Below are 72,089 nucleotides of genomic sequence, written 5' to 3' on the forward strand. Positions count from 1 at the left end.
CCATTTTTGGTTTCAGGTAGAACAATTTTCCTTCTAAGTAGAATTCTCTTTTATTCCATGTAGAACCCTTTCCACAGAGGGTTCTACATGAAACCCCAAAAGGGTTCTACCTGGAACAAAAAATGGTTCTCTTATGGGATAGCAACATATAAATTGCGCTAATGTTTCTAGCCTATGGGGAAAGCTGAAGAACCCATGGGGAACCTTTGTTTACTGCTGGTATTTAAATGAAGAGGAAACAAGGGGTAGTTTCTGGTTCTTTTTCAAACCATTCAACAGGAGTAATAACTACCTTGTACCTTACCACTACCGAGTGGTGTTGGTTTAAATCAACCAAAACATATCCAAGAAGTAATTCATGTTATTACTGTATAATTAACATTTTACCATGTCATTTCTTAGTACCTAGGAATACACTTTAAATGAAACGCTATACACACCTGGCTCGGCAAAGGTGATGATCTCGGAGGGCGGCTCGGGTGGGGGCGCCGCCCCCACGCCGCCCCCCGGCCCCTCCTCCTGGATCTCCACGCTGCCGTCCTTGCCCACGCGGCCCACGTGTAGTTTCTTGATGGCGTTGAGCAGGGCGGCGCGCGGCACCGGGTGGGTGACGTTGGGCCTCGCGCTGAGATGGAGCATGTCCAGGATGTGCTGCTTCACCGCTTCCACCATGTCTGTCTGAGCCGACGTCTGAGCCGAAGCCGATTCAGATCCAGGAGGGGCCGGGACAGAACCCGGGTCCGAGCCCAGGTAGTCACTCCTCATCTGGGCCAGCACACAGGAAGGACAAGGGGTCACCTGGATCTCCTCCACCTGCTCCTGTCCCCGTGTAGCTCCATCCACCACCGCAAGTGATCCCGCTACCGTAGCGGAGCCACATCCTGTCTGCAGCCCAGGGAGAAGCAACGCCAGCACCCGAGCCAACGCGGCTAACGAGGGCATCCTGTGCTACAAAGCGCAGACAACTCACAGACACACACACACACACTCACACATACACACTCCTTGGAGAGGGTGATGAGAGGACTGCGGCAAGGGGTGACTGAACGAGAAGCAGCACACCGGAGAGCTCTCTTCACCTTACCTCTGTTTCCCGGAAAGAACAAGTTTGAGAAAAGTACAATCAGAGTGGTACTATAATAGCTTCTTCTTTGAGAGTGGTACTATAGCTTCTTCTTTGAGAGTGGTACTATAGCTTCTTCTTTGAGAGTGGTACTATAGCTTCTTCTTTGAGAGTGGTACTATAGCTTCTTCTTTGAGAGTGGTACTATAGCTTCTTCTTTGAGAGTGGTACTATAGCTTCTTCTTTGAGAGTGGTACTATAGCTTCAAAAAGTTGGATGTTGGAAAGTGGAGGAGGTTTTGAGACCAGGCTCTTTACTTTGGTCCTCATAAACCAGGTCTTTGCTGCAGTCCTTGTAAACCACTTATCCTATCAAGTCCAGGAAAGCAGGTGTCTCCTCTCAGCTTTGTCTCCTCTCAGCTTTGTAAAACCATTCCTCTTCTTTTTGTCCAGTTAGTGAAGTCTCTTGTCCACTCTCTCCAGTCTCGTGTTTGGTAGAGAGTGTCCACGCTACTTTAGTCCTTGAACAAAGTGACTGGGAGATAGAGCAGTGTGTTGAGCTGCAGTAGTGATGGTGTCCTTTCCTGCTGATGTACACAGCACTGGAGAAGCCTCACTATGTCGGAGTTGAATGGCTTTGTAAAAGTGGGCAGGGTTAGAGTGCTCTCTCTCTCTCTCTCCCTCTCCCTATCAATCTCTCTCTCTCTCTCTTTCTTTCTCTCTCTCTCTCTTTCTTTCTTTCTCACTCTCAACTCTCAACTCTCTTTTTTTATCCCTCCCTCTCTACCCTTCCCCATTACTACTGTATATTTCACTACTTCCTCCCTCTCCACCCCTCCCCATTACTACTGTATATTTCACTACTTCCTCCCTCTCTACCCCCCCCATTACTACTGTATATTTCACTACTTCCTCCCTCTCTACCCCCTCCCCATTACTACTGTATATTTCACTACTTCCTCCCTCTCTACCCCCCATTACTACTGTATATTTCACTACTACCCCCCATTACTACTGTATATTTCACTACTTCCTCCCTCTCTACCCCCCATTACTACTGTATATTTCACTACTTCCTCCCTCTCTACCCCCCCATTACTACTGTTTATTTCACTACTTCCTCCCTCTCTACCCCCATTTCTACTCCCTCCTACCCCCCCATTACTACTGTATATTTCACTACTTCCTCCCTCTCTACCCCCCATTACTACTGTATATTTCACTACTTCCTCCCTCTCTACCCCCATTACTACTGTATATTTCACTACTTCTTCCCTCTCTACCCCCCTCCCCATTACTACTGTATATTTCACTACTTCCTCCCTCTCTACCCCCCATTACTACTGTATATTTCACTACTTCCTCCCTCTACCCCCCATTACTACTGTATATTTCACTACTTCCTCCCTCTCTACCCCCCCCCCATTACTACTGTATATTTCACTACTTCCTCCCTCTCTACCCCCCATTACTACTGTATATTTCACTACTTCCTCCCTCTCTACCCCCATTACTACTGTATATTTCACTACTTCCTCCCCTCTACCCCCATTACTACTGTATATTTCACTACTTCCTCCCTCTCTACCCCCGCATTACTACAGTATATTTCACTACTTCCTCCCTTTCCTCACCATGGAGGAGGAGGAAGAGTCACTGTGTCACCCTGATTCATTCTTATCGCACACGCACGCACGCACACACACACACACACACACACACACACACACACACACACACACACACACACACACACACACTCACACAGGGGATACAGTAAGCTATACTCATGACTCAGCATGACATCATCGTGAGTTCAAGCCGCTGATATACACATGTTGGAATGGATTCTCTAGGGAATTTCTCTTCACCCCTAGAGTCAGTTTCTTGGGCAGTGGTTTCCTTGAGGATCGCTGATAAACGTGACCTGTTGGACTGTTGACTTGGGACTAGTGGCGGTCAGATAAAACAGTGAACACGTCACATGGTTACATCTGTGGGGTTCTTACAAGTCCAGTGTGCTGAGTGAGTTGTTGTTACATTTGTACCATTCGAGTGGCACGCTTCACAAGCATTTTTTTCCCTCCATTTTTTACTTTGTCTGTGAACTACTGTGAAAACCATTCGTATAGGCAAGTCTGATTAGGCATAGTCAGAGTAATTAATTTCTTAATATATGGCTCTGGGCTTTGGCTATATCACAGCCTCTGCCATAGAAACAAACAGAGCATGGTGTCTGTGATTGGACCTTTATAATGCAATATCTAGCACAAACCGTTCAAAACTAAATACCTATTTACAAGAGCTAGGTAGAAAAAAAGAGGCTATCAGGTTTAAGGTAAGACCCATGTGCAGACTGTGTTGAAGTAACAATGTTTATTGTACCAACAGGGGAAGGCAAACGACAGGTCAGGCAGGGGTCGATAATCCAGAGTAGTGGGACCAAGGTACAGGACGGCAGGCAGGCCCATGGTCAGGTCAGATAGAGGTCGGTAAACCAGAGTAGGGGGCAAAGGTACAGGACGGCAGGCAGGCAGGGTCAGGCAGAGTGGTCAGGCAGGCGAACTCGGAGTCAGGACAGGCAGGGGTCAAAACCAGGAGGGTGAGAAAAGACAGACTGGAAAAAACAGGAGCTGAGACACAAAACGCTGGTAGGCTTGAACAAACACGACGAACTGGCACAGACAGACGGAAAACACAGGTATACATACCCAGGAGATGAGTGGGGAAGATGGGCAACACCTGGAGGGGGGTGGAGACAAGCACAAGGCGCCCCCACCACCTGGTGTCCTACCTGGGTACATACCTGGCTGAGCGGCGCTCAAACTCAGAGATGAGGCCTGGGACCAGGATGTCCCTAGCGGAGACCCAGTACCTCTCCTCCGGGCCATAACCCTCCCAGTCAAAACAGGTACTGGAATCCCCTGCCCCGAGGTCGAACCTTCAGGAGACGTCTCACTCTGTACGCCGGTCTGCAGGCGATGAGATGGGGTGGGCCTGGAAACAGGAGACAAGGGGCAGTCAGACATGGGTTTAACTCTAGACACAGAAAAGTTAGGAACAATATGGAGGGTAAGGGACAACAGAGGACAAACAGCAGAGGGGATAATGATCTTGGAGCGCGGGGGAAAAGGTCTCGGTTTCCGGGGATGTAGGACAGGTTCCAGCCCACGATGGCACCAGCAGCCCAGTCAATGGAGGGATTGTGTTGCTGGAGCCAAGATAATCCCAATACCACGGGAACCTGCGGAGACTCAACCAGCAGGAATTGGATCGTCTCGTGTGGTTCCTTGACACTCGTAGGTTGACTGGGGTGGTCTGGTGGGTGACCCGTCCTACAGAGCACCCGTCCAGCGCTTAAACACCCATGGGAATGGAGAGGGGTTGAGTTGGGATGCCAAGCTTGGACGCCAGGGTAACATCCATGAGACTCACATCGGCCCCACAGTCAATGAGTACCTGGAGAGACTTGGACTGGTCGCCCCACCGCAGGATGGCACGGAGAGGGGGGCGAGCAAGAGGAGATGAAAAATGAACTTTAAGACCCACCAGAGGTGTACTCACTCCAAGGAATGAGCTAGGACTCTCGAAGGGACAGATAGACACATAAGGACCGACAGTACCGCAATACAGATGACTCTGGGTCTCAAGTCTGCGTACACCTTTGGCTGGAGACAGCCTAGCCCTGCCAAGCTGCATCGGCTCGGGAAGAGGTGAATCGGCAGTCTCCGGAGACTCTTGGAAGGACTCAAGTAAGCTTGGATCCTCTCCGGGACAAAAACACTGGGGACTTCCAGAGTTCATCAGATGCAAGGTGGGATCCCTGAGAGAGCGATGCGGACCGCAATCGTACCTCTTCTCCCTCCAACGTTCCTGTAGCTGACCATCGATCCGGATGGTTAAAGCGATGAGTGAGTCGGGATCGGTTGGTAGTTCTCGGGCTGCCAGCTCATCCTTTATCTCCTCCGATAATCCGTGCAGGAACATGTCGAACAGCGGTTCCATATTCCAGGTACCCTTTGCTGCTAGCGTGCGGAACTCCACCGCATAGTCTGCCACACTGAGGGTGTCCAGCCGAAGCTGGAGTAACTTCCGGGCAGCATCTCTCCCACAGCTAACTACTGTATATTAAATGTCAGTCTTATTGAATATCTGATCTGTAATAAACCATATCAGGTCTTTTCTACTTTCTACTAGAACGGGATCACAGCTAACTACAGTATATACTGACCTACGTCTAGTTGTAATGGTATAAATCTCAGCGGACTATGAACAGTCCAGGTTTGAGGTCAATTACCCTTATTGCTTTTCATGAAGGAAAATTTGACAAATTTTCATTTTTTTTGTTTACTTCCTGAACATGACTAAAATGGAATGGAATTCTCTTAGATCATTCTCTGTAAGCTGACATGACTTTCTCTCTTTGCTTTTATATTTCTTTCTTTCTTTCCTTCTTTCTTTCTTACTTCCTTTCTTTCTTTCTTTCTTTTGTTTCTTTCCCTTTCTCCTCCACTTTATTCGTCTCTCCGTCTTTACCTCCTGTGCCTTCTCTTTCATCCCAAGCATTTTTGTCCCACGTTTTGTCCCTAGCTGTCTTTTCCTTCTCCGTGTAACATGATGAACAGCTTTTCACCTCTGTCTGTATTATAACGATGAATTGGTTTTGTGTAACGTGATACCTAAAGCTTTCTACCGGAGAACAGTGTGTTTTCCTCTATGTCTATCCACTGTGGAAAGATACAGCTGGTCGTTGTTGGTTTTACATAATCATCATGGGGGAGATTGATGTTAAGAATCGTACCACTGTCAAAGGTTATACGGTGACAAATAAGACACAGGTCCAAGGACCTCTTACCAAAACAGAAGAAAATGCTCCAAAACAGAGTAAAGTTGGAAGGTAATGAACTCACTGGAGCACCCATCGGTGTATCTTCAATTGAACAGACCCTCCACTACCTCACACCAATAAGAGGAGAGGACATCAGACCCTCCACTACCTCACACCAATAAGAGGAGAGGACATCAGACCCTTCACTACCTCACACCAATAAGAGGAGAGGACATCAGACCCTTCACTACCTCACAGCAATAAGAGGAGAGCACAGGGTGCATCTTAATAGTATCAAGTGGTTTCCTCTGCTCCTCTCCCGTCTCTCATCTTCACCGAGCTGAAAACACGCAGTGGGACAGGTAAAAGCAAGATGGCCGATGCCTACACTACAATGGAAATGTGTTTCCTCTGTCTTGTTATATTCCTGACCTGTGACAACTACTAATGGAAAGGAGACTTGGAGAGGAAGCCGTTTTTAGACTATTGAGATGCACCCTGGGCCCCATTCATCCTGTTGTTAATGGTACCAAATTGTCCATAAAGATCTAAACAGACCAATCTAGACAACTTTGTTGATTGTTGGCGGTGATGTGCTACGTCATGGACACGGTTCACTTAAGTGCTTTGTCACTTTGAAATACAGCGTAGCTCGGCAGGAGGCGCTAGTTTATAGCTACGCTACGCCGTAAAACAGTCCATGTGGACCAAAGCCTGCAGCTGCACCGGTCCCCCCTTCAACAGTGAGGTAATGGGAGCTGCTACCTGACTAAAACCTTGGATAAACCGCCGGTAGTAGTTGGCAAACCCTAGAAACCGCTGCACCTCCTTTACCGTGGTCGGAGTCGGCCAATTACGCACGGCTGCAATGCGGTCACTCTCCATCTCCACCCCTGACGTGGAAATGCGGTACCCTAGGAAGGAGACGGACTGTTGGAAGAACAGATATTTCTCAGCCTTGACATACAGGTCATGCTCCAACAGTCGACCAAGCACTCTGCGCACCAGGGACACGTGCTCAGCGCATGTAGCGGAGTATATCAGAATGTCGTCGATATACATCACTACACCCTGCCCGTGCAGGCCCCGGAAAATCTCATCACAAAGGTCTAGAAGACTGATGGAGCATTCATCAACCCTTATGGCATGACGAGATACCCATAGTGCCCTGAGGTGGTACTAAATGCCGTCTTCCACTGGTCTCCCTTCCGGATATGCAACAGGTTGTAAGCGCTCCTGAGATCCAATTTTGTGAATCAATAAGGAAGAGACTGATTCTCTCCTTATGACCCTCCTGCGTAACCATGTCAAGTGGAGCGGTGGCCACCCTAATCATCCCTGACCCTAATGGTCAACTATCTAGGGCGTGCACAGGGAAGGGCATATCCACAGGAACCAGGGGAATCCCTAAACTATGAGCAAATGAACAGTCAATAAAATTCCAAGCTGCGCCTGAATCTACAAGCGCCTTATGCTGGGAATGCGGGGAAAACTCAGGAAATGAAATACACACTTACATGTGAGCAACAGGGGGCTATGGCTGCGCCTGGTTCCGACTCACCTGGGGTGACACGATAGTGCCCTGCCTGCTGCCTTGACTCTCTGAGGAACCCCCCCCCAGCACCGACCAGCAGTGTTCCCTCTGAGGCCACAGATGGTGCAGGGAATGGCCCCTCCTCCGGTCGCCCTAAGTGCAGCACCTCCCAGCTCTTTGGGCATCGGAGTGGAGGTGCTGGGGGATGGAACTGACAGGTCCCGATCAGGACGTCCGCGGGACGGCAAGTTATCCAGCCGGATGGACAGGTCCAGCAGCTGGTCGAATGTGAGGGTGGTGTCTCGGCAGGCCATTTCCCGACGGACATCCTCGTAGTGATCAATCAGGGCCCTGTCGTTCCATCCCGCGCTGGCGGCCAGGTTCCGGAAGTCCAAGGCGAAATCCTGCGCGCTCCTCGTCCCCTGCCTCAGGTGGAACAGACGTTCACTCTCCGTAATGGTCCAATGGTCTCCTTCACTCCATACGGCATTGGCCCACTCCAGGGCTTTGCCTGAGATGCAGGAGATGAGGGTAGACACACTCTCACGCCCCGAAGGAGCCGGGTGGACGGTCGCCAGGTAGAGCTCCAGCTGTAGTAAAAACCCCTGGCATCCGGCAGCCGTTCCATCATCCTTCGGGGGCGCGAGTCAAAGACCAGGTGAAAGAGGGGTGGACAGTGGGACCTGTTGTAGTGGGGCTGGTGGAGGCGCTGAATTTCCTCCTCCTCTCCCCCAACAATCCATAGTCTGCAGGACACGATCCGTGGCCCAAACATTTCAACATGGTCGCGTGCTGTTGAACACGCTCCTCCACTGCAACTAGGTCTGCTCCTGCTGACTGCATTCTTGAGGTGAGTGATTCTGTAATGCGTGTATAAGTGCCAAAAATACGGTCTAAAACAAAAGTGCCACGCCTGACAATCATCCAAATAACAATCACTCACAAATACAACATGGGGAACAGAGGGTTAAATAATAAACAATTAATTGGTGAGTGAATCCAGGTGTGATAAGACAAAGACAAAACAAATGGAAAATTAAAAGTGGATCGGCGGTGGCTAGAAAGCCGGTGACGTCGACCGCCGAACGCCGCCCGAATAAGGAGAGGGACCGACTTTGGCGGAAGTCGTGACAGTCATGTGCAAAACAAAAAGTTTATGGTTTGTTGGTGTTCAAAACATTGGCGTCTCTAGACAATGGATGGAGAGAATATCCTTGGGTGCGAGAAACCTCTGTGAAAGAAAGAGAAAGAACATGTGTTTGTAGACCTACAGATGTAGGCTCTTAATTTGATCACCCTGTTGCAGGCAGACTTTCCTGCAATGCAGCAAATTAAAACTTGTAGCGTATTTAAAAAAACTTCTGATGTTTGTAATTTCGACTTTGAAATTTCAGACTTGATTTTCACTTATGAAACTTTTATCAACACCTACAAAAAAATGTATATTATTTACAATCCACGTTCTCTTTTGCTGCAGGATTATTTCCCTGCTGTAGTAAACTGGCTCAAATGAAGATCCTACATCTGTATACTGTATGTGAGTGTAAAGCTCTGCTCCAGATGTGAACAGGATCTGATCCCACCCGCTATGTGTGGAATATATTTCCCTCAAGGAGCAACCAAACTATCATCGCTGTCTGCTATTGAAATATAATGAATAGTATTTATGTGTGAGTAACTGTGTGCGAGAGAGAGAGAGAGAGAGAGAGAGAGAGAGAGCGAAAAAGAGAGAGCAAAAAGAGAGAGAGAGAAAGAAAGAGAGAGAGAGGAGAGATAGAAACCAAAGAAGGCATATGATTTGAAGCACATTGGCTGACCTACTTTAGTCCTCCTGATTAGTCTGTGTGAGAATGTCTGCTAAATTACTCAAATATACATCCATTTCACACCCTTACAGCTTCTCTCTTATTGCTTTCAGTCTTGGCTGAAATCTCTGGTTGCTGGTTGTTGTGAGATCGGTGTCCTCGATCGTTTTTGCTACAATTTTGAAGTACATTTCTGCTTCTACCAGTCTTACATCTGAGACTTTCCTGTGAAATTCAAGCACAATAACTGAATTTTCCCACTTGTGTTTGTTCAGTATTGAATTGTCCATAAGAAACAGTGACTCGTGACATGACATCTACAGGCCTACGTTAGGCTAAAGCAGCCTTCCCCATTCTGAGACCCCCTGATTTTTCCAGGAACCCCTTCCCTTGATAGCTCACTGAGGTCCCCCAGGGTTCAGTCCTAGGTCCCCTGGTTTAGAATCACTGGGTACCAGAGTGTGCTTCCCTGATTCCTTGTTCAAAGAGTTTCAGCTCTGTGTACAGTAGAACACGATGACATTCTCCAGGGATAGCCGGCCTTTGTAGAAGAGGATCATAGCCTTTGTGAAGCCCGTATGAATGCAGTCACTGTGCCGCCTCGCTCGTATGACTGTCCGCCTTGTCTGAAACCACGGAGTCCGACACAGCTCCCAGCCCCAACCAGGTTGGAGCTCTCTGAAACTAGCAACTAGCAAAATTGGTTGAAATGACATCACCAGAACCAGTCTGGTTGACATTACGTCATGACATCATTATGATGCCGTTTTAACCAGTCTTGCCCAGTTTTGACCATTGAGGAGACCCTTTGAGCAGAGCAAGATATTTGAGAGTGAAATCAGGGTGATGTCAACCATAAGACATAATACAAATATCAACTTGCAATTGTTTACTTAAATGCACTGTTTATGAATGTGGTATTTCAGTTGGCTATATATGGGTTACTAATTTGTTATTGTTATTAACCATTAGGCAGGTAGCCTAGTGGTTAGAGTGTTGGGCAAGTAACCAAATGGTTGCTGGATTGAATCCCCAAACTGACAAGGTAAAAATCTGTTGTTCTGCTCCTGAGCAAGGCAGTTAACCCACTGTTCCCCAGGTGCTGAAGATGAGGATGTTGATTAATTAAGGCAGCCCCCTGCACCTCTCTGATTCAGAGGAGGTGCAGAAGACACATTTCAGTTGAAGGAATTGAGTTGTACAACTGACTAGATATCCCTCTTTCATTCAGTTGTACTGACTAGGTATCCCCTTTCATTCAGTTGTACTGGCTAGGTATCCCCCTTTCATTCACTTGTACTGACTAGGTATCCCCCTTTCATTCAGTTGTTCTGACTAGGTATCCCCCCTTTCATTCAGTTGTACTGACTAGGTATCCTCCTTTCCCCCTTTCATTCAGTTGTACTGACTAGGTATCCCCTTTCATGCAGTTGTACTGACTAGGTATCCCTCCTTTCATTCAGTTGTACTGACTAGGTATCCTCCTTTCATTATCCCCCTTTCATTCAGTTGTACTGACTAGGTATCCCCCTTTCATTCAGTTGTTCTGACTAGGTATCCCCCTTCAGTTGTACTGACTAGGTATCCCCCCCTTTCATTCAGTTGTTCTGACTAGGTATCCCCCTTTCATTCAGTTGTACTGACTAGGTATCCCCGTTTCATTCAGTTGTTCTGACTAGGTATCCCCGTTTCATGCAGTTGTACTGACTAGGTATCCCCCCTTTCATTCAGTTGTTCTGACTAGGTATCCTCCTTACGCAGCCTACATAATAGTATACTGTTCAAGAAAAAGCTTTCATTCCCGAAATAAGCTCGGATGCACAGGGCCAACCAATGACCATCACCTGCAATTCAGGAGCCCACACTTCCTTCGGGACCACTGAGCCAGTCCTCATAAAACCTTTTCCACCACACACATTTTGGGACATCATATGAACAAGACATGAGTGGCGTATATCGTGTGAAAGCAGCTATACAAAATAAGAATTTTTAAAAATCCACCTAGTATTTAATTATCTCTGTTTCAAACCACCAAGCTGACTCATGTTTTACCACACCTCTACAATATTACCATGTGTTTTTCAAGCAAGCTGGCTTCATATCTATCTACAGCTTGAGTGAGTTCCATTACACACAGATCTGTTGAAACTGTGACGCATGTTGATGATGTAATGCTCTGACATCATAGGCCTACCTACCTGAACCTGACTAAAGAGGAACCTTTGTGTTTATCTCCTTGTTATTATTTGACTTACTGTCCACTGCTAAAAAAATGTCAGAAGACTGGTAACAGGAAGAATGTATGCATCAAAAGTGGAAATGTTTATTTAGCTTTGTGTATTACTGCTTTAAGGCTGGTTTATACTTGCTCGGTCTGACGACATGTCTGTAGACAATTAGAATGCGACGAATGTCACCGGTCAAAACTACATTTAATTTATACTCCGGTAGAATGTCTGTAGACCTTCGCTGAGACTCACAACCGTAAGCTATTTTCTGTAGTTATCTCGCCATTACCTTGTAAATAATAATAATAAGTCAATAATAACAATAAATAAATAATAATCTTGTTGTGATTTACCTTCCTGTAATAATGAATGAAATTAGCTAACGTTAAGACGTTGTCAGCTACTGTATGTTCTGGTCTTTATTAGCTAGCTAGCTAAAAAGCTATAAACCATCCAGAAGTTGCTTTTTAGTTGCCTGGTTTGCTAGATTGACATAACTACTAAATAAATGTTTTAGCGGATGGGTTTATTGGCATTAAAATACAGCTATTTGGACCACCAGGCTGCTGATTTCTTGCAGCCTGTCATTTTTTGGGGTTTATACTTTTTTCATAATGACAACGACAAGTTTAATGTCAGATGACAAAATAATTTTCAAGATGTCACTACAACTGTGTCGATACACAGACTTTAAACCCGCCTTTTACACAGACAAATGAGTCAGCAAACTAGAGGAAACCCTCTCTGCTTTTCTCAATGAATCTACATATATGTAAATGAGCTCTTTAACTCCCTCTACTCCTCTTAAAGGGGAAGTTTAGTGTTTTACAACTTAAGGACAGATGGGTGTTCATCCTCAAAGTGGTCTAAATGCCAGTTTAAACTATTATCCATGGTATGATTTTCTTTCAAGAGCCACTACAAACTTCGGCTAATTTAAACCACTGGCAGAATATTGCCTTTCCCTTTGACATGACTCCAGTACCATTTTCACAGAGCTGAGATGAACCAAGCATGAGCTGTGCTGAGCTGGCCTGCTTACACATCCATGATAGTTGCTGGAGCTGTGCTGAGCTGGCCTGCTTACACAATGTAAAATACAAATAATTCCTCTACGTTAATGTGGATGCTGCCATGATTAATAATCATTAATGAATTGTGAATAATGATGAGTGAGAAAGATACACAGGTGTAAATACCCCCCCAAACAAATGCTAACCTCCCCTGTTATTGGTAATAATGAAAGGTTAGCATGTTTTGTTGGTATGATCTTTGTCCCTCTGTAACTTTCCCACTCATCATTATTCACGATTCATTCATGATTATCCTTATTAATCATGGCAGCATCCACATTAATATATTCCACTCTTATTTACAATTAAAAGTGACTCCAAAATGACACAATACATAATTTACCATTCATTTGTTTTGGGCACAAAATAATTGAAACAACCAAAACAAACAGCAAAAACATTCAACAAGTTTGTAGAACAATATTGATGTAGCCATTGCATGCTAGGTATATGGGGTGCTAGGTATATGGGGTGCTAGGTATGGGGTGCTAGGTATGGGGTGCTAGGTATATGGGGTGCTAGGTATATGGGGGGTGCTAGGTATATGGGGTGCTAGGTATATGGGGTGCTAGGTATATGGGGTGCTAGGTATATGGGGTGCTAGGTATATGGGGTGCTAGGTATATGGGGTGCTATGTATATGGGGTGCTAGGTATATGGGGTGCTAGGTATATGGGGTGCTAGGTATATGGGGTGCTAGGTATATGGGGTGCTAGGTATATGGGGTGCTAGGTATATGGGGTGCTAGGTATATGGGGTGCTAGGTATATGGGGTGCTAGGTATATGGGGTGCTAGGTATATGGGGTGCTAGGTATATGGGGTGCTAGGTATATGGGGTGCTAGGTATATGGGGTGCTAGGTATATGGGGTGCTAGGTATATGGGGTGCTAGGTATATGGGGTGCTAGGTATATGGGGTGCTATGTATATGGGGTGCTATGTATATGGGGTGCTAGGTATATGGGGTGCTAGGTATATGGGGTGCTAGGTATATGGGGTGCTAGGTATATGGGGTGCTAGGTATATGGGGTGCTAGGTATATGGGGTGCTAGGTATATGGGGTGCTAGGTATATGGGGTGCTAGGTATATGGGGGCTAGGTATATGGGGTGCTAGGTATATGGGGTGCTATGTATATGGGGTGCTAGGTATATGGGGTGCTAGGTATATGGGGTGCTAGGTATATGGGGTGCTAGGTATATGGGGTGCTAGGTATATGGGGTGCTAGGTATATGGGGTGCTAGGTATATGGGGTGCTAGGTATATGGGGTGCTAGGTATATGGGGTGCTAGGTATATGGGGTGCTAGGTATATGGGGTGCTAGGTATATGGGGTGCTAGGTATATGGGGTGCTAGGTATATGGGGTGCTAGGTATATGGGGTGCTAGGTATATGGGGTGCTAGGTATATGGGGTGCTAGGTATATGGGGTGCTATGTATATGGGGTGCTATGTATATGGGGTGCTAGGTATATGGGGTGCTAGGTATATGGGGTGCTAGGTATATGGGGTGCTAGGTATATGGGGTGCTAGGTATATGGGGTGCTAGGTATATGGGGTGCTAGGTATATGGGGTGCTAGGTATATGGGGTGCTAGGTATATGGGGTGCTAGGTATATGGGGTGCTAGGTATATGGGACCAAATACCAAACTTTTGGCTACTTTAATACACTATAAGTGAATTTGTCCAAATACTTATCACACATTCGAATGCGGAGACTAGATACAGTACATAAAGTTCCTTCATTTCTAAATGGTAAAACAGATTTCTATGAAAATAGCCTCAAATAAAAGCTGAAATTCTGTACTGTCTCCTCATATGAAACATTTAATCTCAAATCCAACATGCTGGACTATTATAGAGCCAAATTAAAAGTTTTAGCTTCACTGTCCAAATGAATATGCAGGGGAGAGTATGTTACAAATTAAATTATATATATGTTACGAATTTAAAATACATAAATGTTTACAAATTCCAATTTGTTGTGGCTAATGTTAGCTAGGCTAGGGGTTATGGGTTAGGGTTTATGGTTAGGCATTAAGGGTTAAGGTTAGGTTTCGGGAAGTGTTAGCTAACATGCTAATTAATTGCAAAGTAGCTGAAAAGTAGTAGTGATTTGAACATGCAACCGTTAGGTTGCTAGGCGTTTGTGTTGTTAGGACTTCATTGACATGTAGCTGTAGCCAGAAGACAACATCATGCGTAGTGGACATACCAGTGTTTAATTCCATTGTCTTTTGAAACACAGAGGGTGTCTCTTCAATTCATGCATCAACTTGATTTACTAAGGTGATTGCTCACGAAAAAGGACCAAAAAAAATACAAAAATACCATTATTTTTTTGGCGGGGGGGTGGGGGGGATTTTATAGAACTTTGATCCAATAGAATGAAAGGATTGTTGACATTTGACATTTGTATCTAGAATCATGAAAGAGAAATAATTAATAGAAGTTGACATTTTGGCCTTACACAGACTTCCTTTAAGACTCCAAATGTTAAAAAATAAAAATAAACTTTATTTAACTAGGCAAGTCAGTTAAGAACAAAGTCTTATTTTCAATGACGGCCTAGGAACAGTGGGTTAACTGCCTGTTCAGGGGCAGAACGACAGATTTGTACCTTGTCAGCTCGGGGGTTTGAACTTGCAACCTTCCGGTTACTAGTCCAACACTCTAACCACTCGGCTACCCTGCCACCCGTTTAATCTGTAGGAGCAACAAAGCAGATATTGGTTTAATATGAAGCGTTAGCCTTTACTCTGTAATATGAGTAGTATTTTGATTTCAAGAACAATTTTCTTACGTAAAGTTTTGAATACTGAAAAAAATTAACATGAATATTGAAAATATGTTTTTTGGGGGGGATTTAGCTTATTTTTTTGAACATATTGTTGAACATAATATACTATAATAATATAAACATTATAAATAAATAAATATATAAAAATTATATAACATAATATAATAATATACTCCACGGGTATACTACAGTTCCAGAGTGGGATATCTGCGTTGGAAGTTTTCAAATGCATCCTGTCATTACTAAATGTGTGCTGTGACTATTACTGTTTTTTAACACAAAATAATTTGATTAATAAAATCTTTAATCAGACGTCTTCCTCAAATATGGTCTGGAGAAGGGGATGATGAGGGAATCTAATTTGATTGGTCCACAACTCACGGCTCAAACACTTCAATCAGGAGGTTAGAGCTGCAGCATTTGTTGCCATAGAAATGTATCTGGCTAAAAGGTCACCTTCGTGTCAACAGTTATCCAGAACACAGAACTGACTGAGTGGAACACAGATTTGGCCGAGTGGAACACAGAATTGACCAGGTGGAACACAGAACTGACCGAGTGGAACACAGAACTGACCAAGTTGAACACAGAACTGACCAGCTTTGAAGTACACCCCTCTGATCTAGAAGGGATGTCCAGCATCCGTTCTAGTATCTTGTGTTCAGTAGGCAGCAAAAAGAGTAAAACAGACTGAAAGAGGGAGGGAATACTTTGATCCAATAAGAAAAAAAAAAAAAATGTTTTCCATTGCCTTGCTATTTACCACAAATCTCCCAAAATAATGGACGTTGCTATTTATAGCACATCTCTAAACAAGTAGAATAACTACTCTCCAATAGAGGGCACTAAATGCCCAGGCTAGAAGAGGCTATTAAAACCTCTTTGGGCTGAGATCCTGCTAACGGGACCGATATGACAACAGCCAGTGAAAGTGCAGGGCGCCAAATTCAAAACAACATAAATCCCATAATTAAAATTCCTCAAACATACAAGTATTTTACACCATTTTAAAGATACACTTCTTGTTCATCCAACCACAGTGTCCGATTTCAAAAAGGCTTTACAGCGAAAGCAAGCCAAACGATTATGTTAGGTCAGAGCCAAGTCACAGAAAAACAGCCATTTTTCCAGCCACAGAGAGGAGTCACAAAAAGCAGAAATATGATAAAATGAATCACTAACTTTTGATGATCTTCATTAGATGACACTCATAGGACTTCATGTTACACAATACATGTATGTTTTGTTCGATAAAGTTCATATTTATATCAAAAAATCGTTTTACATTGGCGCGGTACGTTCAGTAGTGATTTTGCAGAGAGCCACATCAATTTACAGAAATACTCATAATAAATGCCTTTTGCACACAATGTATATAGACTCTCTTTTTTTTTCTTTTTTTCTACTGTGTTATTGACTTGTTAATTGTTTACTCCATGTGTAACTCTGTGTTGTCTGTTCACACTGCTATGCTTTATCTTGGCCAGGTCGCAGTTGCAAATGAGAACTTGTTCTCAACTAGCCTACCTGGTTAAATAAAGGTGAAATAAAAAATAAAAAAATAAAAAAAATAAACATTGATTAAAGATACAACTATTACGTATGGAATTATAGATACACTTCTCCTTAATGCAACCGCTGTGTCAGATTTTAAAAAAACTTTACAGAAAAAGCACACCATGCAATAATCTGGGACGGCGCTCAGAAACCAGAACAACCCAAACAGATATCCGCCATGTTTTGTAGTCAACAGAAGTCAGAAACAGCATTATAAATATTCACTTACCTTTGATTATCTTCATCAGAATGCACTCCCAGGAATCCCAGTTCAACAATAAATGTTTGTTTTGTTCGATAATGTCCATCAGTTATGTCCAAATACCTCCTTTTGTTAGCGCGTTTGGTAAAAAAAATGCAAGTCCAGCGGAAAGTACGGACGGAAAGTCCAAAAAGTTATATTACAGGTCGTAGAAACATGTCAAAAAAAGTATAGAGTCAATCTTTGGGATGTTTTTAACATAAACCTTCAATAATGTTCGAACCGGATAATTCCTTTGTCGGTAGAAATGCAATGGAACAGAGCTCGCTCTCACGTGAACGAGCGTGGTCAGCTCATGGCACTCTGCCAGAGCCCTGACTCATTCCCCTCTCATTCACCCCCACTTCACAGTAGAAGCATCAAACAAGGTTCTAAAGACTGTTGACATCTAGTGGAAGCCGTAGGAAGTGCAACATGACCAATATTCCACTGTGTATTAGATAGGCTAAGAGTTGAAAAACTACAAACCTCAGATTTCCCACTTCCTGGTTGAATTATTTCTCGGGTTTTTGCCTGCCATATGAGTTCTGTTATACTCACAGACATCATTCAAACAGTTTTAGAAACTTCAGAGTCTTTTCAATCCAAATGTGATGATAATATGCATATGTTAGCTTCAGGGACTGAGGAGCAGGCAGTTTACTCTGGGCACCTTATTCATCCAAGCTACTCAATACTGCCACAAACCATAAGAAGTTTAACAAACAGTTCATAAATAACCACCTCTCCACCAATCAAGGAGTGGAACATGGGAATGAGAATACAATAATCTCCACTGGCCTACATCACTTCCATTCATGATCTTGAGCAATAACAACTATACCAGCTCTAACAGCTCTAATAGCTCTAACAGCTCTAACAGCTCTATTAGCTCTAACAGCTCTAACAGCTCTAACAACTATAATAGCTCTAACAGCTCGAACAGCTCGAACAGCTCTAACAACTATAATAGATCTAACAGCTCTAACAGCTATAACAGCTCTAACAGCTCTAACAGCTCTAACATATCTAATAGCTCTAACATATCTAATAGCTCTAACATATCTAATAGCTCTAACAGCTCTAATAGCTCTAACATATCTAATAGCTCTAACAGCTCCAATAGCTCTAACATATCTAATAGCTCTAACAGCTCTAATAGCTCTAACATATCTAATAGCTCTAACAGCTCTAATAGCTCTAACATATCTAATAGCTCTAACAGCTCTAACAGCTCTAGCAGCTCTAACAGCTCTAACAGCTCTAACAGCTATAACAGCTCTAATATCTCTAACAGCTCTAACAGCTCTAATAGCTATAGCAGCTCTAATAGCTCTAACAGCTCTAATATCTCGAACAGCTCTAACAGCTCTAACAGCTATAACAGCTCTAATAGCTCTAATAGCTCTAATAGCTCTAACATCTCTAGCAGCTCTAACAGCTTTAATGTCAGGTTTCCTCCAGACATGCCATTTGGCATTCAGTCCAAAGAGTTCAATCTTGTTTTCATTAGATCAGAGAATATTGTTTCTCATGGTCTGAGAGTATTGAGTTGTTTTTTTGGCAAACTCCAAGCGGGCTGTCATGTGCCTTTTAATGAATAGCGGCTTCCATCTGGTCACTCAACCATAAAGGCCTGATTGGTGGATTGCTGCAAAGATGATTTTCCTTCTGGAAGGTTCTCCCATCTCCACAGAGGAACTCTAGAGCTCTGTCAGAGTGCCCATCGGGTTCTTGGTCACCTCCCTGACAAAGGCCTTCCCCATCTTGGTAGTTCCAAACTTCTTCCATTTAAGAATGATGGAGGCCACTGTGTTCTAGGGGACCTTCAATGCTGCAGAAATGTTTTTGCTCTGACATGCGTTGTCAACTGTGGGACCTTATAAAGACCTTTCCAAATCATGTCCAGTCAATTGAATTGACCACAAGTGGACACCAATGAAGATGTAGAAACATCTCAAGTATGATCAATGGATGATCAATGGAAACAGGAAGCACCTGACCTCAACTTCAAATCTCATGGCAAAGGGTCTGAATACTTATGTAAATAAGGTATTTCTGTTTTTCTTATTTAAAAAAAAATAAATTAGCAACAATGTCATTCTAAAACCTGTTTTCACTTTTGTCATTATAGGGTATTGTGTGTAAATTGCTGAGCTTTTAAAAATAATTAATCAACTTTAGAATAAGGCTGTAATGTAACAAAATGTTGTTAAAGTCAAGTGGTCTGAATACTAGAGAATACTGACGGCCTGGGATGTGCTGAATGACAGCTATCTACTGGAGAAGTTACTGGGGAGCCGGAAAGAGATCTCAAACACTGACAGAGCAAACTGGTACAGAACCGTCTGGGAGTCAACCTCTCCTCCTGGCCGTCTATGAGTCAGAGACAGAACCTCTCCTCCTGGCTGTCTGTGAGACAGAGAGAGAACCTCCCCTCCTGGCTGTCTGTGAGTCAGAGACAGAACCTCTCCTCCTGGCCGTCTGTGAGTCAGAGACAGAACCTCTCCTCCTTGCCGTCTGTGAGTCAGTAACAGAATCTCTCCTCCTGGCTGTCTGTGAGTCAGAGACAGAACCTCTCCTCCTGGCCGTCTGTGAGTCAGAGACAGAACCTCTCCTCCTGGCCGTCTGTGAGTCAGAGACAGAACCTCTACTCCTGGCCGTCTGTGAGTCAGAGACAGAACCTCTCCTCCTTGCCGTCTGTGAGTCAGTAACAGAATCTCTCCTCCTGGCTGTCTGTGAGTCAGAGACAGAACCTCTCCTCCTGGCCGTCTGTGAGTCAGAGACAGAACCTCTCCTGGCTGTCTGTGAGTCAGTGACAGAACCTCTCCTCCTGGCTGTCTGTGAGTCAGAGACAGAACCTCTCCTCCTGGCCGTCTGTGAGTCAGAGACAGAACCTCTCCTGGCTGTCTGTGAGTCAGTGACAGAACCTCTCCTCCTGGCTGTCTGTGAGTCAGAGACAGAACCTCTCCTCCTGGCTGTCTGTGAGTCAGAGACAGAACCTCTCCTCCTGGCCGTCTGTGAGTCAGTGACAGAACCTCTCCTCCTGGCTGTCTGTGAGTCAGAGACAGAACCTCTCCTCCTGGCTGTCTGTGAGTCAGAGACAGAACCTCTCCTCCTGGCTGTCTGTGAGTCAGAGACAGAATCTCTCCTCCTGGCTGTCTGTGAGTCGGTGACAGAACCAGTCAGTGTGTAGTAGGAGAATCACTGCAGTCGTCCGCATGCTGCCAGTGCTTCCCCTGGTACTTTACATTCTTGGTCTACCAGTGTGTGTGCCTGTCTGTGTGAGAGAGAATGTGCCTGCGTTGTACACTCTTTAGGGAACAGCATGACCAGTGCAGCATATGGGTTTGTGAAATTACAGTAAATGTTACTCTCAATTATCCCATCAAATATATTTATTTACTTGTATTCACTGTCCTCAGATTGTAGATGATAAAATTATGATTATTTTTATTATTGCATTTTTTTTTTCCTCAAAATTAGACATGTTATGCCGTCAGCGTTCACTTGAACCGAGCTCCTATAATGATAACATTAGTGACAATAACACCAGTTTCTTGGAACCGGAGTATGTGAGAGGAGCCTAATGAGACTAGAGCGTGGAGCGAGTTTCACAAAGGCTGGAGCTTTGGCCTTCTCGCCCACTTCAATTTTGCTCCATTAGAGCTAACTTCACGAGCTCAGGGCCCAGCATGCATTTGTAGTCCAATTGTGTGCTGCTATTATCCCCCTTTGCTTTAGCTACAGTCATCTTGTATGCTAAATATTTTCATAAAAGGAATCTAATAACACACACACAGGTGAAAAATCAAGGTGACTTACAAAGATGATGTCACGTTCTGACCTTAGTTCCTTTGTTTTGTCTTTGTTTTAGTATGGTCAGGGCGTGAGTTGGGGTGGGTAGTCTATGTTTGTTTTTCTATGTTGTTTTTTGAGTTTGGCCTGGTATGGTTCTCAATCAGAGGCAGGTAGCCTTTTTTCCACCTGTGTTTCGTGGGTGTTTAATTTCCTGTTTAGTGTTTTTTTCATTCACCTTACGGGACTGTTCGTTTGTCGTTTGTTGTTTTGTTCAGTGTTCAGTTATTTTATTAAAATATGAACACTTACCACACTGCGCTTTGGTCCTCACCTTCTTCAACCCACGACGGCCGTTACAGTGGAGGAGAGCCGAGACCAAGAGAAGAAGGGGATGTACAGTATTGTCAACAACTAAAGAATCAGTGTGGAATCTGAAAAGACAGGCATCTCAACAGACAGGCATCTCAACAGACAGGCATCTCAACAGACAGGCATCTCAACAGCATGACGGTGTACCAGACGTCCAAATAGGTAGAGATCTTTGAACAGAACAAGGCTGTGTCAATAACACAGAAATAACCTTATTGTCCCAAGTGGTCAATTAGTCTACACCTGTTTAAGACCAAGATAAAAGCATTTCATGTATTCAGTAATGTTACACTTATACCAGGGGGCTTTAAATTGCAATGAGCCCAGCCTGTAGATCTTTGTCAGCAAGTATTAAATCAAAATGGTCTGATCTCAGATCTCCACGATGCCACATACATGTAGACTTCAGACATTTATGAGACAGCTAAACATAGAATCCAGTGAGGCAGGAAGAGTTGGCTTCAAGGCCAAGCAGACAGTTGTAGTTAAAATAACACATGGTGTTTGAAGCATTGTCGAATTACAGACCCGGGTGAGGCCCATTGATCATCCGTTATCATATTAAAAACTGCAAACATTTGCCATTCCCCTATGGCAAAATTGGAGGAAATTAGCTGTAAAAAATAAATACATTCTCTTTCCCTGAGGCAAAATGAGTAGAATTGCAGCCAACTGTAGCTTAAAATTTCCAAAAATGATTTTTTGGCTGTTCCCATAGGTCAAAGGAGAACCCTTTTGTGTTCCAGATACAATTATTTTGGGTTCCATTTTTTTTTTTTACCTTTATTGTACTAGGCAAGTCAGTTAAGAACAAATTCTTATTTTCAATGATGGCCTAGGAACAGTGGGTAAACTGCCTGTTTAGGGGCAGAACAACAGATTTTGTACCTTGTCAGCTCGGGGATTTGAACTATCAACCTTTCGGTTACTAGTCCAATGCTCTAACCACTAGGCTACCCTGCCGCCCCACATAGAACACTCTGGGGAAAAGGTTCTACATGGAATCCGATAGGGTTCTACCTGGAACCAAAACAGGTTCCTCAAAGGATTCTTCTATGGGGACAGCCGAATGAATTATTTTAGGTTCTAGATAGCACCTTTTTTTTCTAAGAGTGTAGAGCGTGCTACTTGCAACGTCAGGAGAGTGGGTTTGATTCCCCGCACCACCGTATGTAAAATGTATGCACGCATGACTGTAAGACTGTAAAAGTGTCTGCTTCATGGCATATATTATAAATGAATGAATTATTATTATGTATTACTTGGATTTGCAGCAATGTGTTTGCCTCAACTCCAAATGAATGGAACAAATTAGCAACAGATTAAAACCAGGAAACTATTTGGTGCTTTAAACAAAATGTGGACTGAGGCATATAGCTGGGATCTGAACAGCAGATGGCCTGGGATGTAAACTTAACCTACTCTTGAGGTATAAAACATCTAATCTCATGCACATTTTTAAAAAAAATAATAATGTTTGAGTACATTCTGTATTTTTTATTGGTATAGATAGTTTTCACCACAAGAGAGACTGATAGAGACCAGAGTCACTAGTGGTCTCTGATACATTCAGACCATTTGATTTACCCAATGGACCAGTGATCGGCGGCCACATCCACAAGTTACGTTTTATTATGTCCTCCCAGTTTCTTTTATATATATATATATATATATTTTTATAGGTGCTAACCTTTAAAGGAGGAAACTGACGCTTTCGCTATTTTAATAATCTGATCTCAGATCTCCACGATGCCACATACATAGTGGAGACTTCAGACATTTATGAGACAGCTAAACATAGAATCCAGAGAGGCAGGAAGAGTTGGCTTCAAGGCCAAGCAGACAGTTGTAGTTAAAATAACACATGGTGTTTGAAGGTTGTTGTTTTATAGGTCACCTCACATTGTTTGTGTGAGAACCATTATGAGAACCATTGTTCACAAACACACAAACTCCACAAATAATTATCTTGGGGATCTAAGAAGATCAGAGAAGATCCTAATTCAGGGACATAAGAATGACGGTCTAATGTGGATGATGTCATTTCCACGTCAATTGGAAGTGTAGGTGGTAAGACTGACAAGTATAATGCATTATTATCTGTTATAAGCATGTATGAGCCTTTATAATGTCTTCTTATAAAGCACTAATCAGGATCATTAGGAGATGACAGTAAGACCTTATGAGGCGTTATAACCACATTATGATGCATTATACGTCATAGTTTCAGATTCAGCTATCGGAGTCTTCAACTTGTAACTATGAAGTAAGAAAATGTTTCAAAAGTTGAGAGGAAGCTTTTTTTATAGATAACTTGAAATGCTATGTTGACAGTTATTATGATAGTTTTGACAGTTAATTACAGTCAGTCCCTCAGAAATTGGCTCTGTTCGTGGGGTGGATTTCATGACTAAATAGATCCTTTCATCACATCTTCAATCAAACTGGTTTCCTCAGTGTCTAACAGAAACAACAGCTGCCATAGCGGTCAAGGCTATAGAACTATTACTGAACACACCAAGCACTCAGGGACAACTTCCTAGTCAACTCAGTTAAAGAAATAACCATTGGTAAAAAGTACTTAAGTAAAAATACTTTAGAGTACTACTTAAGTAGTTTTTGGGGGGTATCTGTACTTTACTTTATTTTACAATCAATATTTTTGACATCTTTTACTTTACAACATTTCTAAAGAAAATGTACTTTTTACTCTGTATGTTTTCCCTGACACCCAAAAGTTGTTACATCTTGAATGTGATATTAATGTGTAATGGTAGGATGATATTAATGTGTAATGGTAGGGTGATATTAATGTGTAATGGTAGGATGATATTAATGTGTAATGGTAGGATGATATTAATGTGTAATGGTAGGATGATATTAATGTGTAAAGGTAGGATGATATTAATGTGTAATGGTAGGATGATATTAATGTGTAATGGTAGGATGATACTAATGTGTAATGGTAGGATGATATTAATGTGTAATGGTAGGATGATACTAATGTGTAATGGTAGGATGATATTAATGTGTAATGGTAGGATGATATTCATGTGTAATGGTAGGATGGTATTAATGAATAATGGTAGGATGGTATTAGCTGGTCTATTTGATAATATCTAAACAACGCTTTCTGCCATAGCTACACATAGACCGCATCGTTGTTTTTGGAATCTTAGATTGCTCCTTAAATTAAAGTACAATATTTGTATGATATAAAACAGCTGTTTGCTGAGTAATGAGTCCACAGTCACAAAGAGAGTAAATGTAGGCCTACATGTGTTTGCTGAGTAATGAGTCCACAGTCACAAAAAGTAAATATTTGTAGGATATAAAACATGTGTTTGCTGAGTAATGAGTCCACAGTCACAAAGAGAGTAAATGTAGGCCTACATGTGTTTGCTGAGTAATGAGTCCTCAGTCACAAAAGGTAAATGTGTATGTGTTTAAGCTGACATGTTTTTAATCCAAGCTAAACATTTAACCATGAAAATCATATTTTATGCAACACAGGAAAATGATGTAAGACTTTGGTCTTGTTTATTCAGCAACTTCTTTGCCCTGTAAGGAAGACAGAAAGAAAATAATGGATGAGTATTAATAATGAACATGTAAAATATATGAATATATGAACAGTTAGAAATAATGTAATGGATGAAGCATTAAAGGCTCAGTGCTGAGCTTTGATTTTCAATGTTGAAGTACCATCTTAGTTTGAATTCATCTATTTTGACCCTACCTGAAATGTGGTTCTTAGAGATCTTAAATACATTTTAGTGAGTGTAAACGTTTGGTATTGACCTCTGTGAGGACCGAATCATAAGTGGTGATGATGTGGCCATATTTGAACAGGTTTAGGTTTAGTAGCAGCTCTGTACCTTTCCAGTGTCGCGGGTCTTGGCTCTGAGCTTGTTGACTTGAGACTCAGCGATGTCAGCACGCTCCTCAGCCTCCTCCAGCTCATGCTGAACCTTCCTGAACTTAGACATGTGGCCGTTGGCTTGTTCCTCCTGGGTGCAGAAAAGAGAGGGGGAGCATAAAATCAGCGTTCAAAGTTTGAACCTTCAGGTAGCAAATTAATATGATTTTTTCTTAAGGTATTTTAAAGTACTTTTTTATTGACATATTTAGGATAACAATGTATATAGGGAGATAGATGATCCAGCAGAGAGAATGAGTGGCGAAATGAGGGATCAAACCACTGCCTCCAGGGATGTTCAGTGTCTAAAACAAGTATTCACACCCCCTTGGATAACATCACATTTTATAGTGTTACAAATTCAGATTAAAATGGATTTAAATTAGGTTATTGTCAATGATCTACAAAACATACTCTGTAATATCAAAGTAGAAGAACAATTTTTTAAAACCTTTAGCTGTGTCTTTATGGGTAAATCTCTGGATTGTGCAATACTTCCATAATTCTTCAAGATCTGTCCATTTGGATGTTGATCATTGCCATACAGACATTTTTAAAGTCTCGACATCATTTTTCAAGAAGATATAAGTCAAAAATCCTTCTCATTAGCTACCCACAGATAACACTGAGCCACAGATAGCCCAGCGGTTAAGAGCGTAGGGCCAGTAATCGAAAGGTTGCTGGTTAGAAACCCCCCAGACGACTAGGTGAAAGTCTGCCGGTGTTCCCTTGAGCAAGGCACGTAACCCTAATTTCTCTGGATGAGTGTGTCTGTTTAAAGAATGTGTTTGGAGCGAGTATTTGTCTGTAAGCTATTTTATCTTCATTTATAGGCTGTTAAAAATGTTTTTTAGTTAAGTGAATAAACTGACGGCCTGTACAGGTCCGGAACGATAGACTCGTTTTTTTTTTGTTGCTTTTGTAGCCCATTTTAGCGATCAATATGGCTGAAAGCAGAAAAAATTCAAAGGTGGAGATTATCCCCCACTCCTGGTCCACCTACACCGAAAGAAGTGGATGGCGAGTGGGATGGAAATCCTCCCATTCACAGGGTGAATTTGGGCCATGAACAACTTTAGCCACACCTGATATCACCGTTCCTCCTTTCCTTTAGTTTCCTTACTAGGCCACTCCGGAACATTCCCTGTTTTCTTGGTAAGAAACTCAAATGTAGATGTGTCCTTGTGTTTTAGGTTATTGTCGAGCTGAAACGTTAATTTGTCTTCCAGTGTCTGTTGAAAAGCAGACTGAATGTGTTTTTTCTCTAGGATTCTGCCTGTGCTGTACACCAATCTGTTTTTTCTCTAGGATTCTGCCTGTGCTGTACACCATTCTGGGTTTTTTTCTTCATCCTGATAAACTCCCCAGTCCTTGCAGATATAAAGCATTCCTGTAACATGTTAATTCCTTTGCAATTTTTTAAAAATCTATCTACCAATCAGTGCTCTTCTTTGCGAGGCATTGGTTAAAGCCAAAACTAAACTGTATGGATATTAAGGTTTGTAATGTCTACAAGGGAAAAAATATGTTTATCAATGTACGCTGACAAAGTATGTGACTCACCGCTTCCTCAGCCTGCCTCTTGTAGGCCTTGACTTTCATCTGCAGCTTATCTACCAGGTCCTGAAGTCTGACAACATTCTTCTTATCCTCCTCAGTCTGTGGGACAAGATCAAAGAATCAATGCCACATAGTTTTAAACACAAACCTGGCTGTGTTAGTGTCAAGTTTGGGAAGAAGGCACTTTCTGTTACCTGGTAGGTGAGCTCCTTGACTTTGCGCTCATACTTGCGGACTCCCTTGACCGCATCTACACCTCTTCTCTGCTCAGCCTCCACATCAGTCTCAAGCTCACGCACCTTTATGGACAAAAGGGGTTTGTTTGAGGTGGTGAAATCAGACGCAACAAATCTTAGTACAACAGAGGTATATTCTTCTACCCAGTCCAGGAGGCACAATTGTTGTCTGTTCCTATGTACTTTCACAATTTTAATTAAAGGGATCTGTAATGATACAATTTCATTATCTATGTGGGGTATTGAGAGAAAGTCATTATACAATGCTCCTGTGTATTTGCATGGTTAAATACATTTCCAGCAATTAGTCATTCAATCCACCCTAATCCACCCAGATGTTAACTCACCCTGGACTCCAGTTTCTGGAGCTGCTTCTTGCCTCCCTTCATGGCCAGATTCTCAGCCTCATCCAGACGGTGCTGCAGGTCCTTGACTGTGACCTCCAGGTTCTTCTTCATCCTCTCCAGGTGAGAACTGGTGTCCTGCTCCTTCTTCAGCTCCTCAGCCATCATGGCCGCCTGAAATCGTAGTTTATTTAATTTATGCACCATTTGGCACCAATCATAACGTTCCTCTGAGAACTTTGTTCTGTTAAACCATCCCAGATAGCATTGGTCTTTGGATACAAATCAATTGAACATAAGGACTCACGTCAGTGATGGCCTTCTTGGCCTTCTCCTCTGCATTCCTGGCCTCCTGGACAATGTCTTCCACCTCTCCCTGCACCTGCACCAGGTCAGACTCCAGCTTCTTCTTGGAGTTCAGAAGGCTGATGTTCTGGAGGAGAAGTAAGAAACAACATGTGACTCTCAAGACAACTTTCAGGTAACAAGGCAGAAACGGTATGCTTGGTTGAGTTTCATTAGAAACAGATTTTGACCCATGCCTGGGAGTGCAGCAGTCCAACACGCTCGCTGGCGTCTACCAGCTCAGTCTCAGCCACTTTGCGGCCTCTCTCTGTCTGCTCCAGAGCAACTCTCAGCTCCTCGATTTCAGCCACCATCAGACCGTTCCTGCGCTCCACCATAGCTGCCTGCTCCTTCATATCATCTGCGGCGCGGACGGCGTCATCAAGGTGCAACAGGGCATCCTGGGGTTCACAATGACATGGGTTCATTAGGACTTGTGGAAGTAGAGGTGATTGGGTCATTGATTTAAATGTTAGTTAAGAAGGTTATAGGGTCAGTGAAAGAAATCTTAATTGATAAGAATTTCCCCAATATCTCTACCTTTCTACACTATATTAGTCAACACAATTCAATTTCTTTGTTCTATTCATTCCAACAGATTCACAAACAAATCTCTCCCTAACCTTCAGATTTTTTTGCCTGATATCCCAGTCCCTTTACCTTGAGCTGTCCCTGGACGTTCCTCAGCTGTTTCTGGGCCTCAGCGGCCTGCCTGTTGGAGTGGCTCAGCTGAACCTCCATCTCGTTCAGGTCTCCCTCCATTTTCTTCTTCACCCTCAGGGCATCATTCCTGCTCCTGACCTCAGAATCCAGGGTGCTCTGCATGGAGTCAACCATCCTCTGGCTGTTCCTCTTGATCTGCTCCATCTCCTCGTCCTTCTCAGCCAGCTTCCTGTCCACCTCACCCTTGATCTGGTTCAGCTCCAGCTGCACACGCAGAATCTTGGATTCCTCGTGCTCCAGTGTTCCCTGGACAAAGAGAAGCAGTCAGGCCAATTGTGTTCAATACATTTGGATGTGTATAACACAAGGAATGAAATATATATGACTACAATAAACACCAATACAGGGAGTGTGGGACTGTAGCTGGCATTGGCTAGTGTACCACTTTAGTTGTATTGTTTGTATATCGTATTTTACATTTGTGTGACTGTCCTTGTCTATCAGTGGTTTGTTACTTGTTGTCTTGTGTTTTTTGTGGACCCCAGGAAGAGTAGCTGATGCTTCTGCAAAAGCTCATGGGGATCCAAATTATCAAATGATCAAATGAACACTGCTTTTCCCATCAAACAGCTGCAGTTTGTACCTCAGCCTCCTCCAGAGCAGTCTGGATCTCAGACTTCTCTGTCTCCACGGTCTTCTTGGCCTTCTCCAGCTCATGGATGCTCTTGCCAGTCTCTCCGATCTGCTCAGTTAGGTCACCGATCTCCTCTGCACACACAAACACAGGAGCAGTTCAGACTTGGGAGATTTTCAGTGGGAATTGTCAATGCAATGAAGTTGACATTGAATCATAATAATTACTGGGGCCAAGCTTCCTCCCATCCAGGACCTCTATACCAGCCGGTGTCAGGGAATGCCCTAAATATTGTCAAAGACTCCAGCCACCCAAATCATTAACTGTTCTCTCTGCTACCACATGGCAAGCAGTACCAATGCATCAAGTCTGGAACAGACAGGACCCTAAACAGCTTCTACCCCAAGCCATAAGTCTGGGTAGCTATTGGTTACTATGTACCGATCTACACATCTACACATCGACTCGGTACTGGTGTCTTGTGTACATAGCCTAGTTATTGTTACTCATTCTGTATTTATTCCTCATGTTATTTTTTCACTATTGTTTCCTTTTTTTCTCGCTGCATTTTTGGGAAGGGCCGTAGCACCTGTTTTTTACGAAGCAGGTAACAAACACAATTTGATTCATTAATTAATCAGCACTTCATAGGTTCTTGTAAATCTAAATGCCCCCCTCCTTTGGGTTGTTCAAAGAGTACCGATTATAAGTTGAAAAAAATGTAAATGTTGATGTTTAGACTAGTCAAACATGAGCCCAATAGAACTGCTGTCAAATGCTCACGTTGCAGGTTCTTGTTCTCTCTCTTCAGAGTCTCCAGATGATCCAGAGCCTCCTCGTAGGAGTTCTTCATCTTGAAGAGTTCAGTGCTCATTGAGCGAACCTCCTTCTGAGCTCCTTCCAGCTCAGCCTGGCCCTCCTCATACTTCTGCTTCCACTCTGCCAGAACCTAAGGAAATCAATGGGATTTTCATTCGGTCTTGATGAAGAGTTTTGAATCAGAAATATGCTACAATTATTCTGCATTTGATCATATAGCAGACAGAAAATATCACTCTAGGTTGAGGATAATTAATTTTCACCTTGTCAAAGTTCCTCTGCTTCTTGTCTAGGTTGGAGGCCATGGCATTGGCTCTCTCAACGTCAATCATGAGGTCCTCCACCTCTCCCTGCAGCCTCTGCTTGGTCTTCTCCAGGGAGGCACACTTGGAGTTGGTCGCCTCAATGGTCTCCTCAGCCTCCTGCAGACGCTGGGCCAGCTTCTTCCTGTTGGACGAAAGAGGGTTAACAAATGTTACAATACATCTCAATGTGACATTTTTTTTTTAGAGTTCCCTACCACTCACTATCCACACCCTATATTTTAGTTTTGCTGTTCCGTGCGACTCACTTGGACTCCTCCAGCTCTTCTGTGCGCTGGATGGCATCAGTTTCATACTTAGTCCTCCACTGAGCCACCTCACTGTTGGCCTTGGACATGCCACGTTGCAGCTCTGCCTTGGCCTCCTGCTCTTCCTCAAACTGCTCCCTCAGGAGGTCACAGTCATGGCGGGCAGACTGGACACCGTGGGCCAGTGCGTTTTTAGCCTTTTAGAGACAAAGATAGAGAAATGTAAAGACTAAGAGAGATAGTGAAACAAATTACAGTAGAAGTCTCTGAAGGTGGCCTGGTTACCGTCTGTATCAGGTGTGGGCAATCATTTTGTCTCGAGGGCCACATTGGGATTTCAAAATTCCCTTACCTTGACCTCCTCCTCAATCTGCCTCTTCAGCTCCTCCACCTGCTGGGTGAAGGCCTGTTTGCCTCTGGTCAGCTGAGACACCAGAGATTCCTTCTCCTCCAGCTGGCGGCCAAACTCACCTGCAGGGACAGAGGGACATCTTGTTAAAAGGGTCTTTGTTCTCTAAGATCGAACATGTATTTCATGGTAATGTAGGGCAATGTCAGGTGTTAAATAGTTGGGGATGGGTAGGTTACTTTCTAAATGTAGCCCATTACAGTTACTAGTTACCTGTCAAAGTGTAATCAGTATCGTAACTTTGGGATTACCGCAAATCAGTAATGTAATCTGATTACTTTTCATTACTTTTGGATTACTTTCCCCTTAAGAGAGATTAGAAGCAGACGAAAAGCATCCATCAAACCCATTTGGTGTGTCATCATAGTGGTCTCTGAATTGTGGTTAGACTCGCTCAGGTGGAACTAACAAACTTGCGAGAAAACTAAATGAAGTCAATTTAAGAGTAAACAAATAAGCAATCATCTAGTTTTTCAAAAGTATTAGTAATCTGAATAAAATATTTTTTCTGATAATGTAACAAATGGCTCTAAAGTGCAACCATTACAGTTCAAGTCAGAACAGTAGAAACTATGTGGACTGGAATACGTGGATACAGCCTCCAATACATGTTATTGTATTTTACTGAAGAATTAATTGGTTTGTTGTTCATTGTTGATGAGGGTACCATTTTCTGTCAGGAGTCTGGCCCTCTGTCCACTGATGTCGTTGATCTGGCGAACATTCTCATCATTCTTAGTCTTGATCTCGCTCAGCTGGTCCTCAAGAGTACGGCACATCTTCTCCAGATTGCCCTGTTAGTGATACATGTTCCATCATTACTTTATATATGAGACTCCTGTCAACTTCAGTTCACTTGAATGGTAATGTAGTTGACCCTACTCAACACTGCTTGATCAAAACATCACTACTCACCTTAGCCTTGGCGATGGCCTCCATGTTGCTGGAGAGGTCATCAATCTCCATCTTGTACTCACTCTTCTCCTTCTCCAGCTTCTGTTTGACGCGCTGTAGGTTGTCGATCTGCTCCCCGAGCTCAGCCACACTGTCGGCCTGTTTCTTGCGCAGAGCGGCGGCTGTGGACTCATGCTGCAGGGTGGACTCTTCAAGATCACGACGCAGCTTCTGGAACTCTGCCTCACGCTTCTTGTTCATCTCAATCTGAGCAGCAGTGGCGCCTCCAGCCTCCTCCAGCCTCTCGCTGATCTCCTCAAGTTCCCTGGAGAGATCGGCCCTCTGCTTCTCAACCTTAGCCCTGGCAGCACGCTCAGCCTCAATTTCCTCCTCCAGCTCCTCAATACGGGCCTAGAACAGGGGGCAGTAGCACAGTTGATGGATACTACAATACATTAAACAATAAGAGTATAATTATGTTTTAAATGTATTCATACAAACCAGTTAGACTAAAATATTCAGTAGATAGCGTCCCATGTGGGAACCAAAACCAGTTAGACTAATACATTCAGTAGATAGCATCCCATGTGGGACCCAAAACCAGTTACACTAATACATTCAGTAGATAGCATCCCATGTGGGAACCAAAACCAGTTAGACTAATACATTCAGTAGATAGCGTCCCATGTGGGAACTAAAACCAGTTACACTAATACATTCAGTAGATAGCGTCCCATGTGTGAACCAACACCAGTTAGACTAATACATTCAGTAGATAGCATCCCATGTGGGAACCAAAACCAGTTAGACTAATACATTCAGTAGATAGCGTCCCATGTGGGAACCAAAACCAGTTAGACTAATACATTCAGTAGATAGCGTCCCATGTGGGACCCAAAACCAGTTAGACTAATACATTCAGTAGATAGCGTCCCATGTGGGAACCAAAACCAGTTAGACTAATACATTCAGTAGATAGCGTCCCATGTGGGAACCAAAACCAGTTAGACTAATACATTCAGTAGATAGCATCCCATGTGGGACCCAAAACCAGTTAGACTAATACATTCAGTAGATAGCGTCCCATGTGGGAACCAAAACCAGTTAGACTAATACATTCAGTAGATAGCGTCCCATGTGGGAACCAAAACCAGTTAGACTAATACATTCAGTAGATAGCGTCCCATGTGGGAACCAAAACCAGTTACACTAATACATTCAGTAGATAGCGTCCCATATGGGAACCAAAACCAGTTACACTAATACATTCAGTAGATAGCGTCCCATGTGGGAACCAAAACCAGTTAGACTAATACATTCAGTAGATAGCGTCCCATGTGGGACCCAAAACCAGTTAGACTAATACATTCAGTAGATAGCGTCCCATGTGGGAACCAAAACCAGTTAGACTAATACATTCAGTAGATAGCATCCCATGTGGGAACCAAAACCAGTTAGACTAATACATTCAGTAGATAGCATCCCATGTGGGAACCAAAACCAGTTAGACTAATACATTCAGTAGATAGTCCCATGTGGGAACCAAAACCAGTTAGACTAATACATTCAGTAGATAGCATCCCATGTGGGAACCAAAACCAGTTAGACTAATACATTCAGTAGATAGCATCCCATGTGGGAACCAAAACCAGTTAGACTAATACATTCAGTAGATAGCGTCCCATGTGGGAACCAAAACCAGTTAGACTAATACATTCAGTAGATAGCGTCCCATGTGGGAACCAAAACCACAACGATAAGAAACCACATCTTCCAAAAAATGTGTGCTACCAGAATATTTTTTTTAGGAAATGTTTCAGGTGTTGTTCTTTCCTGTACTAGAGCTTAGGTTCTGTACTGTACCTGGAGTTCCTTGATCTTCTTCTGCAGCTGAGCTCCCAGAGACTGTTCATCCTCTATTTTACTGAGGAGCTGGGATGTCTCAAACTCCTTCCTAAGAAACACAAACACGTTGATTGCAAAGTTGGTTTGGGTTCAATAGAGTTAGAGTATCATAAGTATCGCATGTAAATGCTAATTCATAATGACAAGAATGAGTCAAGAACAAGCATTATTGTCAATCCGGCAGGTATTGTTTGTTTACTTCTTGATTTTCTCATCAGACTGCTGCTTGTCATTCTCCAGGTCCATTATGGACTCCTGGGCCAGTTTCAGATCTCCCTCCAGCTTTCTCTTGGCTCTCTCAAGGTCCATACGGAGCTTCTTCTCTTGCTCCAGAGAACCCTCAAGCTACAAGATAAAAACACACATGTATTGTTCAAATCGAAACAACAGAAGATAATAACATCTTAATAAATACTATCGTGGCCAAAATGTCAAACTCCACTCACGTCGTCCACTTGCTGTTCCAGCTTGGTCTTGGCCTTGGTCAGAGTGTTGACTTTGTCCTCCTCTGCCTGCAGGTCGTCCAGTGTCTGCTGGTGGGCCTCTTGGAGGGCTTTCTTCTCCTTGGTCAGCTTGGCAACACTCTCATCCATAGACGCCATCTCCTCTGTCAGGTTTTTAACCTGAAAACGGCCACCACATAATTAGCCTTTTGTTGTTTCACATAAATGGGAGATTTAGTTTCATACGTATTGCATTCATTTAATTAAATGTGTCAACAGGTACTCTACTATAGATTCAACACTAGGTGGCAGTGTACTCCATGCCAGTGTACTGAATGGAAGTTCAGAATGAGGGGCAGCTGAACATACAATAAACGTGGAGAGTACCACAATTCTACTATTTCGTTACAATACATCTGGATTCCCATTTCTGTTGAGCTATGTTTTGAGTTGATTATGGTATGAGTTATTGTTTGGTTAAACTGTATTTGTTATTAAGACACAAGACCTTGTTTTCAGTGGCGTGCTTCTCCTTCTCCACTTTGGCTAGGGTGAGCTCCAGGTCATCAATGTCCTTCTTCAGCTCAGAGCACTCATCCTCCAGCTTCCTCTTCTTGGCAGTCAACTCAGCATTCATCTCCTCCTCATCCTCCAGCCTCTCTGTCGTTTCTTTGAGTTTGGCCTCCAGCTGGATCTTGCTCTTGATGAGCCCCTCACACCTTTCCTCAGAATCGTTCAGATTCTCTGATTCCTGATTTCAGAACAGGAGAAAAATCAGCCTCCTCACTTTGTTTATCAAAATATGGAATTTATTTTGTCATAGACTTCAGAGCAAATCAATATTCATAAAATATATGTTTAACATGTGCAATAAAAAATGGTGCTCGTTTGTGTATTCATGTGTATGAAAATATGACCTTATGAGGATCATTTCTCACTCACAGATGCAACTTGGAGTGCCAGGTCGTTCTTCTCTTGCAGAATGGACACCATCTTCTCCTCCAACTCCTTCTTCTTGGCCAGAGCCTTGGCCAGGTCTGTTTTCATCTTGTCAAAGTTCTCCTTCATGTTGGCCAGCTCCTTCTCTGTCTCAGCGCTCTTCAGCAGGGGCTTGATCTTGAAGTACACCTTCATCCATGGCCAGGTTTTCACATTCATGAATGAACGGATGTTGTACTGGACGGTGAAGATGGCATCTCTGGTCGACAGAGAGGATAGAGTGACATGGTGAGTGACGTGCTTAAAGCTACATTCTGGGATTTGAAGAACAACCCCCCCCCCAACACTTTGAGTATACAGCTGAGGAATGGAGCTAAGGAAATGGAACAACTCTTACATTCCTAGACAGAGTTCTAGATGCAAGGACTGACAGGTCATGCTTAAATCAGGAGGCATTTTATGTTATTAAATAATGAATGGGTAAATATCACCAATATAAATGACAACTGAACAGCTTTGCCAAATCCCAAACTGCAGCACTAATAGAACATTATAAGACCTACTTTCTCATTCTGATCAACTCACAGCATATACAGTATGTGATCATAATGCATTACATTCAGGTGGTTCACAGAAAGTTGCCAAGATGTCTACTCTTCCTCACCTCCTCTCCATCATCTTGGTGAACTCTTTTCTCATGAGGAATCCACGGCTGAGAGCCTGGACCATGCCGACCAGAACAGCCAGCTTCTCATCTCTCATCTCCTCCAAGACACCCAGCAGACCGGCTTTGAAGAACACCTGAGACACAGGTCAACATGGCCATTGGAACCAGAGTCAGATGGTGACAGATAGAAAGGGTTGGATCAGAACAGGGGAACAACATTAACATTGCAGTGCTAACAAACAAACCATGGGACAGCTTGTTTAGTAGTTGGAAGTTATTGCAGAGTTGTAGATTAATAATGTACACAGATAACTGAAGCCATACCACTCTAACACAATGCACATGATAATGAGTTGAGTTTCTATACTTGTACGAATTTGAAGAATACTTTTTCCACCTTTTTCACAAGTTGAAATGTCAATCAGCAGTTGAAGAAATAACAAAATGTACTCCCTGCCCCTATTTCAGTAAGAAAAGAGGGATGGGGCTGGAGAAATGTAACAACTCTCAAATTCATAGACAGGATGCAAGGACTGACCATCCATGCTATTAAATGATAGGTTTAACCATTTTTTGAGGCTATATGTTAATTTACATTTACTTAGTTTACACACCATTAGAGTAAAATCCTTTTTTTAATTATCCTTCGGGTTCCACAGTTGAACTAAGCTCATGAGGCATTTATACGTTATATTCTTCAAGAATCAATGGCTACATATCATTAATGTATCATTAAAAAAAATGGATGCAACTGCTGATTGACCCTTTAAATGAAGACGAAAGAATGAAAAGAATGGATAAATCAACTGGAGAGATGTTTGAATGGTTCATGTTTAAATGATCATTGAAGTTGTGTTTGGATGTCAGCATTTGCGGGAGCAGGGGGGTAGGGGGGGGGTGTGGTATTTGACTGACCTTGGTGTGTCCAAACTTGTAATCGTCGTGATTTATATCAATGGACCCAAGCAGCTTCTCAGAAGCCTTCTTGTTGTCCATGAACTGGCCCTCGGGGATGACACTGGCATTCAGTACTTTGTACCTGAATGAGGAGACATTTTTAACACATGCCAAGTTGTAATAGGTTGGTTATATTACATAAAAAGTAAGCCTATTCTGATGCTGCGAATGCCCTTGGAGCAGATCTTTCTGTGGTTGTGTGTGTGTTGTATGTTGTGTGTGTTGTGTGCATGTGTGTTTGCATGAGTGTACCTCTGCTTGAAGTCAGCATAGATGATTCTGCTGGGGAAGCCCTTTCTGCAGATCCTGATACCCTCCAGAACACCATTACACCTGAGCTGGTGGATAACCAGGAAGTTCTCCATCAGACCTGGAAACACAAACCATGTCTCTTTAATACTTATTAACAGATTAAATAATTATTAAGGTTACTGATACTGTACTGATAAGATGCCATATTTAACTCAATATTTATTGTACCTGGAGTCTTTGACTCGTTTGGGATCAGGCAGCGCACAAAGTGAGGATGAGTGCTCCTCAAGTTGGTCATCAGCTTTTGTAAGTTCTCCTGGAAGAGGGTTACAAACCATTTTCTCAATAATCATTTATCATAAACAATGCTCCTTTTGGAGGACTGAATATACACGGTTCAAAAGCTCACCCTGAACTGGGACGACACAGTCTGCATGGAGCCACCCTTCTTCTTGCCTCCTTTCTTGGTCGTATCTGTTCAAATGTAAACAAGTAAAAGATCATTAGAAATGAGAGAATCAAATGCTGCCAACGGGATTGTGCAAAATAACACCTATTGAATGAGTAAATTAACCCAGTAAATAACCCTGGTAAATTATGATTCATTCAAAGAATTTAAAGCATTGGTCACCAACATGTCGATCGGGATTTTAAAACCGTTTCATGTCTGAAGGTAGAGAGCAAAACAACTGCACGTATAGGCCTACTGCTGGCCAATCAGATAGCTCAGAGCACTGTGCCTGTACAGTTTCCTCTGTGCTGTTTTAATGAGTTAGTTCATGTTTAAGTTGTTATTCAACACTTTGTTCAACACTTTTATGAGACATAAAATGCGTGTTCTCCCTACTTCTACTCATGCTACAACCAGCACTGCAGCTGTAATGAATGACTACAACCAGGACTGCAGCTGTAATGAATGAGGACAACCAGCACTGCAGCTGTAATGAGTGAGGACAACCATCACTGCAGCTGTAATGAAAGACTACAACCAGCACTGCAGCTGTAATGAATGAGGACAACCAGCACTGCAGCTGTAATGAATGACTACAACCAGGACTGCAGCTGTAATGAGTGAGGACAACCATCACTGCAGCTGTAATGAAAGACTACAACCATCACTGCTGCTGTAGTTAATGACTACAACCTGCACTGCAGCTGTAATGAATGACTACAACCTGCACTGCTAATGTAATGAATGACTACAACCTGCAATGCAGCTGCATACAATGAGTATGCAAAGTGTTCTGATACACTTGTGTTGTTATTATTAGTGGCTTGTGTCTTATTTAATATCGAGGAATGTTTCACTTTCTCTGGTCACAGCAGTAACAAAATGAATTGGTGCATGAGGCAGAAAGAATGCAGTGCGACTTGAGTTTCACCATCAGCTGAAAGACCGTGTCCCCATTTCTCTTTACGGAGGGACGGAGAGCGGAGGGACAGTGAGTCGGGGGAGAGGCAGCCTCACCTCTGCCCTCTCCCTCCCCTCAGACTGACCATCAGATGGAAGACTGTGTCCCCTGTTCTCTTTACGGAGGGAGGGAGAGCGGAGGGACAGTGAGTCGGGGAGAGGCAGCCTCACCTCTGCCCTCTCCCTCCCCTCAGACTGACCATCAGATGGAAGACTGTGTCCCCTGTTCTCTTTACGGAGGGAGGGAGAGCGGAGGGACAGTGAGTCGGGGGAGAGGCAGCCTCACCTCTGCCCTCTCCCTCCCCTCAGACTGACCATCAGATGGAAGACTGTGTCCCCTGTTCTCTTTACGGAGGGACGGAGAGCGGAGGGACAGTGAGTCGGGGGAGAGGCAGCCTCACCTCTGCTCCCTGCCTCCCCTCAGACTGACCATCAGATGGAAGACTGTGTCCCCTGTTCTCTTTACGGAGGGACGGAGAGTGGAGGGACAGTGAGTCGGGGGAGAGGCAGCCTCACCTCTGCTCCCTGCCTCCCCTCAGACTGACCATCAGATGCCGTCAGTCCAGTAAAAAAAAGGAAACTATTACTGTTATTATTATTAATTATTATTAGTGTTATGAATTATTACTCAGCTGTGGCTCATTCAGTAATACGACAAATGATCTATTACCAGTGTGATCATATACCTATTTTTTTTTTTTACATATATATAGAATTTCAAAGTCGTCTGAAAAACATCACATTGGCAGGGCAATTCAAGTATAACCTGTATACAGTGATAATATATTGGGCCTATAGCCTACTGAACAAACCTAATTGCTACAGATCTGTTTTTAATTGATTCATGTTGCATAGGATTGTGTTTTCAAAGTCATGTTTAAAACAATTCTCAGCAGTAGATCTTAGCTTGCATTTTGACTCACAAAGTGATCTTGGCTCTGAAAAGGTTGGTGGCCAGTGCTTTAAAACCAATGTGGGTCTGAGTTGTAACTATTGCTTATTAATTTAATCTTTTGACTTGATGCTGGTCTTACCCTCAGGTGGGGCAGCAGGATACAGGGCAGCCAACAGTTTGACTGAGGACTTCCCGTACATCTGAATAACTGAGTCGTTCAGGGGGTCCTTGTTCTTCTCCAGCCAGCCAGTGATGTTGTAGTCCACAGTGCCGGCGTAGTGCACCAGGGAGAAGTGGGCCTCTGCCTTGCCTTTGGCAGGCTTGGGTTTCTCATATGCCTTGGTTTTGCCAAGATGTTGGTCGTTCAGCTTGTTCTTGAAGGTAGTGTCTGAAGCCTTGGGGAACATGCACTCCTCTTCAAGGATGGAGAAGATGCCCAATGGCTTTACAAAAAGAGATGTTTATCAAAAGAGTGTCATTTAAGGATCACATTTATTCCTTTAGCAAACATCATTTTATAGGATTATATTAATTTAGGGGGACATAATAGGAAACATATTGAGTTCTCAACAGTCAGATATGTGGTACCATTGTGATAATATCTCTCAATGTGCTCCCTATGAGCTTTGATGTTGCATCCCATTATAATCCTTACGGACAATTTACCTTCTCAATAAGCTCAATGCAGGCAGCCAAGTCCATGCCGAAGTCAATGAAGGCCCAGACGATTCCCTCCTTCTTGTACTCCTCTTGTTCCAGGACGAACATGGTGTGGTTGAAAAACTGTTGCAGTTTCTCATTGGTGAAGTTGATGCACAGCTGCTCCATGCTGTTGTACTGTTGATGGAATTTCAGAAGGGATCATTTCATGATACAAGGCTGTAACCCTTCTCAATCACAACTAAATGTCTTGTTCTGGACTCATACTCACATCAAAGATCTCAAATCCGGCAATATCGAGCACACCGATATAGAACTGCCTTGGATTCTTGGTGTCCAACATCTCGTTGATACGGATGACCATCCACAAGAACATCCTCTCATAGATGGACTTGGCCAGAGCCATGACTGCATTATAAACCTTCAATGATAATGCCTCAAATTAATACATGATATATTGACCATGTCCAGTGATAAGGTTCGGAAAAACAACCTAAGTATTTATAAAAAGCAATGCAATTGTCCCCAAAATAATTAATGTGGTCAGAAAATATTTGATGCTGTGTGTTTAACCGCCTTACCTGAGGCACAGTCTGTCCCTTGGTCACGTACTCGTTGCCGACCTTCACTCTGGGGTAGCACAGACATTTCAGCAACTCAGCTGAGTTCAGGCCCAGCAGGTAGCCGATTTTATCAGCCACTGGAGAGAAAACCAACAACAACAGATCACTTGATTCTGACGTCTTTTATCGGTTAAGTTTTCATTTTCACCCACATCCATTATTCAAATCATTTCTGGAGGTTTGAATTTGATCTCCAAAATGTATATCCTGCCTGACGTTCATGTGGCACCGTCTGTCTTGGTCATTTCACTATAAAAGGACCAATGAGCACCAACATGGGAAGTTCATAGGCGCATGTCAAATTGGGTGTCAAATGAAAGCTAAGAGTATATATTTTTCTAGAAATGAAGGATTATTATTCCTTCATATATTCCTTCATATATATATATATATATATATATATATATATGTTTTACCATTTGCCATCTTGAAAATGAGGAATAAACAAATGCTTTGATTTCTGGTCAAACAGATGAACATGAGTTTTATAAAACAGCAGAAAAAGTCTTAAAAGGTATTAGAAATACAACTAATATCAACCCTTCTATTTTGTTTTGGAGAAATGTTTCTGCCTTCTGTCAGTTTGAAAGACATTGCCTTGTGCATTACAATTCTGTTACCTCATGACGCAGGAGAACAATGAAACTTTACAGAATTAACAAGTAAAGGTAGATTAGTTAGCTAGTAAAGGTAGATTAGTTAGCTAGTAAAGGTAGTTTAGTTAGCTAGTAAAGGTAGATTAGTTAGCTAGTAAAGGTAGATTAGTTAGCTAGTAAAGGAGGATTAGTTAGCTAGTAAAGGTAGATTAGTTAGCTAGTAAAGGAGGATTAGTTAGCTAGTAAAGGGAGATTAGTTAGTTAGTGTTTTTACTCATATCAATTTTGTTTATGAATTATTAATCTGTAACAGAATTTCTTGAATGAAATTGAATTGGCTACAATGGGAAATCATAGTAGTCATAAACCACATAGTAGTCATAAACCACTGTACTATAGTTCAGTACAGTAGTGTATAGTACAGTACAGTAGTGTATAGTTCAGTACAGTAGTGTATAGTTCAGTACAGTAGTGTATAGTTCAGTACAGTAGTGTATAGTACAGTACAGTAGTGTATAGTTCAGTACAGTAGTGTATAGTTCAGTACAGTAGTGTATAGTACAGTACAGTAGTGTATAGTACAGCACAGTAGTGTAGTGTATATTTCAGTACAGTACAGCACTTTACAGTAGAGTTCAGTACAAAGTTGGACACACAAGTTGAGTACTCTATAATATACCATACTGTATTGTACTGTACTATATTGTGCTGTGCTGTACTGTACTCCACTGAGCTCTAATGTACTGTGATATCCAAAGTCTATATTTGCCCCGAACCCTACCACATCTCCCCTATTTGGAGTAAACTAATGGACAACAACACTTAGGCTACTTCTTCCAGTTTATACATACTCTATACATTTTACAGATATTTTACAACAGTTGTCTTCTGTTTGTTTTTAGTCCTTTTTACCTCTCCCATCAATCTCCAGTTTCTATTTGCCATATTTCACTTGTGCTGTGATGCTTCACAAAAGTACTGAACCTTTCTATTCTCATAGTTTCGATGTATTATAAATTAAAGATAAACATTTTTGCTATGGGTATTATATTATTCATTTACTATGACTTTTCAAATCACCCAGTAGTGCTATTTGAAGACATTGTTGAATCTTAATTCAGAGCAGTGTTGGGCACAGAAAAACTGAGGGAGATTTTACCAAAATTCTTGTTACCAGAATTCTTGTTACCAAACTTTGCACATCTGCACAGTAAATGTTTTTTTGTAATATGTTCAGTGTAAATTGTTAAAAGTGTTCATTGTACATTGAGTTAAACTGTAAAATGTATGATTTTCGTTAGTCATACATTTTAAATGAAAATCTCAACACAAATCCGTTTCCGTGGATTGAACTTCTTATGTTGTTATTTCTACGTTGGGGAAAGGGACTAATGCTTTCCATATATTACGTCTTCCAGTGGGACTCACCCTCGGTTCCATCTGACTCGGCCTGCTCCTCACGCTGCTTCTGCTTGAATTTCAAGTTGCCATGGTGCATTACAGCTCCTGTCAGCTTGTAGATGGCCATTTTCTCATCGTTAGAGAAGCCCAGGATTGTAATTGCATCCTGGTATTAAACAGGAAGTACAACAGTGAGGAACAGAACGGTAGTTTGCTCAGTTACAGTACACTACCGTTCTGTGTTCAGTCCAGAACAAATGGGATGGTTAGAATGAACTGGCTTCTCAGTTCCACATGATTACTTTTGGCCAACATACTAGTATATGACAGCACAATATGAGTTTTACACAGTTCCACAGGGGACTTAGTGGCAGTCTCTGGTGTCTTACATGTGTATGCCTCAAGGTGAAGTGTGAAGGCATGAAGAATGGCCTTGAAGCACATGACTAACTAAGACAAGGTGGCCAGCTGCCATCAAGTTGGATTGGAGCAATGCATTCAGTGTGTATTGTGGTCCTACCCATTCCGTATCTAGAGTTTGGTTCACACTTTGTATCACTCACATCGGTGGCATCCAGCTCGACCTTGTCGTCAATGCTGGCCACACTGATCTGACCCTGGCTGATCATGGGGAAGTCGTAAGGGTTGGTGGTGATGAGTGTCATTTCTGTGGACAACAGAGAATGGCTTGTCAGTTAAATCACTGAGAATTCTGCTGTCCTACCTTTACAGTATCTCTCCCTCCTTAAATAAATGTATAAATACGTAAATAATTTCACCTTAACCTATACTTTGCCTTACCAACTAGCTCAGGTTTGTGGTTGGTCATCATCTGGTAGAAGATATGGTAGCCTCTCTCAGCGGGCAGCTGGAAGGCCACTCTGGACTTCTCTAGCAGGTCTGAGAGAGAGAGAGAGAGAGAGAGAGAGAGAGAGAGAACATAAGATAACATTAGATTTGATGATTCAATCTCCAACAAATATGCTGTGTGATTTATTGAAAGCATTGAGAAACAAGGAAAACCAACTCACAGGTCTCAATGTCAGCTTTAGCCAGTTTTCCTCCTTGGAAGTGAATCCTGATGAATTTACCCTGTTGTAGAGCATGGGGGTTGGAAGTAGGTCAACTAAATAAATCTGACATTTTACTTTGATAGACCCCTGAAAAGACACAAATTGTTTGACATCTATTGACAAAACTATAGAGCACCACTGTATCAGTCGTAATACCCATAAAACCTAGCGGTCAAACAGGGAAATGGTTCCAAATGTTTTAACACCATTCATTTTCCCAATAGTGGATTTTAAAAAACCTTAAAACAAGGATTTCTGTAGAAGGCTTACCATAGCATGTAGTAGTGATAACTGTAAATCTATCTAAGACAAGGGGCCTTTTAGCTAAATATTTTTGCCTGTATTTAGCCACAACAAATGAAATGCTAATTCCCTGCTAATGTGGCTAACATAAAGAACTACAAATGCCATAATGATCTGGACGAGAGTGCCTAAATTAGGCAAAGGTTAGAATCTCTGGATTAACTACCTAATGTTAGCTAAATTTAGTAATGAATAAATTGGCTACATATATTTTAATGGTACATTCTGTCTTTATTTAAATGGTACATTCTGTCAATAGCTGTTAGCAAAGGTGTCAGCTAGAGATGACCTTCAGGAGCTTGCATGTCTATTAGCATGATGCTAATTAGCATTTTGCAATCTGAGAGTAAATAGAGATGAAAATATTGATAAAAGTCACCTTTTCTGATTGACATGGTGGTCAAAACGTCACACCAGGGTGAGCCTACACGGACCACAGCCCTTATTTGAAGTGTTTCTAAAATCCCCTGTGGGTGAAATAAAAGGTGGAAAAACAATTGGAAGCATTTCCCTGTTTGACCGCTAGGTTTTATGGGTATTATGACACCTATAGGGATCTACTAAAATATTTTTTCCAATTGAAGGTCACTTCCACAGTATGCCCTTCATACTTACAAAGCGAGACGAGTTGTCGTTCCTCACTGTCTTGGCATTACCGTAAGACTCCAGCAGAGGGTTAGCTGCAATGATCTGATCCTCAAGAGAGCCCTGATTGAGACAAACACAAGTTGCTCAGAAACTAGAAAACACTTTCATTAAAACACTATTCACCGCTTGAAAAACAAAGTTTACACAGAACACCAAACTAAAATGTGTTACCTTCATTTTGCTGGGGTCTACTTCCTTCTTGACACCAGAAACTGCAATGGTGGCGAAGTACTGGATGACACGCTTGGTGTTGACAGTCTTTCCTGCACCGGATTCTCCACTGGTTTATATAACAGAGAAAGATTGGTTTAGTCACATGTTTGAATGTCAGATTGGCTTTCACTAAGAAATAGCTTTGAAAAATACACTGTAGACACGTTTTCTAACATAAGCAAATAATTAATAAATATTCCCACTCATCGAGTCATTGTTAAACAAATTCTAATCCATTCATAATGTCCTGTATTTTATAACACCCAAGTCACCCAATATATTAGAATAGAAACACCTTCTCAAGTGAAATGATAGAAAACAACTTACGTAATCAGGACGGACTGGTTCTCCTTATCTGGAACCAAAAACAATGCTGCTTATTATAACCGATCAGCATTTGGAGTACATAATTGTCTTCATAAGCATCATCATGAATTTCAATTTGGAATATTTTCCATTCAAGGCTAGGGAAATGAGAGATTCCCAGCAAACTGTTCTAACTTAGACTAGAAGACAGTAGATTCCATCCATCCATGCATCTATCCATCCATCCATTTCTCCATGAGAGCTCGTACCAATCATCATGAACTGGAAGGCGTTGTCAGAGACGGAGAAGATATGGGGTGGAGCCTCCATCCTCTTCTTCCCTCTGTAGGCGTTGACAACCACTTCATCGTACACGGGGAGCCACTTGTAGGGGTTCACCGTGGCACAGAAGAGCCCAGAGTAGGTCTGGATGAAAGGGATTTCAATTAGGAGATTAGCAAAGTTAGATTGACTTTTACCTGGATTTATGTGAGGATGTGGGTGTACTATGATATACTAATGTGGGTCTACTGTATTGGTATGTTTTGGTTTCTACTATTCATTTGAGTGTTGTACTTTACGTGTGTATTTCTCATGTTCATGCATGTAGGAATTTCTTACGTTCATTTACAGTATGTGTGTATGTTTATGCAGGTTTCTTACGTAGATCATCCATGCTGCATAACGCTCTTTGAGGTTATACAACACAGAGGCTTCATTCAGGTAGGTCATCATGGCCATGTCCTCAATCTTGTCGTACTTAGGGGGGTTCATCTGATAGATGTCTGCTTCTTTGAACTCTTTGTCCTGAAACAGTCAGAAATCTAGATTTCACACGGATCGAACTGGTCATGACTCAATGCTTTTTGCTCATTAAAATGCTTACCCCCATTTAATCCAACTACTTTGTTATCATGCGCTGACAAATACATGGAGATTCTTGACTTGTCATTATCAACAATTCCATGACATTTTTAAATAGCAGCAATAAAAATGCTTTTTTGAAGGTTATATTCTGCTTAAAAAAGAACAAAGAAATGCTTCTTAATCTTTTATTCGCTACTGATTTCATATTAGCTTTTGGCATGTTTTTGACAATTTGGATATTTTTTTTACTTCAATAATTTTCAGATCATACTTACCATTGTAGTGCCGTCAGCATTTGTGACTTTGACAGTACACTTTCCCTCTGTCCTGCCAGTGATCAAACCCTTAAGGTACAGTTCCTTGATGTCTGTCACATAGCAGGCGTTCTTTGAATCAAAGGGTGTGGCTTGTGCCTCCATCCTCTCCCTCTCGGGTTTACGAAGGTACAAGGCTGCCTTGCCGTAGATTTGCATCTCCGCGTCCGTACTCATGGTGCCGGATCACTAGGAAAGAGATGAACCAAGAAACATGATTTACTCTGTGGTGCTTCCTCCACAGTCAACAGAGTGAGCGGTACTGTATCTCACACAGAATTTTTTTCAGCACTTTTTATGTGAAGACAAACCATGTCTCACCTTTTTCCCCTCCTACAGTTTAAATTGTATGTCTTGGAGGATCCTGTGAAACATCAGGGTGTTGTGAATACGCACAAGTCTAAAACCTTGTAATTTGGCCCCTGAAGGGCAAGAAACATTTTGAATGGCATCATTCAACTCCATCATTACAGCCATGTCCTATTCAACTACAGTTGCAACTGGTAACATTCATTCTCCTTTACTGTACATTCTGTCAAGTAGCCCTGACAATCCAGCTACATTCTTGACCACCCCCTGAATTTACAAACAAATGCAGGTGCAGCACTTTTCACCTTGAATGAAAGTGACAGATTTGAAGCAAAACACATTTAAAGTACATTTTAAATCAATGCCACTTGATTGCATATTGTAAAGCCTTACAATACATTACATTATGAACTCAAACAATGCAGTTAGCTACCGCCTCAGATGCTGAGCACAAATATGAGACAAATGTAAAAATCTAAGGAGTCTTACCACAGAGGAAGAAGGTATCTGACTCATGGATACAGGGGCCTCAGCCTCCTTATATCTGGTTGGAAGGGACAACCTAGCAGAAGTTAATTATGGACACCTCTGGTAAAGGAAATGGATTGGACGAGAGGCCTCTGTGTGTCTGTGTCTCTCTAGCCCCACCCACTTCGAGGAGCACCACACTCCTTATTCTTTTACCATTGATTGTTCTAGACTATTTTGAGACCTTAAGGAGGATCGGGTTGCCTACTGCAGGAATGTCTACAAATGACATGTCCATCTAACGTGCTCCTAGAGTAGAGTTCTGTGGCTGACCTTGAGCTGCTGTACATACTAAACATGTACACACTGTAATTTACATAAATAAAACTCAATAATTTAGTTTAGAACTTGACCTACTGGTTCCATGTAAATCTCAGACGGGGAACAATGCAAGTTTGGCCAATGGCATAACACCTCATTGACATGAAATTCAACCAACTAATCTGAATACATAAACGTTAGAATACAAATGTCTTTTTTTCCCTATTTGTTTTACCTTTATTTAACCAGGCTAGTCAGTTATGAACAAATTCTTATGTTCTGAATACTTAAACGTCATAATGCATATTTCTGTAGAGTCTAGTAGAAGCAAAACCAACCCTGTTACACTACCCCCAGCGTGTTGACTGAATAGTGTCTGTCAGGGTGTTGGGTACACAGACTTTATAATGACAAGTTTTCACCGTAAAAATAAAGACTTGTATTTTGAAGATTCCTTATGAATGACGCTGAATTCATGTGTTTTGATTGTTACAATGAATGGTACAACAACACAGGCTTGAAGGTGTAATGAATGGTACTACAACACAGGGTTAAATGTGTAATGAATGGTACTACAACACAGGCTTAAAGGTGTGATGAATGGTACTACAACACAGGCTTAAAGGTGTAATGAATGGTACTACAACACAGGCTTAGAGGTGTAATGAATGGTACTACAACACAGGCTTAAAGGTGTAATGAATGGTACTACAACACAGGCTTAGAGGTGTAATGAATGGTACTACAACACAGGCTTAAAGGTGTAATGAATGGTACTACAACACAGGCTTAAAGGTGTAATGAATGGTACTACAACACAGGCTTAAAGGTGTAATGAATGGTACTACAACACAGGCTTAAAGGTGTAATGAATGGTACTACAACACAGGCTTAAAGGTGTAATGAATGGTACTACAACACAGGCTTAAAGGTGTAATGAATGGTACTACAACACAGGCTTAAAGTTGTAATGAATGGTACTACTACACAGGCTTAAAGGTGTAATGAATGGTACTACAACACAGGCTTAAAGGTGTAATGAATGGTACTACAACACAGGCTTAAAGGTGTAATGAATGGTACTACAACACAGGCTTAAAGGTGTAATGAATGGTACTACAACACAGGCTTAAAGGTGTAATGAATGGTACTACAACACAGGCTTAAAGGTGTAATGAATGGTACTACAACACAGGCTTAAAGGTGTAATGAATGGTACTACAACACAGGCTTAAAGGTGTAATGAATGGTACTACACAGGCTTAAAGGTGTAATGAATGGTACTACAACACAGGCTTAAAGGTGTAATGAATGGTACTACAACACAGGCTTAAAGGTGTAATGAATGGTACTACAACACAGGCTTAAAGGTGTAATGAATGGTACTACAACACAGGCTTAAAGGTGTAATGAATGGTACTACACAGGCTTAAAGGTGTAATGAATGGTACTACAACACAGGCTTAAAGGTGTAATGAATGGTACTGCAACACAGGCTTAAAGGTGTAATGATAGTTTCACAAAAGTGTTATGAGCCCCGACAAATAAAGTGTTACCAAAATAACCACTAATACTGAAACAATTCATTTGTTTCTCCAAATTGGAGATTTACATGTGAGATATATCCTTAACATTATATATACTTCTGAGTTTTGTAGTTGTTAAAAGACATAGGTTCTTGGTATCAAATCAACACTTATTTTTTCACGTCACAGCTTTTAATATCTATGGTATATTTTCTGTCAAACATCTGCAATCAATTGTTGTGTAAAAGTTATTTATTTCAAATTGGTTCAGATGAATTAATGTGGCATTCTGATTATTTCAGATGCAGCGTCTCATTCCATCCCCCTACGAGCAAAATGAAGATGTCACAACGTTCTCCCAACTTATTAGCAACAATGTGACAATGTTCTGTATTAATAAAGTCACTGATGGACACATCATAGGGGGGCGTTGCAGGAGACACATGATGAGTAGGCAAAGCAAACAATCTTTTAATTTCTTAGGCTATGCTATTCTCATCTCAGCAGTCGAGGCGTATTGTTTTAAGCCTTTGAAGTGATTGAGTATCGGTCAACTCTTCCAAACAGCTGCCACAACATATTTTCTAGACACGTTTGTGGGTAGAGAGAGAATCTTCGTACCATGCAGATTATTAAAATGGAGTTCATGACATTAAAGATATTTTAGTAGGCAGGTGTGTCTTACATGATATTTAACCACTTGTCATTGTATCTGCGGGACTTGTTTCTCTTAGATCCACAGTTGGGTATAAGCTTTCCTTAGAATCAGTTTACCAAGTCCTCAACTTAACCATTACGGGGGAAATTATAAAACAGATCATTAGATTGATTTTAGATCAATATCAAAGTTATTCTGTGCTTACCTGACACTCCATGATAGAGGGCACACTTGTACATTCGGCCACAAAGGCCAAAGCTGAGGATTCTCATAATGAGGGGAGCACTGTATCTGAATGGTAAAACAGTAGCTGGACAGGAAAGGGTTAAGGTGTGCTGTAGATGAAGGCGGTGGACCAAGCCCGGGCCTGGAGAGCTGCTGGCAGTGTGCACAGGCTTTTTTCACTAACACACCTGATTGGTTCGAATCAATGCTATGAGGAGTTGATTTGCTGAATCAACTGTGATAGAGCTGACACACCTGATTGGTTTGAATCAAGACTATGAGGAGTTGATTAGCCGAATCAGCTGTGATCGAGCTGACACACCTGATTGGTTTGAATCAAGACTATGAGGAGTTGATTTGCTGAATCAGCTGTGATAGAGCTGACACACCTGATTGGTTTGAATCAAGACTATGAGGAGTTGATTCGCTGAATCAGCTGTTATAAAGCTGACACTCCTGATTGGTTTGAAACAAGACTATGAGGAGTTGATTCGCTGAATCAGCTGTTATAGAGCTGCTGTCGAACAAAAGTCTGTACACCTTGCTGCTGCCCAGAACCGTGATGGTAACATCATAAGGACATCAACGATATCACAGAGTGGAAAACCCTGATGCTATTGTTAACCACCAGCTGTCCAGAACCTTTTGCCAAACCCTGATGCTGTTGTTAAATGCCAGCTGACAATAACTGTGCTAAAATTCTGAGCTTGTTTTCCAGGCAACATATCTCAGTGTTAAATCTTTTACAGTAGCCAATGTCAGCAATGTGAGGACAGGGTCGACATACATTTTCAAAATATTGTGCTGTCCTGCACCGGATTCCTCTGTGTTCCACTAATACCCAGCTACACCACAGGAGAGGACTCTCAGATATACACAACAACTGCTGTAGCTACTAACATGCTGATCCCCCAGCCAAACGTAAAACATTTATAGTATTCACTCATGACTGTCGGCGATGGATTGATTTCTGACTGAGACACTTATACAAAGAGTTACAGTAATACAGACATGAGGAAATTAATTAATGTTTCCCCAGATCAGTGACTGGAATAAAAGACTTGACTTCTGCTGTATTTCTTGGATGATAAAAGCAGGACTGGACAACCTTCTTTACATGCAGCTCCAGGTTTAGGTCAGGGTCAAAGAAGACGCCAAGGTTTCTGGACTTTACATTGGTGGGGAAAGTTCTAAGGTTATCTACAACCTGACTCCCTTCAAGGTGGGGAACACATACAACAACCTCGGATTTCTTATCATTGAGCTGGAGAAAACTGTCAGACATCTAACATTTGATGTCAGCAAGATACTGGTGAACGGTGGCTACACTAGCTTGGTCACTGGTGAAGGGTAGCTACGCTAGCTTGGTCACTGGTGAAGGATAGCTACGCTAGCTTGGTCAATGGTGAAGGGTAGCTACACTAGCTTGGTCACTGGTGAAGGGTAGCTACGCTAGCTTGGTCACTGGTGAAGGGTAGCTACGCTAGCTTGGTCACTGGTGAAGGGTAGCTACGCTAGCTTGGTCACTGGTGAAGGGTAGCTACGCTAGCTTGGTCACTGGGTCTGATTGGTAAATAGAGCTGTGTGTCATTTGCATAGCAGAGAAACTGAATGTTATGATTGCAGATGATGTCACAAAAGGAAAACATATACAATAAAAAAAATAATGGTGCCCAGATTTGACCCCTGAGGTACACCATAGTGAATAGGTTCTGGGGACGATCCTGAAACACCAATGCTCACCACGAAACGCATGCCACAAAAATATGACCTGAAACAGTTCAATGCAGTGCAGGAGATTCCCACCCACCTCTCCAGCCGGTCAACAAAAATGTTAGAATCAAAAGTATCCAAAATAACTCGAATATTGAATTCACCAGTTCCGGTAGCCAGCAGAAGATCATTACGGACTTTTAATGAAGCAGTTTCTCTGCTGTGTAATGATCGAAAACCCAACAGAATTTTTTTGAATATGTTGTTAATGCTCAAATGAGCCAGCAATTGCTTGAAAATAACTTTTTAAGGAGAAGTTAAACAAAACATTTATAAAGTGGGCTGGCTGGAGCCAGAGGTCAGTGAACTATTTTTATTAGCCAATGTTGGGGTCAACAGTATGCATAACGTCTTGTAGTAGTCTTGTAGGGAACATGTCCAAGGGGCAGGAGGAGGTCTTCCTGTGAGCAACAGTATCAGGGAGGAAGTAGAAGCAGTAGCAGTATACCCTAATAGAAAATAACTCAAGTAAAAGTGGAAGTCACCCAGTAAAATACTACTTGAGTAAAAGTATTTTGTTTTAAATATCCTTAAGTATGTATCAAAAGTAAATGTAAAAGTTTGAAACATTTCTAATTAACTTTTACTTATAACAAACAAACCAGTAGGCACAATATTTTTAAAGTTACGGATAGCCAAGGGTACACTCCAACACTCAGACATCATTTACAAACAAAGCATTTGTGTTTAGTGAGTCCTCCAGATCAGAGGCTGTAGGGATGACCAGGGATGTTCTCTGTTTAGTGAGTCCTCCAGATCAGAGGCAGTAGGGATGACCAGGGATGTTCTCTGTTTAGTGAGTCCTCCAGATCAGAGGCAGTAGGGATGACCAGGGATGTTCTCTGTTTAGTGAGTCCTCCAGATCAGAGGCAGTAGGGATGACCAGGGATGTTCTCTGTTTAGTGAGTCCGCCAGATCAGAGGCAGTAGGGATCTGACCAGGGATGTTCTCTGTTTAGTGAGTCCTCCAGATCAGAGGCAGTAGGGATGACTAGGGATGTCCTCTTGACAAGTGCAATGGTGTATAGTACTTAAGTACAAATACCATAAAGTACTTCTTATGTATTTTTGGGAGGCATCTGTACTTTACTTTATTATTTATATTTTTGACAACTTTTACTTTTACTTTTACTTCACTACATTCCTAAAGAAAATATTGTACTTTTTACTCCATACTTTTTCCTGACAACCCAAAGTACTTGTTACATTTTGAATGCTTAGCAGAACAGGAAAATGGCAAAATTCACGCACTTATCAAGAGAAAACGTGGTCATCCCTACCGCCTCTAGTCTGGTGGACTCAATAAACACAAATGCGTCTTTTGTAAATAATGTCTGAGTGTTGGAGTGAGTGTGACCCTGGCTATTAGTACATTTTAAAAACAAGAAAATGGCGTCGTCTGCTTTGCTTAACATAAGGAATTTGAAATTATTTTTGATACTTAAGTATATTTTAGCATTTACATGTACTTTTTATACTTAAGTATTTTTAAAACCAAATGCTTTTAGACGTTTACTCAAATACTATTTTACTGAGTGACTTTCATCTTTCACTTGAGTAACTTTTTATTAAGATATCTGTCACGCCCTGGTCTTAGTATTTTGTGTTTTCTTTATTATTTTGGTCAGGCCAGGGTGTGACATGGGTTATTTATGTGGTGTGTTTTGTCTTGGGGTTTTTGTAGGTGATGGGATTGTGGTATAGTAGAGTTGTCTAGGTAAGTCTATGGTTGCCTAGAGTGGTTCTCAATCAGAGGCAGGTGTTTATCGTTGTCTCTGATTGGGAACCATATTTAGGCAGCCATATTCTTTGAGGGGTGATTGTTCCTGTCTCTGTGTTTGTTTGCACCAGATAGGTTTAAAAAAAAAATATATATATATATATTTTTTGTGAAATTTAAATTCTTCTTTTTTTTTCTTTTTTTTTTGGGTCTTCACGTTACGTGTTTTTGTTTTTGTTCGTTATATTCTTTATTAAAGCTGTATCGAGATAACCACACTGCATTTTGGTCCTCCTCTCCTTCGAAGGAAGAAAACCTTAACAGTATCTATACTTTTACTCAATTATGACAATATTGGGTACTTTTCCCACTGCTGGATAAGTGTATGTGTTGGACCGTGTCCTGCTAAGCATTCAACATGTAACGAGTCATGTCAGGGGAAAATGTATGGAGTAAAAAGTCATTTTCTTTAGGAATGTAGTTAAGTAACAGTCAAAAAATACGAATAGTGAAGTGCAGATACCTGAAAAACTACTGAAGTAGAATTTTAAAGTATTTTGAATTAAGTACTATACACCACTGCCATTACAAGACTGTATACTATAGACCGTGTGAAATCATCCTAGCATTACAAGACTGTATACTACAGACTGCCTAAAATCATCCTACCATTAGAGGACTGTATACTACAGACTGCCTAAAATCATCCTACCATTAGAGGACTGTATACTACAGACTGCCTAAAATCATCCTACCATTAGAGGACTGTATACTACAGACCAGCTAAAGTCATCCTACCATTAGATGACTGTATACTGTACACCAGCTAGTCATCCTACCATTACAAGACTGTATAGTATACACCAGCTAAAGTCATCCTACCATTACAAGACTGTATAGTATACACCAGCTAAAGTCATCCTACCATTACAAGACTGTATACTGTACACCAGCTAAAGTCATCCTACCATTAGAGGACTGCATTACAGGACTCTGTGTGAATATTTACCATATATAGTATGAGCTTTTTCAACACGTCTCATATTTCTCATATGACTCACCGCTGGGTACCCTCACTTGAGGCAAGATGAGCTGTCATCTTGTTACATGGGAATATTCTACCCATCTAACTAGCAACCGTAAGCAGTACGAACTCAGTTGCCCTGGAGACCCATTGCCGGGTGCTGTAGCTGAAACTAAATGACGAATCATCTGGTGGGTCTATATTAAAATATCTCCTCATCTAACAAGCAACCTTAAGCAATATGACCCAGCTCAACCACCTGTTGATATATGCAATGTACTTATATCAAGTAGACAGCAAAGATGGCAACATGTCGGCTATTCACCACGGCTGACGCCGTCATGCACTAGTTAGCTTAATGAGGCATGGTACAGCCATGTAAACTCCGTTTAGGAGCTCTCTATAGACCAGCTAAGTTAATTCTATTACATGACTGAGTACTAGGCCTATGTGTGAATACTAACTATATGTAGCATCAGCTAGCATCAGCAGCCATACGTATTGCTAATGTGATGCACCGCCCTCGATGAGGCAAAATGGGCCGTCATCTTGGTACATGGGTATATTCTTCCTATTCTTCCTATCTAACTTGGAAACCGTAAGGTGTATGAACACGCCTGCGATGAACCTAGCCAACCACCTGCCATATAGCTGCATCACCGGCTGGCTAAGCTAAGGCAGGATGAGCTGTCATCTTGGTCTATGAGGCTATTCTACCTATGCAACATAGCTACTGGGACACAGGGCTGACACAATCATGATCATATAGCAATACTGCAGGAACTCATGTAGTTTCCACAATCTCACAATCAATCAAATGTAACATTAAAGCAGCAGAGGATTGTGGGCCCACGATCTTGAGGTTGAAGCCGGGACCGATTTGAGAAGTTGTAGCGGTGACAATGCAAAATTGGGCAGGCCACAGCTCATCTCTAGCCCGCAGTGCTGACATAGGAACCAGAGCAATGATGAGTTCCAGTGTCTTGTCATTGGGTGCCAGCATCTATGTTGAACAGAGGTTTGCCTGGTGTCTCCTGCACTCAGAATTCAGGTAGCATAACATGAAAGAGAGGACAAGGCAGTGTTAGTTCTGCTGATGACGACTGATGTTCATTGCTAATTATTTCACCTAGGCGTGCCTGAAAGAAATATTGGACACTGACAGAGCAAACTGGTACAGAACTGTCTGTGAGTCAGTAACAGAAACTCTCCTCCTGGCTGTCTGTGAGTCAGTAACATAACCTCTCCTTCTGGCTGTCTGTGAGTCAGAGACATAACCTCTCCTCCTGGCTGTCTGTGTCAGTGACAGAACCTCTCCTCCTGGCTGTCTGTGAGTCAGTAACATAACCTCTCCTTCTGGCTGTCTGTGAGTCAGTAACAGAACCTCTCCTTCTGGCTGGCTGTGAGTCAGTAACAGAACCTCTCCTTCTGGCTGTCTGTGAGTCAGAGACAGAACCTCTCCTCCTGGTTCCCTGTGAATCAGAGACATTATCTCTCCTCCAGGCTCTCTGTGAGTCAGAGACATAACCTAAATGTTACTCTCAATTATCCCAACAAATGTATTCATCAACTTGCCTTCCGCTGTCCTCAGACTATAAATTATAAAATGATGATACATTTATTATAGCATTTATCAAAACTAGACACGGTGGAATTATGCTGTCAACTTGAAACAGGCTCCTATAATGACAACATTATGACAGCTTGGGACTATACGTTTCTATCTTCAAAATATATGATTCGGAGATAATTGGCTTTAAAGTTCGGAACCGTGATTGGTTTGAATGGTGTTTTTATTTGGGTATTTTGGGTAAGAATATTGACCAGAACAAGGCTATTACAAAAAAATGCAGAAAGAACCTTATTGTCCCAAGCTTTCAAGCTTTCACCTGTTTAAGACCAAGATAAAAGCATTTCATGTATTCAGTAATGTTACACGTATATAGGGGGCTTCAAGTTGCAATGAGCCCAGCCTGTAGATCTTTGTCAGCAAGTATTAAATCAAAATAGTCTGATCTCAGATCTCCACGATGCCACATACATAGTGGAGACTTCAGACATTTATGAGACAGCTAAACATAGAATCCAGTGAGGCAGGAAGAGTTGGCTTCAAGGCCAAGCAGACAGTTGTAGTTAAAATAACACATGGTGTTTGAAGGTTGTTGTTTTAGGTCACCTCACTTTACAATGTGTGTGTGAGAACCATCGCTCGTAGAAAAAGGTTATATGGCTATCCTCATAGGATTATCCTTCGAATAACTATTTTGGTTGCAGGTAGAACCATATTGGGATCCATGTTCTCAGAGCGTGTCAAACCTTGACCCAGAAAATATAAAAACTATCAGCCTCTATCGAATCTTCCATTCCTCTCAAAAAATTTAGAAAAATCTGTTCCGCAGAAACTCACTGCCTTCCTTAAGACAAACAATGTATACGAAATGCTTCAGTCTGGTTTTAGACCCCATCATAGCACCGAGACTGCACTTGTGAAGGTGGTAAATTACCTTTTAATGGCGTCAGACCGAGGCTCTGCATCTGTCCTCGTGCTCCTAGACCTTAGTGCTGCTTTTGATACCATCGATCACCACATTCTTTTAGAGAGATTGGAAACCCAAATTGGTCTACACGGACAAGTTCTGGCCTGGTTTAGATCTTATCTGTCGGAAAGATATCAGTTTGTCTCTGTGAATGGTTTGTCCTCTGACAAATCAACTGTAAATGTCGGTGTTCCTCAAGGTTCCATTTTAGGACCACTATTGTTTTCACTATATATTTTACCTCTTGGGGATGTCATTCGAAAACATAATGTTAATTTTCACTGCCATGCGGATGACACACAGCTGTACATTTCAATGAAACATGGTGAAGCACCAAAATTGCCCTCGCTAGAAGCCTGTGTTTCAGACATAAGGAAGTGGATGGCTGCAAACGTTCTACTTTTAAAAACTCGGACAAAATAGAGATGCTTGTTCTAGGACCAAAGAAACAAAGAGATCTTCTGTTGAATCTGACAATTAATCTTGATGGTTGTACAGTCGTTTCAAATAAAACTGTGAAGGACCTCGGCGTTACTCTGGACCCTGATCTCTCTTTTGACGAACATATCAAGACTGTTTCAAGGACAGCTTTTTTCCATCTACGTAACATTGCAAAAATAAGAAACTTTCTGTCCAAAAATGATGCAGAAAAATGAATCCATGATTTTGTTACTTCTTGGTTAGACTACTGCAATGCTCTACTTTCCGGCTACCCGGATACAGCACTAAATAAACTTCAGTTAGTGCTAAATACGGCTGCTAGAATCCTGACTAGAACCAAAAAATGTGATCATATTACTCCAGTGCTCCAGTCTTGGGGCTAGGGTCAGTCTGTTATCTGGAGTACTTCTCCTGTCTTATCCGGTGTCCTGTGTGAATTTAAGTATGCTCTCTCTCATTTTCTCTTTCTCTCTTTTTTTCTTTCTCTCTCTCTGAGAACCTGAGCCCTAGGACCATGCCTCAGGACTACCTGGCATGATGACTCCTTGCTGTCCCCAGTCCACCTGGCCGTGCTGCTGCTCCAGTTTCAACTGTTTCAACTGTTCTTTCTGCGGCTATGGAACCCTGACCTGTTCGCCGGACGTGCTACCTGTCCCAGACCTGCTGTTTTCAACTCTCTAGAGACAGCAGGAGTGGTAGATATACTCTTAATGATCGGCTATGAAAAGCCAACTGACATTTACTGCTGAGGTGCTGACTTGCTGCACCCTCGACAACTACTGTGATTATTATTATTTGACCATGCTGATAATTTATGAACATTTGAACATCTTGGCCATGTTCTGTTATAATCTCCACCCGGCACAGCCAGAAGAGGACTGGCTACCCCTCATAGCCTGGTTCCTCTCTAGGTTTCTTCCTAGATTTTGGCCTTTCTATGGAGTTTTTCCTAGCCATTGTGCTTCTACACCTGCATTGCTTGCTGTTTGGGGTTTTAGGCTGGGTTTCTGTACAGCCCTTTGAGATATCAGCTGATGTAAGAAGGGCTATATAAATACATTTTCTTTTCTTTTATTTATCCTATGGGGACAGCTGATTAACTGTTTTGAGAGTGTAGAGTTTTCTAAGAGTGTAGAGAATTGTATCCCACATTATTAGAACTACTACACTAGGACAACCTTACAAAGATCACAGACCAATCAATGAATGCAGTAAATCTGATTCTGATCCAACAAATGAACTTCACTTCATCTTCACGATCTATTCCATATAACATTATTAAGATGGTAGCTGAATTACGTTGACAGTTATTATGACAGTTTTAACAGTTAATGGCAGTCAGTCCCTCAGAAATTGGCTCTGTTCGTGGGGTGGATTTCATTACTAAATAGATCCTTTCATCACATCTTCAATCAAACTGGTATCCTCAGTGTCCAACAGAAACAACAGCTGCCATAGCGGTCAAGGCTATAGGACTATTACTGAACACACCAAGCACTCAGGGACAACTTCCTAGTCAACTCCATTAAGAAATAACCAGTGGTAAAAAGTACTTAAGTACTTTTGATACTTAAGTGTATTTATAACCAAATACTTTTTAGAGTTTTACTCAAGTAGTATTTTACTGGGCGACTTTCACTTTTACTTGAGTCATTTTCTATTAACGGTATCTTTACTTTTACTCAAGTTTGACAATTGGGTACTTTTTCTCACCACTGGAAATGTACTCATTCAAATAGGCCTCTTCTCTGGGATCAGCCTTTTGTTAAATAGCAGAAAACAAACCATTCAGTCAACATTCATTCCGGTTATTGGCTATTTCAATGTAGTCGATATGAATGAAGACGGCACTGTATTGAAGCCATTTGGACTCAGTTTATCATAGCTCTTTATTACATGTGATTGGTCCAGTAAACATCATTGCATTTGGTATCAGCAAGTAGGCTGGCCCTCCTTTAAGTTGCGTAGATCGATGCATTGCGCTCTTTTTGTCTATAAAGCCCTCTTGCATAAACGTCCGCCATACCTTAGCTCATTATTAACCTTCAGACAGGTAAGTTACCAGACCTGGACTCGGGGATGGCTAACCCTGGAGACGAATCCCTTCAATCTCCACCGGTAAATCCGATGTTAGTTTTTTTGAGCCTCTCATGTGGAATGATCTCCAAAAGAGCTTAAAGTTGGTGGAGTTGATGCCTCTAGGGTAATTCAGAAATCAAGACAAAGGTTGGCTACTTTGAAGAATTTGTTTAACACATTTTTTGGTGTTATGTCATAGTTTTGATGTCTTCACTATTATTCGACAATGTAGGAAAATAGTAAATAAAGAAAAACCATTGAATGAGTAGGTGTGTCCAAACTTTTGACTGGTTTTGTATGTATAATGTCTATAATAATGTATTACAACGTGCAAAATACTATAATATTGTACGTCCTCTGTAGCTCAGGGGGTTAGTAGAACATGGAGCTTGCAATGTAGGTTTGATTCTACTAAGGTACCATATGGAATTGTTTAAAGATGGTCATACCATGGATCATTTAGCTATTTTATTCAGAATTTTAGGACCCATTTAGGAATAAAAATATAAATATTTGCTTATGGCCTTTACTACCATAGCACAGAGAAATGCATTGAATAACATTCATGAATGGGAAAAAAAGACAGTGAAAAAGTGTCTGTCCTATATCTAGGAGATATAAGAAAGCTCAGGAAAAGATATATGTATATTATTTACACATATTTAACCCATATTTCTGTTGGCCCGAAACGACCTCCATACTTCCATTCATTTAATGGGATACCTTCAGACGAGTCCCGTGACACTGATGGGGTCATAGAACAAAATGGAGAACATCATCATGTCCTGTGAGAGTCTCTCCTTTCCCCAGTGGGGTCATATTGTTTCCCCAGTGGGGTCATATTGTTTCCCCAGTGGGGTCATATGGTTTCCCCAGTGGGGTCATATTGTTTCCCCAGTGGGGTCATATTGTTTCCCCAGTGGGGTCACATTGTTTCCCCAGTGGGGTCACATTGTTTCCCCAGTGGGTCATATTGTTTCCCCAGTGGGGTCACATTGTTTCCCCAGTGGGGTCATATTGTTATATTGTTCCCCAGTGGGGTCATATTGTTTCCCCAGTGGGGTCATATGGTTTCCCCAGTGGGGTCATATTGTTTCCCCAGTGGGGTCATATTGTTTCCCCAGTGGGGTCACATTGTTTCCCCAGTGGGGTCACATTGTTTCCCCAGTGGGTCATATTGTTTCCCCAGTGGGGTCACATTGTTTCCCCAGTGGGGTCATATTGTTATATTGTTCCCCAGTGGGGTCATATTGTTTCCCCAGTGGGGTCACATTGTTAACCCAGTGGGGTCATATTGTTTCCCCAGTGGGGTCACATTGTTATATTGTTCCCCAGTGGGGTCATATTGTTTCCCCAGTGGGGTCACATTTTTTTCCCAGTGGGGTCATATTGTTTCCCCAGTGCGGTCATATTGTTTCCCCAGTGGGGTCATATTGTTTCCCCAGTGGGGTCATATTGTTTCCCCAGTGGGGTCATATTGTTATATTGTTCCCCAGTGGGGTCACATTGTTTCCCCAGTGGGGTCATATTGTTTCCCCAGTGGGTCACATTGTTTCCCCAGTGGGATCATATTGTTTCCCGAGTGGGGTCATATTGTTTCCACAGTGGGGTCACATTGTTTCCCCAGTGGGGTCATATTGTTTCCCCAGTGGGGTCACATTGTTTCCCCAGTGGGGTCATATTGTTTCCCCAGTGGGGTCATATTGATTCCCCAGTGGGGTCACATTGTTTCCCCAGTGGGGTCATATTGTTTCCCAGTGGGGTCATATTGTTTCCCCAGTGGGGTCATATTGTTTCCCAGTGGGGTCATATTGTTTCCCCAGTGTGGTCTAATTGTTTCCCCAGTGGGGTCATATGGTTATATTGTTCCCCAGTGGGGTCATATTGTTTCCCCAGTGGGGTCATATTGTTATATTGTTCCCCAGTGGGGTCATATTGTTACCCCAGTGGGGTCATATTGTTTCCCCAGTGGGGTCATATTGTTATATTGTTTCCCCAGTGGGGTCACATTGTTTCCCCAGTGGGTTCACATTGTTATATTGTTCCCCAGTGGGGTCACATTGTTTCCCCAGTGGGGTCATATTGTTTCCCCAGTGGGGTCACATTGTTTCCCCAGTGGGGTCATATTGTTATATTGTTCCCCAGTGGGGTCACATTGTTTCCCCAGTGGGGTCATATTGTTATATTGTTCCCCAGTGGGGTCATATTGTTTCCCCAGTGGGGTCATATTGTTTCCCCAGTGGGGTCATATTGTTTCCCAGTGGGGTCATATTGTTTCCCAGTGGGGTCATATTGTTTCCCCAGTGGGGTCACATTGTTTCCCCAGTGGGGTCATATTGTTATATTGTTCCCCAGTGGGGTCATATTGTTTCCCCAGTGGGGTCATATTGTTATATTGTTCCCCAGTGGGGTCATATTGTTATATTGTTCCCCAGTGGGGTCACATTGTTTCCCCAGTGGGGTCATATTGTTTCCCAGTGGGGTCATATTGTGATATTGTTTCCCCAGTGGGGTCATATTGTTTCCCATTGGGGTCATATTGTTATATTGTTTCCCCAGTGGGGTCATATTGTTTCCCCAGTGGGGTCATATGGTTTCCCCAGTGGGGTCATATTGTTTCCCCAGTGGGGTCATATTGTTTCCCCAGTGGGGTCACATTGTTTCCCCAGTGGGGTCACATTGTTTCCCCAGTGGGGTCATATTGTTTCCCCAGTGGGGTCACATTGTTTCCCCAGTGGGGTCACATTGTTTCCCCAGTGGGGTCATATTGTTTCCCCAGTGGGGTCATATTGTTTCCCCAGTGGGGTCATATTGTTTCCCCAGTGGGGTCACATTGTTTCCCCAGTGGGGTCATATTGTTATATTGTTCCCCAGTGGGGTCACATTGTTTCCCCAGTGGGGTCATATTGTTATATTGTTCCCCAGTGGGGTCACATTGTTTCCCCAGTGGGGTCATATTGTTTCCCAGTGGGGTCATATTGTTTCCCAGTGGGGTCATATTGTTTCCCAGTGGGGTCATATTGTTTCCCCAGTGGGGTCATATTGTTTCCCCAGTGGGGTCATATTGTTATATTGTTCCCCAGTGGGGTCATATTGTTTCCCCAGTGGGGTCATATTGTTATATTGTTCCCCAGTGGGGTCATATTGTTATATTGTTCCCCAGTGGGGTCACATTGTTCCCCAGTGGGGTCATATTGTTTCCCAGTGGGGTCATATTGTGATATTGTTTCCCCAGTGGGGTCATATTGTTTCCCATTGGGGTCATATTGTTATATTGTTCCCCAGTGGGGTCATATTGTTTCCCCAGTGGGGTCACATTGTTAACCCAGTGGGGTCATATTGTTATATTGTTCCCCAGTGGGGTCATATTGTTATATTGTTCCCCAGTGGGGTCATATTGTTTCCCCAGTGGGGTCACATTGTTATATTGTTTCCCCAGTGGGGTCATATTGTTATATTATTTCCCCAGTGGGGTCACATTGTTTCCCCAGTGGGGTCACATTGTTATATTGTTCCCCAGTGGGGTCACATTGTTTCCCCAGTGGGGTCATATTGTTTCCCCAGTGGGGTCATATTGTTTCCCCAGTGGGGTCATATTGTTTCCCCAGTGGGGTCACATTGTTTCCCCAGTGGGGTCATATTGTTATATTGTTCCCCAGTGGGGTCACATTGTTTCCCCAGTGGGGTCATATTGTTATATTGTTCCCCAGTGGGGTCATATTGTTTCCCCAGTGGGGTCATATTGTTTCCCCAGTGGGGTCATATTGTTTCCCCAGTGGGGTCATATTGTTTCCCAGTGGGGTCATATTGTTTCCCAGTGGGGTCATATTGTTTCCCCAGTGGGGTCATATTGTTTCCCCAGTGGGGTCATATTGTTTCCCCAGTGGGGTCATATTGTTTCCCCAGTGGGGTCATTGTTTCCCCAGTGGGGTCATATTGTTTCCCCAGTGGGGTCATATTGTTTCCCCAGTGGGGTCATATTGTTTCCCCAGTGGGGTCACATTGTTTCCCCAGTGGGGTCATATTGTTCCCCAGTGGGGTCATATTGTTTCCCCAGTGGGGTCATATTGTTTTCACATTGTTTCCCCAGTGGGGTCATATTGTTATATTGTTCCCCAGTGGGGTCACATTGTTTCCCCAGTGGGGTCATATATATTGTTCCCAGTGGGGTCATATTGTTTCCCCAGTGGGGTCATATTGTTTCCCCAGTGGGGTCACATTGTTTCCCCAGTGGGGTCATATTGTTATATTGTTCCCCAGTGGGGTCACATTGTTTCCCCAGTGGGGTCATATTGTTATATTGTTCCCAGTGGGGTCATATTGTTTCCCCAGTGGGGTCATATTGTTTCCCCAGTGGGGTCATATTGTTTCCCAGTGGGGTCATATTGTTTCCCAGTGGGGTCATATTGTTTCCCCAGTGGGGTCATATTGTTTCCCCAGTGGGGTCATATTGTTATATTGTTCCCCAGTGGGGTCATATTGTTTCCCCAGTGGGGTCATATTGTTATATTGTTCCCCAGTGGGGTCATATTGTTATATTGTTCCCCAGTGGGGTCACATTGTTTCCCCAGTGGGGTCATATTGTTTCCCAGTGGGGTCATATTGTGATATTGTTTCCCCAGTGGGGTCATATTGTTTCCCATTGGGGTCATATTGTTATATTGTTCCCCAGTGGGGTCATATTGTTTCCCCCCAGTGGGGTCATATTGTTCCCCAGTGGGGTCATATTGTTATATTGTTCCCCAGTGGGGTCATATTGTTATATTGTTCCCCAGTGGGGTCATATTGTTATATTTTTTCCCCAGTGGGGTCACATTGTTATATTGTTTCCCCAGTGGGGTCATATTGTTATATTATTTCCCCAGTGGGGTCATATTGTTTCCCCAGTGGGGTCACATTGTTATATTGTTCCCAGTGGGGTCACATTGTTTCCCCAGTGGGGTCATATTGTTTCCCCAGTGGGGTCATATTGTTTCCCCAGTGGGGTCATATTGTTTCCCCAGTGGGGTCACATTGTTTCCCCAGTGGGTTCATATTGTTATATTGTTCCCCAGTGGGGTCACATTGTTTCCCCAGTGGGGTCATATTGTTATATTGTTCCCCAGTGGGGTCATATTGTTTCCCCAGTGGGGTCATATGTTTCCCCAGTGGGGTCATATTGTTTCCCAGTGGGGTCATATTGTTTCCCAGTGGGGTCATATTGTTTCCCAGTGGGGTTATATTGTTCCCCAGTGGGGTCATATTGTTTCCCCAGTGGGGTCATATTGTTATATTGTTCCCCAGTGGGGTCATATTGTTATATTGTTCCCCAGTGGGGTCACATTGTTTCCCCAGTGGGGTCATATTGTTTCCCAGTGGGGTCATATTGTGATATTGTTTCCCCAGTGGGGTCATATTGTTTCCCAGTGGGGTCATATTGTTATATTGTTTCCCCAGTGGGGTCATATTGTTTCCCCAGTGGGGTCATATTGTTTCCCCAGTGGGGTCATATTGTTTCCCCAGTGGGGTCATATTGTTTCCCCAGTGGGGTCATATTGTTTCCCCAGTGGGGTCATATTGTTTCCCCAGTGGGGTCATATTGTTTCCCCAGTGGGGTCACATTGTTTCCCCAGTGGGGTCATATTGTTTCCCCAGTGGGGTCATATTGTTTCCCCAGTGGGGTCACATTGTTTCCCCAGTGGGGTCATATTGTTTCCCCAGTGGGGTCATATTGTTTCCCCAGTGGGGTCATATTGTTTCCCCAGTGGGGTCATATTGTTTCCCCAGTGGGGTCACATTGTTTCCCCAGTGGGGTCATATTGTTATATTGTTCCCCAGTGGGGTCACATTGTTTCCCCAGTGGGGTCATATTGTTATATTGTTCCCCAGTGGGGTCATATTGTTATATTGTTCCCCAGTGGGGTCATATTGTTTCCCCAGTGGGGTCATATTGTTTCCCCAGTGGGGTCATATTGTTTCCCAGTGGGGTCATATTGTTTCCCCAGTGGGGTCATATTGTTTCCCCAGTGGGGTCATATTGTTATATTGTTCCCCAGTGGGGTCATATTGTTTCCCCAGTGGGGTCATATTGTTATATTGTTCCCCAGTGGGGTCATATTGTTATATTGTTCCCCAGTGGGGTCACATTGTTCCCAGTGGGGTCATATTCAGTGGGGTCATATTGTTTCCCAGTGGGGTCATATTGTGATATTGTTTCCCCAGTGGGGTCATATTGTTTCCCATTGGGGTCATATTGTTATATTGTTCCCCAGTGGGGTCATATTGTTTCCCCAGTGGGGTCATATTGTTAACCCAGTGGGGTCATATTGTTATATTGTTCCCCAGTGGGGTCATATTGTTATATTGTTCCCCAGTGGGGTCATATTGTTATATTTTTTCCCCAGTGGGGTCATATTGTTATATTGTTTCCCCAGTGGGGTCATATTGTTATATTATTTCCCCAGTGGGGTCACATTGTTTCCCCAGTGGGGTCACATTGTTATATTGTTCCCCCGTGGGGTCACATTGTTTCCCCAGTGGGGTCATATTGTTTCCCCAGTGGGGTCATATTGTTTCCCCAGTGGGGTCATATTGTTTCCCCAGTGGGGTCACATTGTTTCCCCAGTGGGTTCATATTGTTATATTGTTCCCCAGTGGGGTCATATTGTTTATATTGTTCCCCAGTGGGGTCATATTGTTATATTTTTCCCCAGTGGGGTCACATTGTTATATTGTTTCCCCAGTGGGGTCATATTGTTATATTATTTCCCCAGTGGGGTCACATTGTTTCCCCAGTGGGGTCATATTGTTCCCCAGTGGGGTCATATTGTTTCCCCAGTGGGGTCATATTGTTTCCCCAGTGGGGTCATATTGTTTCCCCAGTGGGGTCACATTGTTTCCCCAGTGGGGTCATATTGTTATTTCCCCAGTGGGGTCATATTGTTTCCCCAGTGGGGTCATATTGTTCCCCAGTGGGGTCATATTGTTCCCCAGTGGGGTCATATTGTTTCCCCAGTGGGGTCATATTGTTTCCCAGTGGGGTCATATTGTTTCCCAGTGGGGTCATATTGTTTCCCCAGTGGGGTCATATTGTTTCCCCAGTGGGGTCATATTGTTATATTGTTCCCCAGTGGGGTCATATTGTTTCCCCAGTGGGGTCATATATTGTTATATTGTTCCCCAGTGGGGTCATATTGTTATATTGTTCCCCAGTGGGGTCACATTGTTTCCCCAGTGGGGTCATATTGTTTCCCAGTGGGGTCATATTGTGATATTGTTTCCCCAGTGGGGTCATATTGTTTCCCAGTGGGGTCATATTGTTATATTGTTTCCCCAGTGGGGTCATATTGTTTCCCCAGTGGGGTCATATTGTTTCCCCAGTGGGGTCATATTGTTTCCCCAGTGGGGTCATATTGTTTCCCCAGTGGGGTCATATTGTTTCCCCAGTGGGGTCATATTGTTTCCCCAGTATTGTTTCCCCAGTGGGGTCATATTGTTTCCCCAGTGGGGTCATATTGTTTCCCCAGTGGGGTCATATTGTTTCCCCAGTGGGGTCACATTGTTTCCCCAGTGGGGTCATATTGTTATATTGTTCCCCAGTGGGGGTTATATTGTTCCCCAGTGGGGTCATATTGTTTCCCCAGTGGGGTCATATTGTTTCCCCAGTGGGGCATATTGTTTCCCAGTGGGGTCATATTGTTTCCCAGTGGGGTCATATTGTTTCCCCAGTGGGGTCATATTGTTTCCCCAGTGGGGTCATATTGTTATATTGTTCCCCAGTGGGGTCATATTGTTTCCCCAGTGGGGTCATATTGTTATATTGTTCCCCAGTGGGGTCATATTGTTATATTGTTCCCCAGTGGGGTCATATTGTTTCCCCAGTGGGGTCATATTGTTTCCCAGTGGGGTCATATTGTGATATTGTTTCCCCAGTGGGGTCATATTGTTTCCCCCAGTTGGGGTCATATTGTTATATTGTTTCCCCAGTGGGGTCATATTGTTTCCCAGTGGGGTCATATTGTTATATTGTTTCCCCAGTGGGGTCATATTGTTTCCCCAGTGGGGTCATATTGGTTTCCCCAGTGGGGTCATATTGTTTCCCCAGTGGGGTCATATTGTTTCCCCAGTGGGGTCACATTGTTTCCCCAGTGGGGTCATATTGTTTCCCATGGGGTCACATTGTTTCCCCAGTGGGGTCACATTGTTTCCCCAGTGGGGTCATATTGTTTCCCCAGTGGGGTCATATTGTTTCCCCAGTGGGGTGGTATTGTTTCCCCAGTGGGGTCACATTGTTTCCCCAGTGGGGTCATATTGTTATATTGTTCCCCAGTGGGGTCATATTGTTTCCCCAGTGGGGTCATATTGTTATATTGTTTCCCCAGTGGGGTCATATTGTTTCCCCAGTGGGGTCATATTGTTTCCCCAGTGGGGTCATATTGTTTCCCCAGTGGGGTCATATTGTTTCCCCAGTGGGGTCATATTGTTATATTGTTTCCCCAGTGGGGTCATATTGTTTCCCCAGTGGGGTCATATTGTTATATTGTTCCCCAGTGGGGTCATATTGTTTCCCCAGTGGGGTCATATTGTTATATTGTTCCCCAGTGGGGTCATATTGTTATATTGTTCCCCAGTGGGGTCACATTGTTTCCCCAGTGGGGTCATATTGTTTCCCATTGGGGTCATATTGTTATATTGTTTCCCCAGTGGGGTCATATTGTTTCCCCAGTGGGGTCATATTGTTATATTGTTTCCCCAGTGGGGTCATATTGTTTCCCCAGTGGGGTCATATGGTTTCCCCAGTGGGGTCATATTGTTTCCCAGTGGGGTCATATTGTTTCCCCAGTGGGGTCACATTGTTTCCCCAGTGGGGTCACATTGTTTCCCAGTGGGTCATATTGTTTCCCCAGTGGGGTCATATTGTTTCCCCAGTGGGGTCATATTGTTATATTGTTCCCCAGTGGGGTCATATTGTTTCCCCAGTGGGGTCACATTGTTAACCCAGTGGGGTCATATTGTTTCCCCAGTGGGGTCACATTGTTATATTGTTCCCCAGTGGGGTCATATTGTTCCCCATATTGTTCCCCAGTGGGGTCATATTGTTTCCCCAGTGGGGTCATATTGTTTCCCCAGTGGGGTCATATTGTTATATTGTTTCCCAGTGGGGTCATATTTTTCCCCAGTGGGGTCACATTGTTTCCCAGTGGGGTCATATTGTTTCCCCAGTGGGGTCATATTGTTTCCCCAGTGGGGTGGTATTGTTTCCCCAGTAGGGTCATATTGTTTCCCCAGTGGGGTCATATTGTTTCCCCAGTGGTTTCCCCAGTCATATTGTTTCCCAGTGGGGTCATATTGTTTCCCCAGTGGGGTCATATTGTTTCCCAGTGGGGTCATATTGTTTCCCCAGTGGGGTCACATTGTTTCCCCAGTGGGGTCATATTGTTTCCCAGTGGGGTCATATTGTTTCCCCAGTGGGGTCATATTGTTTCCCCAGTGGGGTCATATTGTTATATTGTTTCCCAGTGGGGTCATATTTTTCCCCAGTGGGGTCACATTGTTTCCCCGGTGGGGTCATATTGTTTCCCCAGTGGGGTCATATTGTTTCCCCAGTGGGGTGGTATTGTTTCCCCAGTGGGGTCATATTGTTTCCCCAGTGGGGTCATATTGTTTCCCCATGGGGTCACATTGTTTCCCCAGTGGCGTCATATTGTTTCCCAGTGGGGTCATATTGTTTCCCCATTGGGGTCATATTGTTTCCCCAGTGGGGTCATATTGTTTCCCCAGTGGGGTCATATTGTTTCCCCAGTGGGGTCATATTGTTATATTGTTCCCCAGTGGGTCATATTGTTTCCCCAGTGGGGTCATATTGTTATATTGTTCCCCAGTGGGGTCATATTGTTTCCCCAGTGGGGTCATATTGTTTCCCCAGTGGGGTCATATTGTTTCCCCAGTGGGGTCATATTGTTTCCCCAGTGGGGTCATATTGGTTTCCCCAGTGGGGTCACATTGTTTCCCCAGTGGGGTCATATTGTTATATTGTTCCCCAGTGGGTCATATTGTTTCCCCAGTGGGGTCATATTGTTATATTGTTCCCCAGTGGGTCATATTGTTTCCCCAGTGGGGTCATATTGTTATATTGTTCCCCAGTGGGTCATATTGTTTCCCCAGTGGGGTCATATTGTTATATTGTTTCCCAGTGGGGTCATATTGTTTCCCCAGTGGGGTCATATTGTTTCCCCAGTGGGGTCATATTGTTTCCCAGTGGGGTCATATTGTTTCCCCAGTGGGGTCATATTGTTTCCCAGTGGGGTCATATTGTTTCCCCAGTGGGGTCACATTGTTTCCCCAGTGGGGTCATATTGTTTCCCAGTGGGGTCATATTGTTTCCCCAGTGGGGTCATATTGTTTCCCCAGTGGGGTCATATTGTTATATTGTTTCCCAGTGGGGTCATATTGTTTCCCCAGTGGGGTATTGTTTCCCAGTGGGGTCATATTGTTATATTGTTTCCCCAGTGGGGGTCATATTGTTTCCCCAGTGGGGTCATATTGTTATATTGTTTCCCCAGTGGGGTCATATTGTTTCCCCAGTGGGGTCATATTGTTTCCCCAGTGGGGTCATATTGTTTCCCCAGTGGGGTCATATTGTTTCCCCAGTGGGGTCATATTGTTCCCCAGTGGGGTCACATTGTTTCCCCAGTGGGGTCATATTGTTATATTGTTCCCCAGTGGGGTCACATTGTTTCCCCAGTGGGGTCATATTGTTTTATTTTCCCCAGTGGGGTCATATTGTTTCCCCAGTGGGGTCATATTGTTTCCCAGTGGGGTCATATTTTCCCCAGTGGGGTCATATTGTTTCCCCAGTGGGGTCATATTGTTTCCCCAGTGGGGTCATATTGTTTCCCCAGTGGGGTCATATTGTTTCCCCAGTGGGGTCATATTGTTATATTTTCCCAGTGGGGTCATATTGTTTCCCCAGTGGGGTCATATTGTTTCCCAGTGGGGTCATATTGTTTCCCAGTGGGGTCATATTGTTTCCCCAGTGGGGTCATATTGTTTCCCCAGTGGGGTCATATTGTTTCCCCAGTGGGGTCATATTGTTTCCCCAGTGGGGTCATATTGTTATATTGTTCCCCAGTGGGGTCATATTGTTTCCCCAGTGGGGTCATTGTTATATTGTTTCCCCAGTGGGGTCATATTGTTTATATTGTTTCCCCAGTGGGGTCATATTGTTTCCCAGTATTGTTTCCCCAGTGGGGTCATATTGTTTCCCCAGTGGGGTCATATTGTTATATTTCCCCAGTGGGGTCATATTGTTTCCCCAGTGGGGTCATATTGTTATATTGTTCCCCAGTGGGGTCATATTGTTTCCCCAGTGGGGTCATATTGTCATATTGTTTCCCCAGTGGGGTCATATTGTTTCCCCAGTGGGGTCATATTGTTTCCCCAGTGGGGTCATATTGTTATTGTTTCCCCAGTGGGGTCATATTGTTTCCCCAGTGGGGTCATATTGTTATATTGTTCCCCAGTGGGGTCACATTGTTTCCCCAGTGGGGTCATATTGTTATATTGTTCCCCAGTGGGGTCATATTGTTTCCCCAGTGGGGTCATATTGTCATATTGTTTCCCCAGTGGGGTCATATTGTTTCCCCAGTGGGGTCATATTGTTTCCCAGTGGGTTTCCCCAGTGGGGTCATATTGTTTCCCCAGTGGGGTCATATTGTTTCCCCAGTGGGGTCATATTGTTTCCCCAGTGGGGTCATATTGTTTCCCCAGTGGGGGGTCATATTGTTTCCCCAGTGGGGTCATATTGTTTCCCCAGTGGGGTCATATTGTTTCCCCAGTGGGGTCATATTGTTTCCCCAGTGGGGTCATATTGTTTCCCAGTGGGGTCATATTGTTATATTGTTCCCCAGTGGGGTCATATTGTTTCCCAGTGGGGTCATATTGTTTCCCCAGTGGGGTCATATTGTTTACCCAGTGGGGTCATATTGTTTCCCCAGTGGGGTCATATTGTTTCCCCAGTGGGGTCATATTGTTTCCCCAGTGGGGTCATATTGTTTCCCCAGTGGGGTCATATTGTTATATTGTTCCCCAGTGGGGTCATATTGTTTCCCCAGTGGGGTCATATTGTTATATTGTTCCCCAGTGGGGTCATATTGTTCCCCAGTGGGGTCATATTGTTTCCCCAGTGGGGTCATATTGTTTCCCAGTGGGGTCATATTGTTTCCCAGTGGGGTCATATTGTTTCCCCAGTGGGGTCATATTGTTTCCCCAGTGGGGTCATATTGTTATATTGTTCCCCCCAGTGGGGTCATATTGTTTCCCCAGTGGGGTCATATTGTTATATTGTTTCCCCAGTGGGGTCATATTGTTATATTTCCCCAGTGGGGTCATATTGTTTCCCCAGTGGGGTCATATTGTTTCCCAGTGGGGTCATATTCATATTGTTTCCCCAGTGGGGTCATATTGTTTCCCAGTGGGGTCATATTGTTATATTGTTTCCCCAGTGGGGTCATATTGTTTCCCCAGTGGGGTCATATTGTTTCCCCAGTGGGGTCATATTGTTTCCCCAGTGGGGTCATATTGTTCATATTGTTTCCCCAGTGGGGTCATATTGTTTCCCCAGTGGGGTCATATTGTTTCCCCAGTGGGGTCATATTGTTATATTTTCCCCAGTGGGGTCATATTGTTTCCCCAGTGGGGTCATATTGTTATATTGTTTCCCCAGTGGGGTCATATTGTTTCCCCAGTGGGGTCATATTGTTTCCCAGTGGGGTCATATTGTTTCCCCAGTGGGGTCATATTGTTTCCCCAGTGGGGTCATATTGTTTCCCCAGTGGGGTCATATTGTTTCCCAGTGGGGTCATATT

General features: G+C 42.9%; 2 protein-coding genes across 2 annotated transcripts in view; both read right to left on the minus strand.

Annotated features, from left to right (window-relative positions):
- Positions 1 to 1,778, minus strand: part of inhbab (inhibin subunit beta Ab) — a 14,343-nt gene extending 12,565 nt beyond the window's left edge. The window contains exon 1 of the mRNA XM_024402176.2: positions 441 to 1,778. Coding sequence (XP_024257944.1) covers positions 441 to 942 — 502 coding nt within the window. The 5' untranslated portion in view covers positions 943 to 1,778. The remainder of the gene's footprint in view (positions 1 to 440) is intronic.
- Positions 1,779 to 24,780: 23,002 nt separating this feature from the next.
- On the minus strand, positions 24,781 to 46,353 carry LOC112246863 (myosin heavy chain, fast skeletal muscle-like). Its single transcript, XM_042308244.1, has 39 exons — positions 46,126 to 46,353; positions 45,647 to 45,790; positions 45,253 to 45,409; positions 45,005 to 45,032; positions 44,636 to 44,744; positions 44,432 to 44,524; positions 43,472 to 43,532; positions 43,242 to 43,340; positions 43,004 to 43,107; positions 42,468 to 42,606; positions 40,402 to 40,520; positions 40,092 to 40,241; positions 39,827 to 39,997; positions 39,300 to 39,603; positions 37,264 to 37,328; positions 37,083 to 37,170; positions 36,855 to 36,972; positions 36,561 to 36,684; positions 35,643 to 35,779; positions 34,982 to 35,237; positions 34,548 to 34,790; positions 34,043 to 34,219; positions 33,796 to 33,941; positions 33,555 to 33,645; positions 31,713 to 32,102; positions 31,465 to 31,591; positions 30,741 to 30,859; positions 30,389 to 30,585; positions 30,081 to 30,264; positions 29,782 to 29,947; positions 29,008 to 29,132; positions 28,362 to 28,670; positions 27,899 to 28,102; positions 27,664 to 27,789; positions 27,360 to 27,530; positions 26,971 to 27,075; positions 26,780 to 26,875; positions 25,176 to 25,307; positions 24,781 to 24,858 (listed from the first exon to the last, which is right to left on the minus strand). The coding sequence occupies exons 1-39, from the start codon at positions 46,339 to 46,341 to the stop codon at positions 24,838 to 24,840; spliced, it is 5,811 nt and encodes a 1,936-aa protein (XP_042164178.1). The 5' UTR covers positions 46,342 to 46,353; the 3' UTR covers positions 24,781 to 24,837.
- Positions 46,354 to 72,089: the final 25,736 nt, after the last annotated feature.

Source organism: Oncorhynchus tshawytscha, linkage group LG28 (assembly GCF_018296145.1).
Source record: "Oncorhynchus tshawytscha isolate Ot180627B linkage group LG28, Otsh_v2.0, whole genome shotgun sequence".
Classification (NCBI taxonomy): domain Eukaryota; kingdom Metazoa; phylum Chordata; class Actinopteri; order Salmoniformes; family Salmonidae; genus Oncorhynchus; species Oncorhynchus tshawytscha.

Excerpts from the sequence above, each read along its gene's own strand:
- LOC112246863 (XM_042308244.1), bottom strand. The coding sequence starts at position 46,341 with ATGAGTACGGACGCGGAGATGCAAATCTACGGCAAGGCAGCCTTGTAC. Across the intron at positions 34,791-34,981 it reads TGGCACTCCAAGTTGCATCT|GAATCAGAGAATCTGAACGA; the intron begins GTGAGTGAGAAA and ends TTCTGAAATCAG. Across the intron at positions 25,308-26,779 it reads AGAGGCAGGCTGAGGAAGCG|GAGGAACAAGCCAACGGCCA; the intron begins GTGAGTCACATA and ends TTCTGCACCCAG.